Raw genomic sequence first — 72,089 nt, 5'->3', positions numbered from 1 at the left:
AATCATATTTTGATGCTGGTTTCTCCTTTCTAAAAGGTGCTTATGTCTGCATGCTCATCATAGCTGGGCTACCTTTACTATAAAAAAATGATATTCCTAGCTTTTAAAAAATTCTATTTCCAGTTGCTTAAAGGCTCTATCCTAGTAACTTCTCCCATCCTACACTTCCCACTGGGATAGTAGTCTTAGTGCATTATGTCAGGTGCCTCATAAAACTCTGTCTTTTGTGACACTTTTTTTTTGGTCTGTACCAATAAAATACTCCAGTCTCATTTTTTGCAGCATCCTTTCCTCCTATTTTCAAGCTAATTTTGGACTTAGTTTTAAGGTATTAGACTGCAATCAAAGGGGGGTGGGGGCAGGTAATTATGCATCTAAGTTTCTATAACTTAACAAAAAAGCAGGCAATCCCCATTACCAACTATGAGAACTGTTTCGGAAGGTCTAGAAACTAACCAGCTTCCTATCCATTCATTCTTTTCTGCTTTTGAGACTGGCACATTATAGATGATGTGGGTACTTAACCACTTCGAGACCGAGGTTATCTGTTCAGCTACTTACTGTCTTCAAGGTCACCTGTAGGTAATTATTGACTTGTGACCAGCATTGCACTACTTTGAAGGCAGCGTCCAGGAAACAAGCGTCTTCTCTCTGGGCTTTGTAAATTTTCAGAAGGTGAGTGAAACTTCAAAATGCAGAGGTGTCATCCAAAATAATCTCTCTCGCTAAGCCATGTTTATGACTTGCACTTCTGTAAGTACGCTGTCTTCACTGTACTGCTGCATCCATTTATTTATACAAAATCGTGAAGATGAGAACATGTATCATGGCATATTTCAGAAACGTCAGATTTTTACAGAACTGGGCCAAATTGATGTTTCAGGTGTATTGTAAGGAAATGCTTGCTTGAGAGTATGAACCTGCATCTGTACTTACGGTGGTCTGTGTCAGATTTAGGCAAGTGGTGGAGATTGGAGACCTGCATGGCTGGCCCTTTGCTGAAAACGGATGCTCACTGATCTATGTTCAATATTATCTTGGGCCCTTCAGCTGCAGCGTTGCTACTGAACATCTTAAATAAATTCAGTGAGCTAGCAATTTATGCAGGTGTTTGTCCATCAGATGTGGATCGGGTTTTTGAATTATAGCCTGATCTGACAGCACAGCATATGAAGCTGCGATGTGATACGTTTCTGTTTACATGTCCTCAGACAAGCTGATGATGCCGAGAAGCGTATGTGGACCACAAAGGGATTTCATCATGCTCATTTCATTAAATGGTAAAGATAATGTATTTTAATGTAATTCTTGTTTGCACAGGCTCCTTGATGTTACCCCTGTTATGAAGGCCTTAATACAAAAGGCTTAGATGTCATAACATTTGAAACAGGGGAGTATGTGTTACGGTAATTCAGTCTAAAACTGACCAGAGTGTCTCATAGGGATCGTTGAACAGGGTCCTGGCCAGCTACTGAGAGCATATTTATTTCATTTGGTAAACAGTGTTTGATTATGAATTAATTGTCATAATTCAGGCAATTATTTCAATAATTTTATCTAGTTAAGAGTAACAGTAGACATACTGTTTGCTAAATGTATTAACTGAAATTACAGTAGCTATTCAGACTACATTAATCATAATACTTATTAGAGTCTGCCCTTCCTATGTCTGTGGGCTCTTGGAATGTTCTGCTTCTCCTAAGTATTGTCATTTCTGCTGGTATTACAGAAAAAAACCTGAAATGTGAGCAGTTGTCAATGATACAAACGTCTTTTGTCTTTTCCACTGTCTGCTTCTTGAAAACAGAGACAGTTCTGCATGTACAGTCTGAAACAAGGGAATTTAGCCATGTGATTCCCCTTTAACCTCAATGAAAGTTATGCAGGTAATTCTTAATTTGAGGGCATAGTATTAACTCCTTATCAACAACAGTAAGCATTCAGTCACATAGTTCCCTTGGCTTCGTTGGAAGTTCTCCAACAACTTCTTTCTTACGTAAAATACAGGATTTAAAATAAAGTTTCTAGCATGCAAAGTTAATTTTCCTGATGTAAGGGATACCTCTAACCATGAGTTAGCCACCTGGATATAGGATGCCAATTTGTCTATGCAATATTTCTTTATGTTCAAAATTGCTCTGCACCCAGCACTTAACAAATACGGGGAGTGCTGTAAGCACAAAGAGGATGGCTTTGGTGCTTCTGATCCCCAGCTGCCCTAAGAAGATCTCCTTGAGACAGTTCTTGTAACCAGATGGAAGCAGTTTACATGCTACTCGTTTCGAATTCCCGGTTCACACACTGATGGTCTGCAGACTCTGGACTGAGGTCTGATTTATGACGCCGGGATTAATGGGGACTGACTCTTCTGAAAACATGGCAGATAGCCAGCTCTATGCTACTGTAGTGAAAAGTTGTGTTTGACCCCGTCTGCTTCATTGGCCTCTCCCTTTCCCTACCAAATCTAAATTGTGTAGGGGCAGATATTATTACTGCCTTCAGCAGCCTTTGTTATAGACAGCTGTCAATGGCAGGTGAATGCTTTGGCTGTGCCTGTATCCTTCCAGCCAAGAAGTAAGTGTATAATAATGAGGATATATCTCGTTATATGGGTATACTGACACAGAATTATAACGTCTGTATATGGGCCGCTGACAGTCCCCATGTCTCCCGGTATATTCTATTTTCTCTAGGCCAAGTTTATTGCTCTCATAATTGAGTCCAATCCTGAGGTCTTAATGGAGTTGCGCATTCTGAAAGTAGCAGGAAATACAGCTCCTGTGGAGCCAGGAGCCTGCACAGTGTCTGCTCCAATCTGCCCGGGGTGTAATTCCACCCCTTCCCGATGAAGGGTGGGTGACACAGGGCATAGCTTTAGAAGAAACTCTGAATCGGTCATTTTTATCATTTGCTCCATCTCACGTTAGGAATGCTTGAGTGACCTTTTGCTTGCAGTAAAGCTTACACCCCTAGTTTGCTAAATGGGATCATGTTAATCATTGGATGACACCAAGAAATAACAGGCTTACATTGCTCTCAGGTAGAGGCAGGTTGGGCAGAAGGTGAATCTTTCCGGTGGTGGGGGCTTGGTTGCCTGGGGGGCTTCTGCAGTTTCCATTTCTGGAGGATTTGGAGAACCTGCTAGTAGTGACTTACCCATGGTGATCCCTGCCTTGGGGTTGGGACATGTGCTAAATGACCTCCTAAGGTCTGTTCCGGGCCAGTTTTCTGCAATTCTGCAAGTCAGCAGTGAGCTGACGCTGTTCTGAAATGGCAGAATAAATACAAGTCCAGTCTTAGTTTTATTTTGCCTGGTATACTAAAAATGCTGCTGCTCTGTGGGTTCATGTGTTCCTTATCCCCTTGCAACTTCACAGGCTCCAAGCAGGAGCAGAGATCACTATTTCCTGCCCAACAAGCGTGTTAGTTCCTTACATCAGTAATTAATCTGGCCCGCAATTAATATATTTAAAAAAAAAAATAAAAGGCTTCTTTCAAGTGTCGTACACCTTGCTTTGCTTTGCCTCCAAGCATGCTTGGCTGTGCCAGATATTAAACCAGTTTTGAGTGTGTGCAACATTATGTTGATTCTAATTGCTGTGGAAAGCATTTCACTCATGCATTTTTAAGCAAAAGAGCTACAACTTCCAGTTGTAGCTATTTATTCACTTCAGGTAGTTAAATTTTAGTTACCACTGCGGTGTCTAAATGTCTTGGGAAATAGAGAAAAATAGTCTTCAGTCTTGTCTGTTGTTTCTTTCCCCTCTTAGAACAGAAAGGGATTTTTCCAGAGTCCGCTCAAGTAAATAGAAATGTTCTCATCCTTATAATAGGCTTTGGATCAGGTCCACCTGTAAAGATAGTCCTCTTCCCCGCTCCCCCCTCCCTTAATTGAATGTATGACATATATTTAATCCTGGCAGTATTCTTTATCTCTGTGAGAAGTCCTTTTAATTCTCTGTGTAAGAAAGTGTTCTGTGATGTGGCTACCTGATTTTATTGAAACTCACATGACAGGAAAAAAAATTATTGCCTTCCCTGTCAAAACTGACAGTAATTACGAGGCCAAATATATAGCTGTGATTGACTTGTAAAACTAAATCTGTAATATTTCAAGTTTGTAAGTTGACTTGTGCAGCTTTCAGGAAATACAGCCCAGTATTTTCTTTGCAAACTGACATCTCTTTAGCCATTTCTTTTATTGTCTTTGCTTTTATTTGTGAGGCCAGGGAGTAGACAGCATGTATATAGAATGTGCTGGATGGCATTTAACAAGTCTGCTTCTGGGGAAAAATAGCTGAACGGCAGCGAAGGGAAAGTCGGGAAGGTTTAAGCACATGGTTCCTTTTATGTGCTCCTCTTTATACATAATCTTTCAGCAATAAATACTGCATATTGATTGCTTAATTGTAATGGAAACATACTTGGACAGGAGCAATGTTATAGCCTATTTACTGCCTTAATTTTTAAAGAGTTTTTAAATTTTAAAATGGATATTGCACTAAATGCAGTGCTGTGCTCTTCTGTGCAGAACTTGGTGTAGAAGGACTTTCTCATCAAGGCTGCATTACTGAGGGCTCTTTCTGCTTCAGCTGCCTTCCTTTCTGTTACCTTTGTAAAACCAGAAAAATCTGTAATTGGTGTTTAGCCTCTCTTAGCATGTGTGAAATTCACTTCAGATCAAACAAATGGCTTTAGATTGATTAGTGAAAAAGCTCCCAAATAGGGTTCTGTAAAGAATTTAGATTTATCCAGACTACACATAAAAGTTTTGCTTGTTTATTTGCCTAAAAAAATGAAACATGTGCAGGAGTTTCCTGTTAATAATGAACATTTCTGAGGACTTGTAGCAAAAAGTGATCCTTCTTTGGCTGAGGGAGAAAAAGGCACCTACACATCAAATAAATGTGTAAACCAAATGCTGGCTTGAAGACTTCCTAAAGGTGAACTAACAGCATTTCCTGAAAAAAGAAGTAAATAGAGGAAGATATATCTTAAATATCACGTAGTCATTTAGCTGGAGTGCAAAAAATAAAGTGTTGAAGCAGTGTATATTCACAGCCACAAAAAAGCACTTGGAAGTGGCATCCACAGTGTTGCATATTGTTTCAAATGTACAACACCAGATTATTTTGGAATGGAAAAGATGAAGTTTCCGTCACAGGAGAAAGTATTCTACGTTTTAATTCATCATTTCTAGGCTGTTGGGTATTTGGACGATATTGCTGTTAGTCTTTAAATATTTTTTTTTCTCTCTTTCTTTCTTTTGTGAAATTTTAAATCCAAACCAGTGAAGCAAAGCCCGGGAAGTAGTAATTTCTTTGAATCTTAATGCAGTCTGTCGTCTTAATGAGCCTACTGCACTGCCCTGAAAACAGCCCTTTACAAATAAACATGCTGGAAGTGATTTAGCAACAATGTCCAGACTGTGTAAACATCTAATTATTACAATAAAATTGTCAATAAATATACATTACTGCTCCCTTTTCAAACGTTAACCAACTTTCTCTTTGCTTGATAAAAAGGTATAAATTGTATTTTTATGTCTCGGTTGGTTTTGTTTTCATTACCCTGCTTGCTGCTCTCCAGACAAAAGAACGCAGCCTAATGTCTGAGTTATCCCTGGATGGTAAAAACTCCTACAGTTGTTTATTAACATAAAGTGCGATGTTTCCTTTCACAGCACAATGAACTTGGAGCTTTCACAATCTGATGTTAAGTCACGGCATCTTCCCCGTCCTCCCCCTCACCCCCCAGATTTAAAAAAAAAAAAAAAAAAATAAAGGTCTATAAACCCCATTACTGCAGTTGCCGTGGCTGTGGGATAGGCACACGATTAAAACCCACTTATTAGAGGGAGGAAAGGACGTAATGCAGGAAAGGACATAATGCTGCATTAGGACTCAGAGAGAAGATAGGAAGCCAAGGTGATTTCCTCAAAAATATGAAGTTGTTCTTCCCGAATTACGGCATCGTCTTGACCATAAATGTGGCATCAGCTCCCCCCACCTCCCCATACGTAGCCCCTTTTCTCATTTCTTATATAACTGGAACATTAACATTAGAAAAGCAGAGTGATATTGAATCCTAATGAGGTCTGGCCTATATGCTCCGGCAGGAGAAGAATGAGGATAATTCATTTGTATGCTGCGAAGCGTTCACAACTCCATGAGCATCCCCGTGGCTTCGGCTTGTGGTGCTGATCATCTGTTCCTACTTTAGGGGGTTTCATTGCTCCGAGCAGCATCTGAGTTGGGGAAAAAATAGTTAACCACTTTACTGCTAGCTTTTGTTATATAATGACAATTTAATACGGTGGCTATTTTTTTTGTTAACCTGCTTTAAAAAGGTCTTTCAAATGGTTAAATTAATCTTCTGATTAGCTGTGCCTGCCAGGTAAAATATAAGGAGGAAAATGATGTGGAACGCAGCTATGTAAAATGCGTTAGCCAGTCTTGGTAAACATGTCTATTTTAAATAATCAATGTAATGACAGGCAGCCATTTGCTCAGAAAATATTTTTTCAAATACTTTTTATTCTCTTTTACTGCCTTTGTTCACACTGCTTTTTTTATCCCTTTTTTTTTTTTTAAACACTGAAGATACTCAGCAGAGTAACGTTATTTAAAAAATGAAAGCAGAAATGTTTACCAAAATCAAGGTATAAAAGATTCGTGCAAATTGCCATGTAAAATGATCTGCACAAAAAGGCATCGGGGAAGAGAGTGAGGGCTGTGCCAAACAGATGGCACACCCTGCTGTGTTTTTGATTGAAAAAGAAAGGTAACATTTGCAGCCACGTCAAAGAGACAGTGATCAGCTAAACAAATTGGTCTCTGAAGTACACCAGTGCTGGAGCAAACCCTGCTGCAGGGTACAGGCGAGGTTGTATTTCACAATAATGCTGTGTGCGCCGCCGCGGCTTTCCGAAGTGGAGGGAGATGTCCGCCTTTCATCTCTCCACTGCGAGCAAAAGCCTTTGTTGAGTGAGATAGACTGCAATGTACCCTGCAAAAGCGGCAGAGAAACCCACAGACAATAAATGCGGGTTTCCCCCCCTCCCCTCTTTCTTTCTTGGTCATCTCCAAATCGCATTCAGGGACAGCCCAGCAGGTTTTCCATTTGGTGTGTCAGGTGTCCAGGGTTCACAGGGAATAAAATTGCGATGTGGTTTAAAAAAAACGGAAAGGCGATGCCAAATAATCTGCACAAAGGTGCAGTTGGAGGAGGAGGAGGAGGAGGCTGCAGCCGGGGCAGTCCTTGTGCCTGCGTGCTGCCCGCAATACAAACATCAGACGTGGCAGAGGAAGGGTGCGTGGGGGGCTTCCCGCCCCTCTTTTTTTTTTTTTTGGGCTCATCTCAGCTGGCAGCCTTATTCCGCCTCAGTAAAGACAAGGTACAGAAATGTCCTTTGGGTGACATTCAAAACTTGATATAAATCCTCTGCTTTATGAGACTGCAGTGCAATAAATTACTTAGCCTAATTGTAGATGTAATGAATTACCATAATTAGTCATGGGCTACATTAAATTAATCAGCATGGTACATTATTTTGCTAAATTACATCTTTGCCTTCCAAAGCCACCAGTGCAGCAATCAGTGTTTCTTGCAAGAGGGGAATGATGCTGTAATGAGAAGCCTTTCTGCTCCTAGAATAGTGACAGGATATGAATTTTGATGGGAGACAGAAAGGTTTGGAGACGCTGGAGCCTCGACTTGTGCCTGAAGTGTCTTCCGTTGTTAATGATGCTCCAGTCCTCCTGCTGGGGAGCAGTGGGCTGTAGCTTGTGAAGGTTGTGGACGATTCTCCTCACAGGGGAAGAAAAACACTTAGCTCGCGCTTTAAGGCAAATAATATCGCTGATACAACAAGTCACAAAGCAGTGGGGTGGCAGAGAGATAATGTCTCTGGAAATATTAATAGATTTAGAATGTTCTTTTACATCGGTTGATGAGATTTATAGTTACCAGGTATTTTTTTTATTGTTATTATTCATACCATTTGGATCTGAGTTAAAGCCTGTAGCTATTTTTGTTTTTTACTTAAACCTCCAGCTGTTCAGAATCTTGCTGTTGCTTCTCAGTGAATAAGTCTGGAAGCAAACCATACTTGAGCTGAATATTATTCACTATTCAGCAAAATGTTGTTGGGAGAGCTCCAGAGTCCCACCTGAACACACATGCTCTGTTTAGATTTTTATTCGGGGGCTTATAAGTATATAAAGACTATTATTTGGCTTGATGAATGACGGAGTTTATATTTCAGATGCATGAATCCCAATTATTTCGGGCATATTTCAGAAGTATGAAATGGCTTTTCTGGGTTTTTTTGGTTGTTTGGTCTGTGAAGGTTTTTTGCTCTTTTTTTTTTTCTTTTTTTTCTTTTTTTTTTTTCCCCCAAAATACCCTCTGCACAAGATCTGTCATTTTATTACTTTTATGTTGTGGAAGAAGTTTGCTTAAATATTTACTTATGCTCGCAATGTCACCAGATGACAGTTTGTGACAGAGATTCATAGCACTGTCCTGCAATAAGGTTAATTATCCTGGACTTGAAATGAAGGATGCTGTTGTATTGCCGTTGTTTTGTTTTCTAGAATGACAATGTTTGTGAGCTTCTAGTTTAAAGGATGCATCTGTCGTCTAAATGCCCATCTGTGTAATGAAATTAAGCTAGGATTTTTGTAGCATTCCTTGCTGGTTTTGTCATCCACCTGCCTGCGCTGACCCACCATGAGGAATAAACCAGCCAGTTTAAAACTGAGACTACAGGAGCAGGGAATAGGAAAGAGAGACAATGGAAGCAGTGCTGATCAGAGCACAGCTCCTCGTCCTGCAAATGTGAGCTAAATCTTTGAGCGTGGTCAGGAGAAAGGGACCCAAATAAAGCATGGTCACATCTGCAGGGAAAAATGCATAGGGATGCAGAAAAGCCCTGTTTGTAATTTGTGTTTTTGTCCTGGTGGGAACCCATTTAATTAGTGCAAGAAGGTATTGAATTTTAGCTTATCATGCATATTGTTTTCCAGCTGTACAGAAGATTGCCAAGTTTCTAATGGCCTGACCCTACTCTGTAAATCAGCAGTAAATTGCGGCATTTACACTGAGCAAAGGCAAAGGGCTCATTCTGTTGGGTTTGTGCTGTCACAGGAACCTGGGCTAAGGGATTAATGGTCTGATGTTAAACATCTGTCCCCTGTCTTTGGGGGGACGTAAACACACAAAGAGGGAATCTAATGCCATCTACTAAAAGATCTTCAATGAGAGGGAGCCCTTGCTAACATTTCCATCCAGTGGCACCTCAGACACATTGCCTCTTTATGCTAAAGCCCCACAGCACTAAGGGCCCTATAAATAGTCTCCATGTGACAGCTCAGAGAAGAAGAGAGGTTTCCTCTAGACATTAGTTGTGCTAAAAGATTCATCATTACCTGCAGTCATGAAATAAATCTTTGATACTTACAACTATAATATCCATGCTCTACGTTTTATTGCAGATATAGGTAGACAGTCATTATTTCTGACACTTTCTCAGCATTACAAGGAGTACTCTAGGGGAACAACTAGTGTACAGTCTTACAGAAATAGATTGATATAACCACATGGAAACCAGTTACTTGCAGTCAATATAATATTCCCTTAATGATGTTAAACAGTTGTGCAGATTCTGAGTTTAATGTAAAAATCCTATCTTCAAACAACCACAGTTATCTACAAATTAAGTTGCCAGAAGGGAAATTTATTTTTTCATCATATATTAGTCCTTGAGACTATATATTACTTGGAGCAGAATAAACCCTTTTATTTTATTTTTATAAACTGTTACAGTGTATTGTTATTTAGGAGACATTAAAACAAGGCAATGGTCAACAACAATCATTTTACAGCACCTGCGGGAGATGGGAAGCGTAGGGCACTGCGAAGCAGAGTACTAAGGGATGCTCTGTGTGGTGATTGCGTGGTGGATCCTAGCATCACAAAAATTCAGTGGACATTTACACAGCAAATAACTTCCCATGTAGAAAAGGAGCTAAAGCTGGTTTAGGACCAATAAAAAGAAAGTAACTTATTTTGTTGACCTGCACTCTTATGAGAGTTAAGTGACGTGGTGGTATTCCTACCTCGCATGTAAGGCACACAGGTTTTAACGCTTGGCTGTACTTCGGTACCGGGGTTTCCTAAATCCTGCACCACTCCCTCCAACAAGCTCAGTGCTTGCTGAGAGGTTTTACGGTAACTGACCTCCAAATCCAAGGTGACATTAGAAGTGTTTGTGCATCTCCTCCTCTCTGGGATTAGTTCTTGACCGGCAGGAGAGGCAGCGTGTGCTGGCTAGGGCTGCGTGGGACCAGCACGGTGGCTGCTGGAGGGGCTGTAGCTGAACTGGAGGACACCCAAGTGGCTTGCCAGTGGCACAGATGCTCCAGCGCTTTGATGGCCACACTGGGTGGCACTTCGGAGACCCAGCCTGATTTTTTGATCTGCCTCTTGCATGCAAGGTTTCAAAGGCAAATAGGCACTTCTGGAAAGAAAAAAAACTGTCAGCAACTCATAATAAGGCTTTCTTTACTTTTTTATTTTTTTCTCTTTAGTATTGTTATTGTTACTCTCCATACAACAAACAGTGGGCATTCTGGGTTATCAGTCCATTTTTAAATGTTGCTAAGTCTGCAGGTAGTATTCCCGTTATACTGGATATTAAGGGCCTCCTGGCATACCAGGACAAGCTGGATTGGGGAGGGGTTCAGCCTCCGCAGAAAGATGGTTAAAAGCCTGATGCTTTGCCAGGCTCAGACCTGTGAGCCACGGCTTACCATTCAGAACTGCACTGAGTCACCAGTGCTTTTCTGATACCAACGCTGTTTGACAACTTTGGGCATCTTTCATTGAAGTGTGTTTGAGTGATGCGAGACTCTCATCCTTAGGCCACCCAATGCAGCTAAGCACTAGTATGTGTTAATGTTTTGCCAACATTTGCTCTGGCTCCTGATGAACATTTCAAAATTCTTTTGATAGCTCCAGAAGTGGCAGCGATGCAAACACCTACAGCAGCAGGAGGTTTGTAGGACACCCCCCAACCTCAGTTCATAACCTCCGAGGATGACTTGTAAGGACTGGTGCTTTGGGAGAGGAGGAAGAAGAAATATCAAAATGGGGTTTCTTACATTGTCCTTGGGCTTGAGCAATGTTGCTGATTGGCCAACTGTTATTTTTTAATACCGGATGGCCAGAGTCCAAGTTAGCTTTATGATGACCTCAACAATCCGGCATGGTTCGTGGCTGCAAGGTCTGTGGGAGGGTGGCAGCCTGCCAGCCCCCGTACATAATTTGCAGGTTGCTGTTTCTGACATGCTGGTGTTAGTTATTGTAAATGAGTGACACTGCCTATAACTCACCTTTAAATCTCGTCTCGCAGGCATCGGAAGAGCTGTGGGTACGTGCCTGTGCGCACAAAGGCATCCCCATAGGCACATGCCCACCTACGCTCACCTGCAAAGTGCTTGTCACCGCCTTGACTTACCTTGATGTGATTGATGATAATTAGGTTTCAGCTGCCTTCTGATGCAGAAATACACACCACCACAGCGTGGCCTGTTCTGCTTCTGCAGTTGTGCCTCTGAAAGGCTATCGATTCACGCTTCTACATTTTTAAAAGGTCATGGCAATAATTCCGCCTGAACTGTGCTAAGTGAAAATAGTTTGCAGAGGTAATATGGTTCCTGCTCACTTCCAGTGTAAACAAACCCCAGTGGTTTTTATTATTGTTTTTAGTATATTTTAATTACATTTATTTGCCTCGCTCTTGCATTGTGTCAATGAACTATTTGTAAAGTTGTAAGGCAAGTGACCTTCAACATTATATGACTTTTGTTTCTGTGCAGAGATATATTTTTCTATTATGTAAGATGTGCTCAAGCACTTATCGTAATAGGGTGCTCACATTAAAAATTAAAAGTGTAAGAATAAAAATTGCCTTTTCCCCCTTGTCCTGTCATATATCTGTCCATTTTAATAAGACAAAAAATATCTACAGCTCTATGACTGTGATATTGAATGTGCTTACTTTTTGTAAAATATCGTTGTAGTTAAACAAACAGCCTTTGCTGGCCTGACTGGGAACAGATTGTTCCCAGCAGTTCATTTGACTAACAGGCTATATAATGCAATGAGTTAACTTCCTAGAATACATAGTTACTGCAGCCCAAGTGCCCTAGAAAGATGACAGGAAGCTATGGATGCTGTCGCATAAATGATTTCTATAGCTGCGCTGCAATTAGTGACTTTGTATTCTGTATTTCTATAGCTGCGCTGCAATTAGTGACTTTGTATTCTGCCTGGTTTACGGGACTAATCTGATGGGCTAAACTCATGAAGGAGAAAGAGAAGGCAAGATTTTATGCACAAAATGAGCCTTCCTATCTTCCTATAGGGTTTTTTCCTATGTTTTAAATTATTTTACTGTGTCAATCGTGTACATAAATAGAGCTCACTCTTAGATTTTCTACCGGCACAGCTTTATGCCTCCACATGGAGCTACTGAACATCAGAGCTGAACGTTCCCACCCTACACCGTGCGTTTTGCCGGGGTGACGTGCTGTGTGTGCGAGTACATGGAAAAGGATTTTCCTCCTCCTCATCTGTGGCGTTAATGGTAAGTGACGTATGCAGAGATGGAAGCTATGGTCCCATGTTCCTCTGTTCAGTCCCACTACAGTTGCCATAATTCACTCCACAATTGATTGTTAATTCACTTTAATACATGTGTCTGTAGCAAGTGGAGCTGATAAATAGTGAGAAAGTATGTGATAGGCTATCTAACCTTCTTCCTACAGATGAAACGCTACAGAGCTGAAATCCATTCATGCTCCCTGAACACAATGCTGTATTCTGGTTTTCTATTCATAGTGTTGTAAATTTGTCAGGCTAATGGGACACTTTGTAAGACGTTTTCCTTTTTAAGTGCTTTAATGGGAGTAGGTATTACATTGATCCAAAAGCTAGCCTAACATTTCATATCGTGGAGTCTGGAATTGTGGAGTTAGCTGCACAGAAGTTAAGTGATGTTTTGTGCTTCCCTTTATTTTTAAGCTGTATTTTGCCAACCTGATGCTCAGTGCACCATTTATATACAGAAGAAAATCATCACGTGGTCTGGCCACCAAATTCCAACGTCGTACTGTATTTTCACCCAGTATAAACACAAGTGGAGGTGGTAAGTAGGCAGAGCACACAGCCAGACTTGCCTATTTTTTTCCCTTTTTCCCTGATGGGGAGGGGCTGTGGCAGTAGGTATGAAATAGCCACACTAGGATGGAGGCAACACCCATCAAGGCCAGTAACCTGCTTTTTGACAGCTGAGACACTGACAGAATGAGATCCGTGCAGATACCCAGCGATACTTCCCTAAAATATTCCCCGGCACCCACTAATTTGCAGGTCAAGTACTTCTTAAGCAGAAGTGATATCTCTATATTTAGTACCACTGATGGATTTTTCTTCTCTGAAACGATAAAGTGAACTCCGTTACTCAGTATGATGGGTGGCAAACTTTGGAAACAGTTCACAGTGTGAACATTTATGATTGATCTTATGAGCTCTTGAATGTTGGAGGTTTGGGTTGAATAAGGCTGACAGTAGGTTTGATATCGTCACAGCTATACAGCAGCAAGAAAAAATTTGTGTTTGAAGGCCAAGAGGCAGATGGGTGCCTGACAAAAATGGCCAGTCAATAAAAGCCCTGCCCGGAGAGAGATGTGGAAAAGCTGAGATGCAGTCAGGCTCTGAAATATGCCTTTTGCTGAGCTGAATTGTGATGTGATGAGCATCTGCCTTGCACACAAGCATCGTTGTGATGTGTTATCAGTTGGGATTTTTACTGCTGCTCAAATATAAGTTAGTAGCTCTGATATCTTCAGCCTCCCAGTATCATCCCTGACTTAGGAAGAGAAGCATTTTCCTTAAAACTGTCCAAAGCAGTAAAAGTGAAATATTCTGCGAGATGCTGAGTTAGGGGACAATGGCACAAGATAAAGACTTGTAAAATCAATAAGCCCAAAGGCTTTGCAAAGAACCCCCAGCCACAGAACAAACTCCTTGAGATTGCGGAGAGTCACGGCAACCCCCCTAAATCGTAAAGTGCTTTTTGTTACCCCAGGTGGTTTTGTGTGGCACCTACGCGCCTGGGATCAACAGCGCAGAGCTCAGACAATGCACCCACGACCTGCACACATATTGCTCTGTGCTGCGGCAGCCCAGTCCTTACAGCCCAGGATTTTTCCTGCCCCTTTGTGTTACATCCGTGTGGTAGGCTTCCTCTGAGGACTGTGTTTATTGCAACAAAAGCTATCGGACTGTGACATTGTTTATAATGGGCAGAAAAAGTCAACATCAGAAATCTTTTCTGTACCATATAACCTTTAAGATTTATCATGGCTTGGATTTCTCCGAGAGTTGACAGTAAGGTGATGGAATGAGCTGTCCTACGATTTCTTTTTGTTTGTTTGTTATTGGTTCTCTGTGTATGAAAAGGCTCTATAAATAATAATCACCGATGCAGGCTGGTACAATTGTTAAAGACACTTAACCTGCTGGCTATAACCATCTTCTGAAGTGCTGTTTTCCTCTCTGGTTAATAAGGGGGCACTGGTGCTGCTGGAAGAAAGGTGGCAGAAGTTTGGAGCATGTTGGTTGTGTACTTGGTGAACTTTTGCTGCAGAGAAATGTCAAGGTCAGAACATGATTGAAGAACCTTCTTCCTCTCTTGAAGTCGCTGTTCCTGTATGATATTGTTTTCCACTGGAGAAGGTTCTCTTAAAAATGAGGTTGAGATCCCTAAAGAAATTGCTTCAATCAGCAACAGTGCTTAATGACTGTTAATGGGAAGTGGAGATAGGATAGTAAGTGTTACTTTGATTAATAAGAGAACTGCAGAGAATTTAAATTGTGCCACTGATGGATTATTTTCTTCAAGCTTGATAAGCGCTTCTCATTTGTTCTTAAATTTGGTCAATACTGTTAAAGACAGCAAAATGAAGTATAATTAATTCTATTACTGCTACTCAGACCCAGTGTTACTGGGCAACAGATTGTGATGCAGACAACAATGTTAGGTAACACTTCTGACAGGTTTATCATAGGAGGACCTGTCCTCAAAAGTAGAGAACCTTTTCTCCTCCGTGGTTAGAAACTGCCCAGTTTCTAACCAGAAACTAGTTGCCTTTCTCAGCATGTGTTGCTCTGTTTGAATCTGCCACAGAAATATTTGTAGTAAAGAAAGTAGCTGACGCAGAAGTATGTGGACAAAACAGGCAGCCCCAGCTTATTCCTCACCTGATCTGTTGGATTTTGAGTGTATCACCACAGATAGTGAGTTTGGAGTAGTAGCACTTTAAATAAATGGTTTCATGGAGTTCAGTCTTGTGGTATAAGGCCCTGTGAAAATGTAGGGCGTTAGAGGGTTTGGGAGGAACGGGTAAGATGAGGTTTTTCCACACCAAGGTAATACAACATCTTATTTGCAGACCCTGTGTCTTGAGAATCTAACCGCTCTAAATGCTGTTAGGATCCAGCGCAGTGGCTAAGATATTTATTACAATACTAGTTTCCCAAAGATATTTTCTGTTTCATAATCATGTGTGTTTCTGACCAGTCGTGAAGTACAGCGTGAGTATACCCTATGGGTTAATATGGCCTATGTAATAAATAATCGTATTACAGCAGCACCTAAAAAGCTCCGGTTAGGTCCCAGCTGTGTTAGGCGCTGGCAAACATTATAGTCTTCCCTCAGGAAAGCTCCCCCACAGGTTTAAATGCTGTCCCTGAAGGGAAGCTTTCCTTCACTTGGAGCAGTGAGTCCCTGACATCTGCAGAGGTCTCTAGTCACGTGTGTTTGCCCATCTCGCATCTCCTGCCACCGTAGGACGTAGGATGTGACCCTACTGAAGATGGAAGTGCTAATCCAATATAGGTATTCAGTGAGGAGGCGGCATAGACTCCATGCTGGTGCACATATAAATGATCATTACGCTTTTAAACAAACCTCTTTGCATGATGCAAATTTAAGGGAGAATTTACTGAGAGATGCAGTTTATTCAGAGACCTTTGTGCCACTTCTGAAATCAGATTTTAGCAAAAGGTGATCAGCAGCTCATCCATTCTGGTGTCTCAGAATAAATCCAGGGCATGTGCTAAGGAATAGGGAAACTGTTCTGTGCTTTCATTAGCAGTAGCTGCAATTACTGCTTAATTTAACAGACTCTGCCTACTTCAGACTCCATGCTTCTCCAGTTCTGAATGCAGAAAGTCATTGTGTGAGTTATTTCGAATTAATTTGAAACCAGAGTGTGTTGGCTAATAGTATAGTTATAAAATCAGTGAAGGTCTAATTCTGTTATTAAAAATGCAAAGCTTATGTATTATGAATAAAAAGTTAATTCTCTTCCAAGGGTATTCCATAAACATAATTTCTAAAAATATTGCAAACACTGAAAATGTATTTCAGGCATTAATTTGGGTGCAATGGGCTGTACTCTGGAGTGCAAAAATACATTAAAAGCTGCTGGTGGAAGGTCATGTTTAAAACTTAGAAGCAGAGAACAAAAACCAGTGACAACTCCTGTGCCTCTGAAAGTCCCTGTTTATAGCTTTGCTGGCATTCTGTGCAGCAAAGGGAGCAACAGAACATCTTTCATTCCCTTGACTTGTTTGCAAATGCTTGAGGGTGGCTCATAGGGAATGTGGTGGCCTGACTGAATCATTCCTTCATTGTACTTCCTTGCAGATAACTGGGGTAAACATTGACCCTAATTACCAGATACCCTTTAATTCTACAGGAAAGGATGTCAGGGGCGTCATAATCCTGGCAAGTAAAGAGATGCCACCCAGCATGTAAAGAATTGCGGCGTCAGAGTGCTGATGATCTTTGCTCTTAAGGCAGCTGCCGAGTGGTATATATATTCAGTATATGCAATGCATTTACACGTATTAAGGAGAGGCTTTTAGATCAAACCAGAAGCATTGTGCATCACTCCTCTTTCTACGGAGGACCATTTATCTAGGTGGGCCAGCAACTTTTTGAAAGGTGACAGCTGGCATCATATATTGACTCTAGTGCACCGAAGACAAAGAAACTTTAAATCTTAGGTACTATCTCTGTAGAACTAACCAGAGATTTGGAGGCCAAATAAACCTTTCTCTCTCCCAAATTCTTCTGTTATTCCATTTTAGTGTCTGTCAGCTTGATACAAACCCCCACATATGTCTGTAGGTGTATATATTTGTTCGTTGCCACTGCTTTATTATGCAGCACAATGGAAATTCTGCTGGATAACTTGTTTACAAAGTTGATTCATGGTGGAAGAAAGGTAGATCCTATATTCCCCTTTACAACAACTATCCTCCAGAATTAAGGGCTATATATTTGAAGGATTGTGGTGCTGTAAATGTACTTTTCTGAAGGTACTGTAACAGTGTCTGGTTTGTCATAAGCTAAGGCTTCGATAATGAAAGAGAGCCCTGCATGTAGCAAGAGCCCTGATTAAGAGAGGAGTACAGTTTGTTACAGTTATGTGGGTACTTGGCTATCATATAAGTTTATTAAATCATATAAAATTTCAATTTACACCATAATATTCTGTAAAAGATGGAGCACGCAGAACTAATAAGTATGCCAATTTCTTTCACATATGAATTGTATTGTTGGTTGTGTTAAAGCTGCCATTTTCAGAAGCAAGATTATTTATACTGGAATAGTAATTTCCTGCCTCACAGTTAAATTTTGTAGAAGTTAATTACAGATAGAAATAAAATGAATGTGATATAAAAGCTAGCAAAATGCCAATATGATGTTATATATTGTTGGGAAGGGGAGAACATATATATGTCTTTATATAGTACATATGCATATACTCATATTTGAGTCTCTCTTCCTTGTGAATATGGTTTTGGGGAAACAGAGTGACACTGTCCTGGTACAGTATGTTTGGGCTTTGTTGTGTTGCAGGAGGTGAAGTTACTTGTTTTCCATTATACTTTTTATGTGCATAATGTATTATAACAGCTCTCATAATGTTTGCAAAGTCAGCCAAAGTTCATTTGTCCCATTGGAATCAAATCTTATTCTTTACTTGCACGCTTCTGAGAGTTCTCAGTCGAATGAAGCCGATGGAATCCCAGTTTGTTTTCTCTTGTTTCAGCCTACCCAGGCTTTAGGAGATCATAACTTATTTCTTCTTACCATATCAGAAAATACTCGGGGCATGCCCCAGGCTTGTGTTACTGTATTACCGGTGGGCTGTCTTTTGGAGGTGGAGTTACACTTCTAGATTTTGCACTGTGAGGAAGAAAATGTGTTTATTCCTTCTTTTGCCAGAGGGTTTCAGTCTTTCCTGCTTGCTTCTTGCTGGCTTCTATTGTCATTAGATTTTGCCATCATGTGCAAGACTTGGCAGGAGGATTCCGTTAATACAGTGAGTGAGGTGAGTGGTATTGTCCTGCAAATGCACAGCCAAGAACTGGGGAAGGAGTAAAGCATCCTCTTGTAGCTAAAAATGAGTTTAAATAAACAGAGAGGGTGAAAGTTCATGAAGAACATATTTAGGAATGCTGTTCTGAGGTTGGGCAGAGCTGAACTGGACTTGGACGGAGCAGGGGGTGGTCAGCAGTCTTGGAGACGATGGTTTTCTTTACTTAAGCTCCTTCCAGCAGAGTTCTAGCATCTGTTGGGTGGGGGCACTGTCCCCAGAGGAGGTGACAGAGAAGACAAAGCCATGAAGAAGATATGGTCAGAATTTCAAGAGTAGTTGGGTGTTTTTGCTGTCACACTGTCAGAATTCGGCAGCTGGGAGAAACTACAGAGCAGCAGCCGTTCCTCTACCCCTTCCACTGGCTCATGTGTGCAGCCCTCTCCCTCCAGTCCTTTCTTTTGCCTTGTTCTGGTAGCGCTGTCGCTTATTTGGAGGAAAACTGGGGCTTTGTGTCAGTGCTCCTCATGATTTTACAGCCCTCGAAGTCCTGCAGTTATCCAGAGTGAAAATGGTGACTGTGAGCAGCAGGGAAGAAAACTGAAGAGGGAAGGGGGAACAGAAATCCCCGTCTTTTGGACTTCGCATCATCGCTCTTGGCGGGGTAGATAACTATTCCGTTGTTGTTTTATTGCCAGTCCTGCCCTTAGATAGCTGTGCATCATATTCACAGCCACGGTGTAAGACACTCGAGCCTTGTAATGCTTTTAAACTAATGAGGGCGCAGTGGATTAGCTCAGGATACATCACACAGCGTCCAAAGGGCTTTGCATGTCGTTTATGGCTTGTGCTTCATTATATCTCTTCTTGTATACCCTGACCGCAGCTGACCACCATTTTGCAGCAGGCTTGAGGATGTTATCACGATTGGCTTGCTAGGTGAAAGGCTTTTCTATTTAGCTTTTAATAGAGCAAAAGTGACTCTAAATTTGTTAATATTCTTTAGGTTATATAGGACAAATTACAGATAAGTGAATAAGTAATGAAATTTGTAATGAGAATTTCTCAAGTATGAAATGTTGGCGCAAATTAATTGCAGGATTTTACAGCTATTATAGTTTATATCATAAATGCAAAAATGACTAGGGCTTTTTAATTACAGTAGGAACACACTAAATTTTTATGGAGTGCCATTTTGTTAAAGAGGTACTTTAAGCATTAAGAGCAAATGCCATCCCTAACAGCAAGCCCAGATATCTGTGCCACATCAAATAAATATGCTATTGCTATGAAATTGTTCCTCAGATACTGTAACTGACACACAGGCTAATGAGAAGTCTCTTTTCACACCTTCAGTTTACTGCGTCTTTCTCTCTTGGTCATTCTTTTTCTCACAGGGCCACAGCAAGTCCCTTGGAAAAATATACAGGGCTTTTTCACTTACACTTCCAAGTAGCACTGTGAATAGCAAAATGTTGGTGTCTCAGTAGAAGTTAATATTATTGTGCAGGGGAGGAGGGAGGATGGCTGAATGCTAATTCTTATTAAATATTTGATGTGTAGAGAAATCTAATACAGTGGAAACTCAAAGAAATCTCATTACTTGGTGGAACGCGTTGCATACTAAGATAGAGATGACTCAGACTCAAAAACTAAGAAGCAGATTTAGTAAGGAAGCACATCTGAAGCAATGTCCTGCTGTTCTGTTCCATTAAAATAAGAAATCTACGTATCGTCTGCTACCCTGCTTATGTAGACATTTCTCAGAGTCAAGAATATGTTTTTAAAATGTCATTGCATGCTGTATTCCTCCCTGGTGATGCTATGTTAAGCTTTCCCCCTCCTCTTCTCGCACAGCTGCTCTCAGAGCTAGCTGACTGGACAGCAGTAGGTGCTGCAGATTCTCCTCTGCTTGCATGTGGCTCCGAGGGTCCCCCTGAGCCTCTCCGTCTCCAGCCAATAAATATGTTCCACTCTGAGGCTGATGGTTTTGCTTAAGCACGTGAGACTGCGAACTCATGTCCTTTTTCAGTGCCTCCTCAAACATACACTGTGTCACAGACTGCTTCCCCAGTTAAGGTCTCTAATCCATCACTCACAATTCCTTAAGGGGATTAATTAATTTTAAAAATGGTTGTGTTTCTAGGTATGCTAAACGTCCTCCCTCAAGGACAAATGCTCATCTGTCCATTTGCACATCTCTCATGATTTGTCTTGTTGGAGTGGCCGGTATTATGCCTTGTATTATACAATCCCAAAACCGTGCTTGCAAGGAATTGCAAATGAACTGATCATCAGAGAGCTTGCTTATAATTAGCTGGTATCCTTTTCCTGAAGGTGAGTCTCACTAGAGTGGAGGCAGCATGCAAATATGCTGCTGTCACATCCAGGGATAGGTAAGAAAGCTTGGAGAAAACAAGCTCTGACAGGGTGCTGGGCTGGGACTTGGGAGTGCTGGCTTTCGCCTTCAACTCTGGCACTGGTTGGACTAATGTGTCATTTTGGACCTCAGAACTTGTTTTGTTATCTGCAGGTTTTTAATGTGACCTGCTTTGTCAACCATATGCCAAAGTTATGATAGAAATGGTGGCACGAAGGTTAACCATCAGTATATTTCTGTCCCCAAGACAGTGATGCTCAGAAGGAAGTCTTCTCCCATGGCCAGGTGACCACACTGTCCTACAGCAAATTTCTGTGAATTGCACAAGACCTACGGTCTCTATTAAACCCCTTTATGCTATTTTCATAGTGTGGAGGGGTGAAATGCTGCACATCCCATTTCTCCTGCCTTATCCAGTCCTTTTCCTTCATTCTTCTTTCAAGGCCTGGTGACAGTCTCCCAGACTTGCTTATTTTGTGCTTGTGAAAACAAGTCAAAGTTATTTAAGTCTCACCCCAGAAGTTGTTTGAAAGGTTTTTTCATAAATATGTCATTGTTTCCCTAACTGAATTCCTGGTTCCTTAATTGGGGGAAAAAAAAAAAAAAAAAAAAAAAAAAGAGACACAACAAGAATACATTAAGTATTGCCTATTTCCCATCTGATTAACAATTGACTGAAATTGCTGGAGGGGCAACCAGTCCCTCTGAGCGCCTGTGGTCAGTGAGGGGTTGAGGGGTGTTGTACCTGCTTCAAAGAAGTCCTATGAACATCTCTCCTCCACTCTTTTCTGTAAAGTGAGCCACATGCAATACCACAATCCAGTAAGACCTTGCAACGACAGCGCTAGGATTAGTCTAACTGAATAAGATGAAGAAGCTAAGCAATAGGAAAACACCTAAATGAAAAGTCACACCCAGATTACATTTGCATTTGTACTTATCATTGCCTGAAACGTGTACTTCATCAGCCAGCTCCTGAAGGATCTTGCTCCTTTCCATAGGATTACAAGAAAAGAATATATGTCCTTGCCATATTGCATGAAAATAGGAGGAAGAGATGGCTGCTGAAATGCTCTCATTGTAAATGAAGGGCTTTATGTTTACACAAAAACCACTCTTGGAAAAAAGTAATTTTGCTAATGAGATATTCCCATATGTCCTGGGGAGCTTTTTATTGCTAAGGCACTGTTTCAAATCCAGCACAGATCTACAATAAAAAGCAGCAACTAGCTCAAAGGAGTTCAGGTTTGAGCTAGCTCTCCAGTAGCAAAGTCTGTGCAGCGCACCCACCGCATCAGACGACAGCGGTGCATGAGCAGCTCAAACCACGTGAAGCGCCGGTGCTCACCCACGGAAATGAGGTGCTATTAATGAAAGCCCATGTTGTTGTAGGGTACCTATCTCTGCTTTCATACCTAAGGTAGCGGACCTGTTGCTAACCAGGAAGCTGATATGTCCCAGAGCTCTCCGGATTGCCACTGGATTTTCCTCAGAAGTCCTGGGATCACCTATCTGGTTGTAACAGACTAGATGCCCTACTAGGTACCAGACCCATCAGGGCTACAGCAGATGAGTCTGTTGACTTGCAGATGTATTGCAGTGCAGTGTGAGAGGTGACCACTTCTTAAAATCTTTAAGTACAGCAATCCTAATCTCAGGATGGCTCGATTTGCTTGCTTGGGCTGCCTTTGCCAACACAAAGCCTTGAGCCTTTAACTTGAGGTGTTTGATCAGATTCCTCACTGATCCCTTTCCTTGGCCAGCCTTGGCTGGCCACGTTGGAGAAGTTTAAGGACCAAGTATGCTTGACCACTCAGCAGTGGTGTTTCAAGACAAGCTTTGAGTGTACTGAAAAGGCAAACATTTGTTCTACTGCTGCCTCGCTGAACAGTTCCATGGAGAACCCTCTCAACCCAGCTGCTGGTGCTTTCATGGGTACCAATTAAAATTTTATATGATGTTTTATAAGCATAAATATACTCTACAGACTTGCACATAATTCCTCTGCTACTTCAACTGCTTTTCAAAGCCCTTTTCAGCAGGCTTATCTTTGTTTTGCTTTGTGCTGATTAAAAGGCAAGATGTATTTTCAACAGGGTAAGTAGTACCAGAGAGCGCATTTCACACAAAAGAAATGCAGTCAGACGTTTGTTATCCAAGTTGAGTCAAAGACATTGAATTAATTCAGCTAACCATGGTTTCAATTAATTAATGAGATTCCCAGGCTACTGAATACGTTGGGGACCATGAGTTTGTTTTGGGCAAACAAGGTTTTTGAATGATTGGACCTCTGACTACAGGTAAGCAAAACAACATGTGAGAAGATCCTCTGCAAAAAGCCAGAAGACTAAAAATTGGGACTTGAAATTAAAAATTTCTCTGGAAGTATTTCTGAGACTCAGTCAGCCAAAACCAGCCTGGAGGCAGTCAAAAAGAGTAGTGCTATCCCTCTGGGTAGACTCCATCCTGAATGTACCAGCACGACTGAGTATTTCCACAGAGATCCTGATATCCTGTAAAGAATCTTCCACTTTTCCTTTTTTTTAGTGCAGTTTATTCCTCTCACTGGACTGGTTTTTTCCCCACAAATAACTCTTAATTGTTTGTTTTCCCTGCAAACAGTGAAGAGAGAGAGCCATATTGCACCATAAAAGTAACGTCGTGTGGGTTCTCATCTCATCAGCTCTCCATGACTGCTGAGTCACGCATGGGTAGTTTTCAAGTGCTACTACAGCATTAGAAGACATTTCATGGAAGTCCTGGTGATTTATTGGAAAGAGGTAACTTTTATCCATATAACACAGGCTATGTGGTTTTGAGGTGATCTCTGTTCATTGCTGTAGATGCCGGGGGTGGGGGTGATGGGGGGTGGGATCTGGAGCTGGTCATAACTACTGAGGAGGGCGGGGACCTGATGCGTTGTTTTAGGTGGGGTGTGGGAGCACCTTTTGCCAGTCCATCAGTGGCGAGTGGTCATAACAGCTTACCGGGAGGCTGTGGTGGCCTGGAAAAGCAAAGATGGTTGTGACGGTAAGAGCAGCTGCTGTGTAGTGATGAACTGTATCAGGGGAAGGAAATCATTGGTTCCAAAATGATAAAGTGGGCTTTAATTGTCCACATCCCAATGCCTAGGGGAGTACTGCCAGGGAAACTAGAACAGACGGAAATGCTGCTGACATTAGAATAATGTGCTGCATGTGAAACCACTGCAGAAATAGTTAAATGGCGCCTTTGCCAAGGCCACAGAGTGAAATGTTACTACACCATGGGGCGGATTAAAATATGCATTTTCTCCTAATTGAGCACAGCGGACTCAGCTGGAGGTCCTGTCAGGAGAAGAAGAATAATTTGTCACAGCAAGAAATGTATAACTTGACAGAGCATCTATTAGGCAGTACAGTAAAAAATAAAGTAGGACTTATGCAGGTTTTCTTTACGCTCCAAACCGGTTAGCATAGGCACCCACGTGCTGTAAGTACATTTCAGATTCACTGGCAGTGGACCAACCTGGCTGTACAACGCTCACAGCCCTTATGGCTATTATATCATGATGATGAGAAGGTTAAAGTCTTTCTAGATCATCCCTCATTAGAAAGGCCCTGTAAACAGCAATCATCATTTAACTGGGCACAGCCAGCAGAGCTCTACAACAATTTCTTTTATAACTCTTGAAGAAAACATTTATGGGGCTAGCAAGTTAGTGCCATGAGGATGGAAGTAAATCCAGTAAAGAGCTGGCACTGATTGCACATCAAGAGCCACATTTTCCTCCTTTGGTAAGGATCTAGTCGTGAGAAGTGTAAAAATGGGCTCCATGAAGACATCTGTAGGGCAGGGCTGCTCCCCAGCCTGTGAATTTTCCCTAGTCATTTGTTTCCTCATGTCACCTTTATAGATGTATTTATAATTTTCGGGGAGGTCTGTCTTGGTCTGGCTGCAGCTTTTTGCTGACTCGGTCCACCCGCTCCAAGCTCAGGTGGATCTGCCAAGCACAAGGCCCAAAGCCCTGCCCTGGCCAAAGCAATGCTGCAGCCTGTAGCAGCCACTGCGTGTGAGCTACCGGCTTTAGAGATGGAAACAACTCCATGCTGTCCTCCCCCCGCAGCCTTTGCAGTGTTTTTTATAGTCTGGTGATACCCAGAAGCCCAAACTTTAGCTCTGGCCACCATTTTGCAGCTCTTCACAGAATCCCATGCCAAATCTAAGGGGCAGCTCCCAGCACTGGGTGCCACAGAAGCAACCTGTCACATCCATCCGTGTGGATGTGTGAATAGTAGCTTCTATTCAGGCACATGCTTTTTATCTCCCTGAAATGAAGAGCTCTGACTGACAGGGTAATTCATCATTCATCTGATCCATGAAGTCGTCCCCTGAAGGAGCAGAGCCACATGCATTATTTTCATACTGGTGGAGGTGTATGCCCTATGTGAGATCCAACATTTTTAAAAGTTTCTGTAACCCTAAAAAAGAAATTCTGGGTTCTCTAGGGAGATGTTATTGGGAACCTTGGTTGCATGCTGTGGTGTGTTGAGGTGACACAACGGGCAGCCATTTCCAGTGCATTTGTAGTACTGGTAGGAGGAACAACTGGGCTGGGAAAATCCCAGTGACACTAGGAGGTAGCACTGAAGATATCAAAGGACTGGTGAAGGCTTGCAAAGGACCCCCATGCCTTGAATGAACGGTGCAGGTCACTGCTGTCCACATAATTTGCTTTCCAGTGTGGTCACAGTGATACTCTAAGCCCAGGAGCTGGAATGCTGTCTGGGGAATACCTGCCCACCATGCTAGGTGGGCATGCTGCTTTGCCGTGCCTTTACCAACCCCGGCCCCTCAGTGGGTTTATCACGAAAAACTGACTTGGGCTTTTCAGGTCACCTGCGATGCTTCCAAGCCAGACCAGGTACCGCACAGTGACAGGAGCTATGGTTAGACTGGGCTGGCCCGGGCTGCAGCCAGGCATCCAATGGATTCTTGCACTTGACCATGGGTTCAGTGTTCCCAGGAGCACCTGATGAAGTAAAGACAGTCACCATAGCCCAGTCACTGTGCTCAGAAGGCTTTGCCTGTAACTGCCCAAGTTCACGGTGTATGGCATGATATGCCAGGTCTCAGTCACCTTGCAGGAGAAAGCCTGAAGGCATTCCCGTCTGCCACAGTGATACAGGTACCCGCTGCTACACGTGGCTGTGCTGAGTGTCAACAGTAGCTGAGGCCCAAGTCTGTGCTCTTTTTATTTTTGTAGTTGTTACCGTCACATCCAGAAACCTGAGTCAAAGCTCAGTATCTCCTTGCGCTAGTCACGATACAAATACAGCACAGCATTGGGGCTGCGTTGTGGGGAGTTTGTCTGTCTGTTCCTATTTGCATAGCGTTTGTTCTGCAAAGGCCAGCTTCAAGCTCGTAACTTTTCCCAAGCACGAGGTTCACTTATATGCTGGGCTAATCAATATCTAAAGTTCTTCACCCTTTCCTCATCTGTGGTTTCCTCCTCACCCATTTCTGCTCACTCTGCTCTCTCCAAACGGCCATCTGACAGCCACTATGAATTATAACTAAAAGCTCAAAGGTGGGGCTGGCTCCCCTTACCCAGTTCCTCTAGTCAAAAGTAGTTGGTATGGTGAGATGATTTATGGTGCTGTTGATACATCTGGATAAGTAAATGCTCAGAATGGAGACACGCAATGAAGCCGTCTGCACTTCCTCATGGAACTAAGCCGTCTGCACTTCCTCACATCCAGTGCCATGCAAAGCAAACCAGATTGGCTTAACTCCTTGCAGTGACACGGGACAAGGCAGGCTCATAGACTGCACAGATCTTTCCAGCATAAACCAACTCTGGCCAGTCTTGGAAGTGAGATGCTGCTTTTTGCTGAGCAGATCTTGGAAAAAACGGAGTTAGGCTGGGATAGCTGGAACAGAGGGTCAGCGGAAAATGCCCCAACGGCAACGTTTGTATTTGTTTGCCTGTCAGTTTACTTATTTTGATGCACACTTGCTGTGTGTTTCTTCGGCAGGCTCTCCCACAGCCTGTCTCACCCAGTCGTAGTTCAGTCTCGCGCTTCTTGACCTAAAGTTTTTCTTTGCTGCTCAGCTCTTTCTTTTGGTCTATGTCAGCTCTTTCCTCATCTCTTTTTGTGAGGGGTGTTTGTCCTACTCCATGATGATTTTTCCCCTTTGTTGTATGTAGGAAAGTTGGGATGGGGGTGCGTAACAGTTTTTGTACCCTTGAGGTCAAGCCCCTGCTACATTCAGATCCTAGAGGACAGTACTTTCTGGCTTGCTGGACATTTCAAGATCAAACTCACAGATCATGGGTCTAGGCCTGCTTTTGTCCTGCTTATTTAAAATTGAATCAGCTCATGGTCATTTAGACCAAACTTCTATGCTACAAGCAGTTACCTTGAAGTGTTTTGTTACTTACCAGAACTATGTCTAATGTTGCTCTAGAGCGTGGGATGACTTGCAGTAGAAATTTGTCCCTTTCATGCAAAGATAGTTTGACCTTCTGTATATGGAAGCATTGCTTACTGCATGGTGAATTTGAAAGTCTTCTAATGATGTGTTCCCTTAGTTTCTTGTGGTAAGATGGCAACTTCCAGCCATAACAAAATCCAACCACCAAAGCAAGTGGCAGACCCTATTTTAATTCCCATAGACCCTCTTTTTCAGGCTTTCCAAAAGTGATTTTTGACTTAGCCTGTTTCTGGGTTTTACTGAAGCAATCAATTCTTATTTCTTTTCAGTCTACTTCATCAGTTAATGAGAATTGCTACCTCACCGCCTTTTACCTTTTCTTCTTTTTTAAGTAATGCATGTCTTTCAATGCCTGTGTTTGAGGCAAGATTACTATTCCAATGTGTTTCTATTGTTCTTGTAATATCCTTTTCTTTTGTTCTGCACCAGAGATTCTACTTCCTATATGTAGCTGGTCTTAATGCACAGCATTTCTCATGATTTTCTCTGTTTTAATCCAGTTTTAAATAGCAAATTTCATTAAATGTATCACACAAACATTTATTCCTCTCTTCAATATTATTCCCGTATTCTCTTGCTGCCTATTCCTTGCTTCTTCTGTGTCCTATTACCCATTGCAATAATCTCATTTATCTGATTTACTTTTTTTCCTTGCGTTAGAATCAGGCATGGAGATTAAGTGAGTCTCCCAACCCTCTCTCCTCTGTTTCTAGTTTCAAGCTCATATCAGTCATGCAACAGCAATCCTAGGAGTTATCTGCGTGGGGATGATTCCCAAGGGTAGTCCAGTCCTCACTCTGTGAGCCCCTTTTTGGGTGTCACACATCCCAGAACCCTGTCCATAGCACTGGCCCATGAGCCATAAGCTTATCCTACATCTTGAGTTAGGCCTTTGCTCTTTGCCTGCTGAAGGGCACCTCTAACTTCGTTCACTTCTGCATTTTCACCTGGCAGCTATCCCTGATCACCTATACCGTGACTATGGCAGTGTCATCTGGCCCACTATGAAGGACAGCCAGTGGATTTTCTTTCTTTCTGATCAGTACAGCACATCCTTGCTCCTAGCTGCCAGTACTCATTCTCTTGCCTAAATCTGACTTTAACAAGAGTCTTCCCAATTACTCTTAGTAGAAGTTACTGGTCACAAAGACCTTCCTCTTCTTAATGTGAGCAAAAATGCCTACAGAGTCCTCTGGCTTGTCTCTTTTCATGCAACATGCTTGTTCTTTCTCTTCTCTTCTGCTTGGTCTGAATCTCTTTCTTCTCTCATAATTTGTCTGTTCATGCCTCTCCTTTTTTCCAGTGAAGCAAACCTATGCCTCTTTTTGCTTCTCTATTAGCTGATCTTTTCCTCTGTTTCTTCTATGGTTGCACCTTCCACATGCACCATCACCTAATGAACTGCCCTCTGAGTATCTTGCTCAGCAGTTGGAACCTGACCTCTTGTCTCCATCACTTAAGTACCCCTCTGAAATCCACTTACAGCTCAATATCACAATACCTGCTGCTTGGATTTTGGAAAATCACATGTACATTCTCTGCCTCCTAACACAGACCTAACCAGCATCCCCTTTCCAACCACCAGGAGACATCTGACAGTGGGGCTGCAGTTGTGAAGCTAAGGGCAAAACTGGACTATGCAGTTGGGAGTGCACTTAGGAGCTGTGTTGATGAGTGGGCTGTGGGTGGTAGTCTCATACACTCTCCCTTTGTTTTGTTAATTGTTTCCGTGCTAGCAGGCATACAAAGTAGTAAAAGTTTACTTTAGACAATAAATCAAACAAATGTGTTATATGCACAGTTCAGGAATTAAAAATCTAGTAATACATCTTGAAAATGGTTTTAGAACTTTCCACTTAGTGCTGTTTCGGAGTATGAAGTATTTTATAGATTTGGATTCCTCTCTGTTATTAAACGTATTTGCTTGATTCTGTGAAGCCTGGTTCTGATTCCTCTGGTCCTGTTATCTGTTGTCTGCATCACTGCAGTCCATCATACAGGAGATAGTTCTCACATCTGAAACATGCGGTTATGACTTTGGGTAGGAGTAGCAGTGAATCCTGCTCCCATTCATGTGCTGCCACGAAAGTGAAACAAAACACAGAACAAATACTGACAGAAAGCATGAATGTAAGGGAACTGATCTGTGGAACATAATAGTAATAATAACTTTTATTAATTGACAGTACCACTTTTCAGGTTGTTTCGATAGTGAGATATTAAAGTGACAGTGTCAAAATACTGACTGTGATAAATATTACATGCATCCTAGCCTGCGAAGAATCAGCAAAATGTTGCACAACTTTTTTCTTTAATTTTCTTTATTCTTTCTAGCATTTTTTCTTCTTCCCTTCTCCCTCTTACTCCCTATTTGCAACATTAAGCAGTTTTGGTTTTTTAGATTTGTTTTATCTTTTTACTTGTGCATGTGTGTGTTTTTGAATGGGTAGCTCCCACTTTATGCCACACTTGAATTACACAAAGAAAAGAAACTGTCCTACTTAAAAGAACACAAAAGGATTTTGCAAGGGAAGTATTTGAAGAGGGATATGTCAAATTAAATAAAGACCATTGTTAAACATTTTTCCTCTGGTATCGTTTCAGTTCTTAAAAGAGTCTAAATTTAGACTCTGAGCAGCAGATATGGCTTCATGTGACATATCAAGTCCCACATTTGGAAGAGAGATTTGCATTGAGGAAGTGGCCTAAAGAGCTTTTAGAAAAATCCTGGGTGCTTTGTTTCCGTCCTCTGAGAAGTAAGTTTTTTGTTGTTGCATTTTGTCACGGTGCTCACCTTTAAGGGATGGGGAAAGATATGCCAAATGACACCTCCAAGTCAAGGAGCTTTTCCTGGTGCAGTCTGGTAATGATCCAAAGCCAGGTGAAGTTCATGAAGCAATGGAAAGCTCTTTTTTGCTCAAGCAAGGACAAGGATGGCCTTGAGATACCTGCAACATTCACATGGTAGGTTGTCACCCAGTGTCTTGGTCTCTGGGCCTCGTGGTGAACCAAGACTGAGAACTCTGGAGGGTGCTGCCATTAGAGGGAAAAATTCACAGGAAACGTAATATTTTAAGGCAAGCCATCTACGGGCACAGAAACCAGCATCTCGCTCAAAAGCCAAATCAAACAACAGGAGAGGGCATCTGAGTGCCAGGTCCTGCACCGGGGTCACAACAGCCCCACACAATGCTACAGGCTGGAGGCAGAGTGGCTGGGAAGCTGCCCATCAGAAAAGGACCTGGGGGTGTTGTTGATCAACAACCAGCTGAACATGAGCCAGCCGTGTGCCCAGGTGGCCAGGGAGGCCTGCAGCATCCTGGCTTGGATCCAAAACAGTGTGGCCAGCAGGACTAGGGGAGTGATGGTCCCCCTGTACCCAGCACTGGTGAGGCTGCACCCCTTGTAATATGTTCAGGTTTGGGCCCCTCACTACAAGAGCGACATCGAGGTGCTGGAGCGTGTCCAGAGCAGGACAGCAAAGCTGGTGACGGGTCTGGAGCACAAGTCGTATGAGGAGCAGCTGAGGGAACTGGGGGTGTTAGGCCTGGAGAACAGGAGGCTCAGGGGGGACCTTATCACTCTCTACAGCCACCTGAGAGGAGGTTGTAGCGAGGTGGGTGTCAGTCTGTTCTCCCAAGGAACAAGAGACAGGGCAAGAGGAAACAGCCTCAAGTTGTGTCGTGGGAGGTTTAGGTTGAATATGAAAGACTTCTTCACCGAAAGGATTATCAAGCGTTGGAACAGGCTGCACAGGAAAGTGGCTGGGTCAATCCGTGGAGGTATTTAAGAGGTGTAGGTGTGGCGCTCAGGGATTTGGTTTAGTGGTGGACTTGGCAGTGTTAGGTTAACAGCTGGACTTGATCTTAAAGGTCTTTTCCAACCTAAATGATTCTGTGATTCTATGATTCATTCTCAACTGTAAATTTGCTTCAGCCAGCTTTCAGCCAAAAAATCTCTGCTTTTGTTAATGCTACGTCTCCCAATACTTGCTTGAGCAATGTCCATTTTTGCCTTTGCCTACTGTTTTTATCCAGCTTTTCTCACATGTGCCCTTCACTGGAAAATACCTGATGACAATCCCTCCATTCCTAACCTCAGAGCCACTGTTTGAATATACCTTTGTGCTGTTGATACGGAGAAATAGTGTGAAATGGGGATAATGGACATCGATTGTGATTGTATGTGTCTGCTCAAGGAATGTGGGTATGGTGACTAGTCATGGGTGCGGTGTCTGGTCACATAGGCACACAGCTCTGAGGAGACAACTACAGTTTTGAGGAGACGCCTGCCCTTCTTTCTCTAACAAAGGGGCTATTTAAAAGAGAATGAGAAAAGGATGAGAGACATTCAAATGCTATCTAGAGGGAGGGAGTGCTAAGTCTCCTTGCTGGAGAAGATTGGATGGTCACAAGGACATGAATCACCTGAAGAAGATCGGATGGTCACAAGAACATGAATCACCTACAAACCTGCAAGACCACCACATTCCAGGCAAAGGACTGATAAGCCAATTAACATACGAAGCGGGGTTTAGATAACAGATATGTATAGGCGTTAATTGAATATTCATTTGTTTCATTGTATAAATGTGAGATGGTTCCTCACTTCGGGCATGCACGCTTGCGGAGGAGCGATCCCCCGTGCATCTGTGCGCAATAAACATACCTACTTTATAACTTTCGAGTTATAGAGTCTAATTCTGCACGTCACTGTGAGGCTGAGTCTCAAGGATGAGTTAGATCATAGTCCTCTTGGAGCACCCCATAGCAGAGGTGGCATCACAGCTTCATTTTGGAGCATGCAATGGAGGCACAAAACAGCAGTAGACATTGCCAGTGCTCAGGAAGCCATGGCCAGAGGAAAAGTGTCTTGAATCCTTGTCTCCAGGGCCACCGTGCCTCCTTGGGTGGGCTGCCTGGGCAGCAAGGGGGCTGCAGGGCAGGGAGGGACCTGTGAAGCTACGTAGGAGGATGGAGTCCGTTTCTGAGCTGTTCTTAGGGACAATCTACATATCATTAAAGCTCCTGTGCCATCTGAATGCATAACGGTACTTTATCAACTAAAACTTCTTTATTTAATCAGTTGATTTAATTATGAGCTAGTTAATTGAAAAATTCATGGTACAAGTTCTGAAGGTCAAAATACTCAGAAGTTCAAAGAAGACTGGAGCATTTGTTTCACTCGAGCTGTGACGTGCAGTGCTGAGATACAGAAATCTGCTCTGATTCAAACTGGCAAACTGATCCTGGGACTAAACAACTGAATTACCAAACAAGAAGACAATTCGCTTCTGTTCATGAGGTGTGAATGTAGCTACTGCCAGCTGTGGTTAGTCTGTGATTGATTTATCTGTACATTGTGGTTTCCAAAAGACCCAAGTAGTAACTACTCTTGCAGAAATGCCTTTAGCACTGTCCTGTCAACCCTTTTAGCCCTCGGGGACACATCCCTGTCTGTGCAAAGTGCTGGATTGATTGACCCGCAGACTGCGGTTCTCCCTGGGTGGGAGAGAGATGCTGAGGGCAACAAGAGCTCCAGATTCCCACCTCTGGGTCACTATGTTTCACCACTGCATGAAAGGCTTTTTCGGAAGTTGCAGAGGTGAAATATCAGGTCAATAATCTGGAAATAAAGTGGATTTATGAACCCCTAGGTGTTGCAGACACTGGTTCCCCTCCCAAACAAGCACAATGGAGCCAGGGACCACTAAGAACTTGCTTGAGACCCCTGTTTTAGACTAAAAGTCATGTAAATATCTGGGATATTTACATGCTAGCAGAAGATTAAACAGCAAAAACTGTAGCCAAAAATCAGTGATCTTTGGCAGGTAACGACAGAGAAAACCCTGCAGCCTCAGGGCTGCTACAGGTGAGTCCTCTGTACATTCCTGGTTCCTGTTTGTTCAAACCATGGTCAGAGCAGGTTGAGGGCATGCATCCTCGTGCTCACACCTCTGTCGCATGCTGCCCAGACCTCAGGTGCACAGTGGCTGCAGGCAATATCCCCTCTTAAGGGCATACCCTGTGTATTGACCAGCACTGGGCCACTTCAGTCTTTGGGGGTTCATCCCTTTGTTACAGGGTTTTGCCATTCCTTTCTCAGCAGGAGGCTGGCACCAGCCTGTGTTATACAGCCCAGCCTACACATCTATCTGCCCTAAACAACGTACTCTTACTTTAAAGAATATGTTGGTGTTTTTTTTTTTTGTTTTTTTGGTTTTTTTTTTTTTTAACAAATAACATTACATTTCTGGCCCTCATGGCTGCAACATACTTTGAAAGAAGTGCAACCAATTTAAGATTATTTTCCTGAATCTGCAAGTAGCCCTAATTATTAGCTCCTAGGGGCCCAGTTCCCCTCAGACTTTTCAATGATAGCAGGGTATTACCTTAGAAGCCCTGTGGTGGTTATGCCCGTCTGTCTGTCTGTCTCTCTGCCAATGTTAACTATTCAATTGCTGGACATTCTAATGACAAGCAGGGATAGGAATGAAGCCAGGAGTAGAGAACAAGCTAAAATAAGACTAAAAAATGTAGGGGAAAAATATCATCAAGGACAACAGTAAAGCAGAAGGGAGGGGAAGAAAAAAAAAGGATGTTGGTAAAGCAAATGAAGCAAAGGACAAAGAAAATGAAAAACAAAAAGGATGAAAAACCACATACATATATAGATAGGTGAATACTTATTCTTGAGAGATGCTGCCTGTAACAAGAAGGAAATGAATAAATAATAACTATAAAGTCACTTAATACTGTTAAAAACTGTCTGGGACACTGTCGATTTCAGAGACAGCACTTCAGAGACTTTTCCCCTAATGCTACTTACTGGAAGACTTGGGTTTCTCCTGCTGACCTGCACTAACAGCTCACAAACCACCCCAGACCGTGAGCGGGCATGGGCCCCTGCTAGACACTGCTGAGAGATGTGCTGGGAAACCTGGGGGCTGGCAAGAGTGGCCCGAGGACCGGTTTTCTTAAGTGCCGCTGTGCTATTAAGAGAGTATACCTACACTACAGAGCAGCTCTGAGAGGTTTTTCTCTCCTTGGGTATCCAGTTAGAAGGTTGCCATGATGCTTGCACAAGTCCAAAGAGACTTTGTAAAAACGGTCCTGTTTCCATGCAAAACTTGCGTCTCAGGCTCAACTATCGCTTTTGGGGATCGTTCTGCCCTTACTTAATGAATCTCTTTGCAGGGCTCTCTTTGCATTTCAAACTCAGTCCTTAGGAATTCTAAACATGAATGTGAATGTATTTTTGGGGGGGAATTATTGGCAGTGGCCACCCTTCTTTCAGCAAGGCTAATGGCCCTTGGGCATCACTGGGCCAGACAGTGAGCACAGCCCCTTCATGGCTGTCCCAGCACCCACCTTGCTATAACCGTCGTGTTAACCTGGGGCGAAGCAAATGCACCTTTAGATAAGACGTGCTGCTGAGATGATGGCCCTGTGACACTGGAGATACAGATTTCAGGATTCTTGGTAAAACTTTGGAGTGTGTATGGAGAACCAGTTTTCACACCCTTGCGTAGAGCCGCAGCAGCAATGCTGTATGCACACAGCAGGAACACAACAAGACCATTGCCTGAGACCAGCTAAAATAGTTAACTGATATGTAGCGATGGCAGTGAGTTCGGCGTGCATGGTTCTTGATGTGAGCTTTGTGGGATCTTGTGACTAACACATAAACATTTCTTTTACCATCAATCCATGTCAAACTCCCCCTTCACACCAAAGCATGCTGTGTTGGGCAGGCACTGTAGTTTTGAAAGACCTCACTTGCCCATCATCGATCACTAAAAATAGAAACCTCTGCTCTCTGCTATGTGATTTTTGACAACTGGCCTAATGAGGCAGCAGAAAGAAAAGAACAAAATAACAGTAATATAGTGAAATATTTTTCACATTTCCTGTCTCTCATTATAGGCATTTATGAGAAGTGAAAAACACATGAAAATTCAGAAGGCATTATTAGAAACAATAAGCGAGTCTAGGTAATAATGTGCTGTATGCCCAAAAGCAAAGGAAATAATTGTTTTTCAATCTAATGTTGTATTTATCACTCCTGGGATGAAAATACAGCTAATACATATTTCAAGTGTAAGTTCAAAATATTCATGTGCAACCAAGCAAAGGTTTATTTCTTGCTCTCCATCTGTTTCTAGCAAGGTTACATTGTTGTTTTTCTGCATTGTGTGGTTGCATTATCTTAATAAATGATTAGTTGTGAGATATTATTTCCCTTTAAAATGTGTGACAGCAAAACAAGTTTTTAATAAAGTGTTTTGAAAAAGCAACAGACTGAAAAAAACTGGGCAAGAGTTCAAATTGGTAATGAACTGAATATGCCTCTAATTATATTGAATCTACAAGTAATAGGATGAAGCAACATTAGAAATTACTTCTGACTGAAATTCAGTGCCTTAAGGCTGACAATGTTCCCCTCAAACTTCCAGAAACTGAATAAAATTGCTGTATCATTATTTGTTTAAAATATCTGTCATTTCAAATCTCAAAATGAAGGATGGTGGGCTAAGCCCTCCTGAAAACAGACACTTATAAATTTGTCACAAAACTTAGGATTTTTCTTAAAGCAAGCTTTATTTTTGGACTTTAGTTTACCCAGTACATGTAACATTTGGTGTAAGATGGTCTGGCGGTGTGTAACACCAGGCACGGTACATGTTTAAACTGGGATTCAGCTGTGTCAATCTAGATGAGGCTTATCACAGGACTAAATCTCTGTGTCCCATGCCAGCAATTTAAGACTCAATCTTAATCTTTGTATGAAGTAATTTTGTATCAAATGTATAAATAATTAATGTATTGTGTATGGAAACACTATTAGATTAATTCCTTTAATAACAAAAATCTGTAGATAAATAGAGATTGGTCAGCGCAGTGACCTTTTTATCTTTTTTTTTCTGTGACCTTGAATTAAATCCAGCATTGACCAGAATGACCATTAATCATTTTGATCAGATTGCTGAGAGAATTACCAAGTGAAGTCGGTTTAGTCATCTCAGTTTACTTTCTACAGGGAAGAGACACTGGGTTTGTATCATACAAACAACACAATCAGCCCATGATTGGTTTCTGCAGGTCAAGGCTGCAGAAGTATTTGTGAAGCAGCGTGGACCTTGTCTTTCTGTGGTGCTCTTGAACCTACTGCAGATAAATAAAGGATTTCTTCCCCCAGCAAGGGTAACCTTACATTTTGTGCCATAAATAGATTTTGAAATGCCTTACAGCTAGAAGTACAGAGAAAGGGTATGCTTGCAGGTCAAGCAGAGTAGACTAGACTGTCTCACAGACTCCTCTGGAGTCTAAATATGTTTGTGTACCACAGGGAAGGAAAATGCAGGTTTCGTGCCTACCTCCATGGCTGCTGCTACTCAGATGCTGTCAGCACAGTGTGAACGAAAACACAACCAGCGAGAAAATATTAAAAGACATTTAAAAACTTGTCAGACCAGTTATTAGGTTAAGTAACTTTCGGTATAACCTCAGCTTCGTGGATCAGCTTTCCTGATGAGATCACAGCAGGTTAATGCAGGAGAGAGGCAGAACCAGAATCTGAGTCAGAAATGGAGATGTCCATCATAACAAGGAACAGCAGAGAGTTCCTGACATAACGTAACTGTGCTCGTCAGATATATTTCATTTTTTCCATGCCAAGGACAATATTTTGCCAGTACTACAGGGAATGAAAAGGATGATATGCATAGTCAAAGTCATATCAAAGTCAGTACCTTGATTCTTGCATGGCATAAATGATAAAAGATTAAAATTGTTTCCAGGATCTCTCTTTTGGGGAATACACCTTACTGGTCTAAGCTAGAATGTGTCACTGCCATGATACCCACATTCTTTTGCCTGAGAAAACTGCTGAATCATTACAAAGGAAAAGTGCTGGAAAGAATGGGAAAACTGCTGCCCATGAATCACTTATCTGTGGCAATAGTTATCACAAAACATAGACAGAAAACCAGTTATTTTATCACTGAAGCGCTTCCAAACTGCCTAATGAGAATATTACGGGATCTTTTCATAGGCTTTAGCTACAGGAGAAATCATCTGTCACGTCTACCTGCTGACATCTCTTCTACCTTCTCGACTGCATCCCCCCGTCCTGATGTTTCCAGATGACATACTTTTCAGCGGTAATGTATCAGCCCAGCTAGAACAACATATATGGGAGCTGGCTGGTATGATTTATCTTTAACCTGTCAAGTTTCACTTCTCTGTGTCATCACCTCATGTTCCACCACCAACACATCCACATGTTGTACGTTTGTACATCATTGGGCACGCACAACTCTATCGTGACCAAAAAGTGGAGTGCTGTTGCAGTCCCATATAATATGGAAGGGCTTGATGGACGAGTGTGCTGCTTTCTCTAGGAAAGGATCCTAAAGATAATTTTTTTGAGACAGACACTGGTAGAATCTATTAAAAGTGTTTTCTAACCACTGTTATAGCTCTTTACAAGGAATGTTTATACTAATTGCAGGGTGTCTTTTCCCCCTGAACATTGCCTGGGTACCTTCCCTGCCCACAGGCCTCTGAATTTTCTTTCCTATTTCAAGATGAAATACAAAACACTTCTGAAAGTGTTTCTGGCTTAGTTTCTGATGCCCTCATCCCATTTGAAAAGGATTTAATCTCATCATGCCTTGTGAGATTTTCTTGTCCCCTTTCTTTGGCATCCACAGGGATAACTTACACCCTACACCTGCTACAAACATCACCCAAACATACAAAGAGTGATGTGGAAAAAAAGGTTATGAATTCTGACTGATAGCAAATTATTTAAAAGCCATCCCAAACAGCTGTGCACTACCTCTGTGTGAGCACAGGGCAGCCCATGATGGACTGCATCCCATCTTTGCCAGACTGGATGCAGCAGTGAGCCAAAACTCTGCAGCTATACTGTGGCAGCGTAGGCACTTTCTTCGCCTTTCTGAAGGCAAGATAAAATGGAAGCAGCACACATGAATCAGACAAAAGATGTGACAGAAGGGGAAGAAAGGGGCAGAGTCACAGGATTCACAAAAGCAGGGAAAAGCTGGCCAAGTCACCTTACAGTCCTGCTCCAGGGAAGAGGATGCTTTGCCTGCTTGTTGGGCAGCACTGGTGAGCACCCAAAGGCACGGTGCTGGGGATGGACACCCAGGCTCTGGGATTCTGTCCTTATGTGGAGTGCTGGACCAAGGGCTTGATCCCTGAAGGAGTGTTCAGGTGCACCAAGAGGTTTCCAGGCCTGGAAGCTCCATGGATGCAGGGTCACAGTTGTTAGAGGAAAGTAGAGTGATGTGAGAGCACCGAGCCAGTCTGTCCCCATCCTCTTCCTCATTAAGCATAAACACAAAAGGTCCAAATGCTCTGAGGCTGTTACTCAATCACACATCCAACTGCATCTGAACGGGGTGTGCAGATTCATGTCACTATGGCCAAACCAACATGGGTTTATAGCTGCTTCTTTTTCTTTGTGTGAGTGCCACACGCAGCACGGTGTGACACTTTGCGTGTTTAATTATAATTCAGCACGGTGACGTAAGCCAAACTAGAAACCTGGTTTTGGTAGCCATTTAATAATAGTCACAAATGGCCTGAGGAAATCCCCATTTGTACTAAAGACAATTTAACAGACGCAGATGGGTTCATCTACACAGAAACTTCAAAGGAGGCATTTTCACAAATATGTGCTGCTTATTGCCTTCCTAGTGGCATTTGTTACTGCTTCCTGCAATGCTTGGTTTAGGTTGGGTCTTGTCTTCATGGGCCAAAGGAAGGGTCAGCCAGAGTGAAGGGCCACCCTTTCTTTTTCTTCTTGCTGAAATCATTAGTCCAGTTCAATTTTATATTTCCATAATTCCATTGACGCAGAAATATGTTCTTAGAAAGCATCAGCTCGTGCACCGCACCGCCTTTTATAGGCCGGGTTATTGCTTCATCATTTGATATAAATTAGGAGGCATTTCAAAAAGTGAATGCAAACCCAAACAATCATTTCAGTGCACTTTTCTCTGAGATTATTGTTTTAGCTAGATACATTATCTATATTTAAAATATATGAAATGGAGGTATACTTAATGTTCAAAGTGATATATGATAAAGATAGAAAAAGGTGAACTCTTGATATATTACAAGTCTTTCATACCATGAAATAACTATTGCCTATTATTTTACTCCTGACATTTTTATTTTTAGGGGAATTTCAGTTGATTTGTATTGCTGACACCACTGATATGTTGTTTCCAGTGACCTTACATCCAAAATCAGTAGGGTGTGACATTTGATGGCACAGATAAAAAACATTAATAGTAGAAGAAAGGGTTTATTTTCCTGGTCATAAATTAAGTTTAAATAACTCAAAATTTATTTTAAACTCTTCAGTACTTTTTACTGTCTACCCAACAAATGTATTTATTACTGGCAGCTTAACTCAGGTTTTCTTGGTGAAACAGTTTATTCAGATGCTTTTGTACAGCCTTGTCTTTCTTTCTGAGGCTGAATTTGGTAGCAAGCCTCGATTCCCACAAACAAAAGGAGGAGGCTTCCAGGTAGTAAATAGAAAGTAATATCGTGGCAGCAGCAGCTCTTGGCACGATGCGCAATAGCAAAGAGTCAGGCTCAGAGAATTTTGCAGCATCTTTGTTAACATATGGAGATAGAAGCTGATGTAAGTAGTAAATATATAGTATAAATATTAGTATGACCTAACCTGTAGTCTTATCACACCTGTTCACAGTCCTGCCTGTGCAAGTTGCCCTGCAAATGTTCCCTTGAGGCGTTTTTTAATGAATGCCAGTGAACTACACACCACTCCGGTGTATATTTCTCCACTTGGAAAATATTCAAATACCATGCAACTTGAAAAGGAGAGAGAGTGAGAAATTCACTCACCAGAACTGTTACCATCAGTCCTTTATGTAAAACAGGAGTATGCGTGCCTCAGGAAAACCTTAAAAATCCCGGAAAAAAACACTTCTTGCCCTTCTCTGAGCTGCAACTAGGTTTAAGGGCCCTGCAACGCAGTGAGGAGGTTATGATTTTGCAGACTTAACATGAAAATGATAAATTGTCAGTGGATTCTTTTAAGAACTTTTATAACAGCGAGAAGAGAGCTATTGCCATATATAGGCTCTTAAAAGTCGAGGCAGGTTCCTGCAATATGGGGTTGTACTCTGTGTTCCCTCCTGTCATTTTTTATTGCCCAAGTCTGTTTAGGGGGCCGCTGTGTCTCTTACACATGGTCCGTGCGTGGTGATACAGCATCTGTTGGCATAGCTGAGTGCTGGTGTCACTGACAACAAAGAAGTGTCGTGAAACTTTTTAGCTCTTCAGAAAGGTCTTGGAGTTTCTGGTGCAATCTGATTCACTGAAGCAAAAAGAAGCTCTCCGTTAGAACAGAGGTGGTTCCTTTCCCAGGGAAGGAGAGGGAAGCAGATTAATTTGCCTGATTGAAGACGCTTCCCACTCTCTTTCTGTTGAACAAATGCCATCTACAACTCCAGCGTGGGTGGAAAAAGCACAAGAGTTTTTGGATACGAGCATGTGAACTCTGCTTCCATTAGGAAAAGTCTTATCACAGCCAGCTTTTATTTCACTTACCCTAAACCATCTCAGGACTGGGGTCTGCAGGTGAAATTTATCTCCCCCTTCATCCAGACATGATTCTTGATACAGCGAGGCGAGGCAGCACCACTGTCACAGCCCAAACCTCAGATGCTTCATGTAGGTTCCAGCATACCTGGCCATGAAGAAGACGGCTGCCTCTTAATGGCAGGACAGCAGATGGCTGGAGCAAAAGGTTTTCTTGTTTGTGACCTCTGAGAGAGATTTAAAGCAGGCTCTGAGCCCAGGGTGTGAATTCCTAGCTGAGGTGGAAAGTGCGTGCAGGAGACTTTTGTGCACACAGCTATTTCAGAGCAAGCCATCAGAAAACCCCAATACTGAAAAAAGCAGGCCTCATAGCTGCACGACTGCTAAAAATGAAGTTTTTAACTTTGTCTTTTGGTTTCTAGGTTTTTAGGATAAGCTCAGTTCAGATTTGCTTCTGCAGCCAACAGGATTGTTTCTGGGGAGTGCTGTTCTGGAGCCTTGCTTTATTTTTTAATGACTTAGCTGATTCTTGTGCAATTTCTTGGTTTCAGTATCAGCGTCTTAAAGAAAAAAATTGAAAAATACTATGAGCTGGCAATGTTTAAGCTGTATAATAGCTATTTGAATGTACAGATTTGTGTGTCCTCTTTGACTGAAACTTTTTATACAAGTCAAAGCCTACAGATTCCAGCAGACTGCTGTGTCTGACCTGCTGAGGAGAACCAGGCCCCATGGGTCCAAGCCTGGTCAGTACTTTTAAAAACATTTCCTATACAAAATAATCTATAGAAGAATAATAAACCTGCCAGTGTTTTCTTTTACAGTGAGTTTTCCTAGACTCATATGCCACTGCCAAACCGGTACAGGAGCCATATATCAGATGGGCAATGAGAAAAAGGAGGAGGGAATTTCAGGTCATCCCGTAACCCATTTCTCCAGAGAGCTGTGGAAATGGAAATGGCCTTCAGCTGGTCCAAGGGGGGTGCAGAGGCTTTTCTCTCTTCTCCCTGGACACTCCTCAGCAACTTCTCCTTGTGCAGCTAGTGGTGGAGTGGGAGGATCCTAAGGCACATCTGCATCTCTGTTGATGGTCCGTCATCCTCAGTGGGTATCTCTGCTCTCCACGTGGCTGCAGGAAAATGTTCAGATGCTATGGGTGTATGGGTGTGCAAGGAGCAGGGCAGATTTCTAAAATAGGTTTTTGGCTGCCCCTCTCCCTATCCTCAAGAGTCAAGGGCTTTCATGGGCACCAACCCACCCAAAAGTGTGGTGTTATTTTTTCTTTCTCCTTCACAGTCCCTTGCTTGGAGAGCATGTGAGAACAAAGGGGATCCTCAGGTAGTTGGATCCACGTGGGGATTTCTGCAATCTAATTCTAGTGAGATCTCCAGTCTGTCTCAAAAGAGGGAAGGCCATTATGGGAAGAGACGTGTCCCAGCCCTGGGGCATGACAGAGCCCTCTTCTCTCCTCTTGGACATTGGGCAAAGCTGTCCTGCTACACAGCTAATCCAGCCCTGGGACATGACCTGTGGCCTGAAGAAGCCTGGGATAGCCAAAGCTGCTCTTCCTATTCTAAGATGCTTATGCCTGCTACAGATGCAAATAGGAAGGCGAAGTAGAGATCATGTCAGAAAATGGCATCACCAATGTCCCTTGAAAGATGTTTCCAGGTCCTGGCTTTCTTTGAACAAGTCCTCTTAATATATCACTCTCTTTTCAGCCACTCTGGTGATCTTGGAGGTATTTTCCTAGCAGCTGCACATGTCAATTTTCCACAGTTCACAAGAGTTACTATGTCTGGAAGTCACTATGCCATTAATATATGTATTAACCATTAATATATAGCATGCTTTTACTGTGAATTCATGAAGTATCGCTGCAATTAAATTTCCCTGTTAATGACATGACTTATTAATGAAACAAAGTTCATCCTGAAGCTCTTGAAAATGAAAATAGGGTTGATTCTCTCTCACAGTATCATAAAATCCATGTTAGATACAGATATTGAAAGACATTTTAAAATACTGGCAAGCCAAGGAACCTAGTGGGGAGAATGTTCTTTCGTGCCCTCATTTGCCCTTTTCCAGACAACTCACACAAAGAAAATAAGGGGCAAAACAGCAAAACCCCTCACTCTAGCACAGAAAAATCCCAAACCCAATGCAAGATAAAGCCAAAAGCCTCCTGATAAGGAAAATCACAGGACTCTTCTAACTGCTTTGTTCTCAGTTAGAAGGAAGATAACGGTGAGATGTAATAAAAGCTTTTTCTGTGCAGGTTGAAAACCTCTTGGAGAAGGATAAATAATAGCACTGCAGCATGTGCCAGTACCTGCTTCATTCAGTGTAACAGCACATTAGTACGGGGCTCAAATGATGGTCAAGTGGTCTTTTCCATTCATTTGCAATAGGTACCCTCCAAAAAGACCTTGGTATAAATAAGAAATAAGCCAATCTAACAAACAAAATTCAAGTAACTGCTACCTCAGTGAGATCTGTAAATCCAAAGAGTTTGCTTTGTTTTAATGGACTCCATATGGTTGCAGAAGTTCTCTGTCTATTTGCAATATATGCTGCCGTTTTCATTTGTTGGGTTTTTTTTTTTTCTTTAATAAAATGCTCTAAATATTTGCTGTTGGAAGAGAACAATGCTATGGGAGGCTCTGAAGTGATATTCCTAAGAACTGCGAACACCGACTAATTGATTAACCAAGAGTTCTTGAAGAGAATGATTTGATTAGGGTAATTTATAGAGATTGTATCTTTTGTCATCATTTGTCTTTGAAAACATAGAAGAAAACTGCTTCCAAGTGCATGTAGCCGCTGGCATGAGGGATGGCGTGCACTACATCATCAGTTACAGCAGACTGCTCAATTTTGTACCTTTCCAGCTAGTCAAATATCCAATAACAACACACACACATGCACCCGCACACACACACACACACAAAAGCGCTCTAGCTCTTTGCACTCAAAACTTTTCCAACATGGGCTTAGAAAAATATTTGGGGTTGTTCACTGCTCTGCTCTCTGTAGCATAAACATTTATTTAAATGGGGCTGTCTTTTCAGTAATGAAGAATGAAAGAAAAACAATGGTCTGATTTTGACAAATTAACTTGTGATTTGGAGAGTCAGTGAAGCAGGGAAGAGACATTCCTAACTATACTAATTAAATGAGCTTGCAACATTTATTTTAATGCAATGGAACCAGCCATATGAAGATGAACATTTTAATTTATTTTGCAGTGACATTATGAAAAATTTCTCTGCTGCAGATTATCTACAAAAACAAATCTCATCAGCATCTAGGTTTGTGCATGAAATTTACATCTTTCACATAAGTTTGACCTTCCCCAGCGAAAACAAATGGAATGTGCTAAGTTAAAAAGTTTCTGCAAAGGTTGTCTTCCCATTGATGCGGTGGTTTATGTTCAAATTACCTCTGTGAAAAACACATTCATTTTTCATGGTGCAGTGTAGATGAAAAATTCTGAATCCGTTCTAAGGGGAATGCAAATATAGCTCATTAGTTCAAAAACATTTTTCATGAACGACTGCTGAGTATTTTCAGGCAGATGAGAATGTGCAGTTTCAGCCAAGAATGAGCACCGCATGTCCTACTAATTGTTTTTTAAACTTGTTCCTTCCCTCTATGGCATTCAGTAAGTCTAGAAAGTGTGAGGATTCCTGGAGAAAAAAATAATTATAGGTATCCTCACTTACAGTGTATACTGTTTTTTCCAATATACTGTGCAGTACGAGGGAAAAGAATAGGAGCATTGGCTTTCAGATGGGTAATATCATTATATTCAGGCACATGACATTTCGCTTCTTGGAGTTTTTTCAGGTTTTAGTAATGGGTAGGATTATTATTTATGGAGTGGCAGCAACGGGAGAGCATTGTCCTAAGGTTCATATCAGTGACGATGTTATGGAGCTGCTGTCAGTAGGAGCTGCAGGAGTTCATTGGGTTTTAGTTTTATAACTAGGTTGTGTAACAGTAAGAGATTTTTGCTGTTTAAAATGATTCTTAAGAAGGTGTTTTAGCCAGGATTTTCCTTTCTTCTGCAGGCCTCCTAAAAGTTTGCTTTGAGATGGCCTTAAAAAGCAGGAGATTTGATCAATGTCAGCTTCTAACCTCCCCATCAGCTTGAAAACTGGAACAATTAAAAACAATCAAAAAATGATGTCATTTAGAGTTGCCTGGTTTCAGGGTCTGGTCACTCATTGTATATCTCATATCTCTAATTGGTGGTCCTCCACATGCGATGCCCACCCACTGGCTCCTCGTCACCTGTGTGGTGGAGGATGACTCTCCACAAGGCCTTTCTGTAGCCAGACCCACCTTAACAGCTCAGGCTGGTCTTTTTACCCAGTCAGCTGGTCCCAGGAGGTGAGCTGCTCCTGGCAGGGGCTGGCAGGGGTGTTTGGGTGACTCAAGTTGGCAGCACAGCTTCTGCCAAGCCGAAACCAACAGAGCATCCTTTGGATGAGCTCCTCTTCACCTGGGCAACTCTGCAGCCCTCATTCTCAGCCTCAGACACTGCACAGTCCTCCTCTGCTTTCCAAAATTTGTGCTGCTTAACAGACTGTAGTTATTTAACTTTTATCTTGGCCCTTTATCTGTTAGCTTTGGACCATGGGATCAGCTTTTCAGGCTAGTTACAAATGAAAACCCAGGCAGTTATCAGTAAGTAGGGTTTCCTACAGCTGACCACTCCTCTTCTTTCTGCCTCTTGCCTAGCACCTATGGAGCGTTGTGCAAAAGGTCTCTTCCCCACCCAGGGATCAGCAAACCCTGGCATGCTGTGAATTGTTTTGCCCACCCGCAAACTGCAGCCACCTCTGGACTCAGCTGTGCAAATCTGCCCATGCACAGAAAAGCTTGAAATGGAAGGAGTGCGGTCTTTCACCCAGCTGAAACTGCAAAAGGATGTTAGGCAGGGAAGAGGTTATTACCGAAAGCTGAGTTGGAGTTTGACTGTGACAATTGTATTAACGTCCCTAATCCAATATTATGGGAGTCTTAATTTATGACAGTTAAGCCTGGAAACTTAAGCCAATTGATGGTAAAGATCCTGTTGCCCAAGATCATAACTCTCTTTTTTTCACCTGAAAACCAGTCCTGTGCTCCTTAAATGTTTGCTAAATGCTTGTTCATTACCGTTTGTTCAACATTGAAAACCACCAGGCACAGAATAACTAACAACACTGTCCTGTAAACTTGCTAATGTTTTGTTGACACAGTCATGCTACCATATTTTTCTTGACTCAGGATGTCAGACACTACTTTTCTAGTTAGGTCTTCCAGAATACTGTTTTTTTGGTGGCCAGCCTTAGAAAGAGTTCTTATGATAATTTCAGGTGTTAAACCTTCTTTACCAGAACAAAAATAGCCTCCAAGTCATGCACAGGAAGGTCATCTCAAGCATTTACCACTGTCAGGACTGCTGTAGCGCCATCGTGGTGGGGTGCTTCACAGCCCCTACTCATGTCAGCAATCTTTTGTCTGCATGGTCCATACAGAGCTAAAACTGCTCAGCTTACTGAAACAAGGCACCTTTCCTGGTGCATCGAAACAACAGACAGGGAAATAATTTTCTGCAGATTTCATGGCATCTGCTCATAAAGCAAAAGAGCCAGGACCTGAAATCCAGCCTCTCTCCAGGCTCCGTGACTGCAGTGCCACGGTGCAGCTGCAATTTTGCTTGCATCAAGGAAAGCTCCCATAAGCAAGTGATTCCTCATGCTTCCTGAGAATATGAAAAATTCCGTGGATAACATAAACACAGAGACTATGATTCCCTTCAGCTTCTGGAACGTTAGTGTTAGTCCTGGAGCAGGGGCAAATGTGGGCTCCACTAAGTGATTCACAGTGTTGAATGAAAGTAGGGGTTTTATACAGATTCAGAGAGACGATGGCCTCTCTGTTGAATACACACTGCAGCACTCATTAGCTCTGCCTCTAAAAATCATTGGGCAATAATTATATTCAAAAGTAATGAAGCTACCAGATTGTGCATTGGCCCCACAGAAGAGCTAACTGAAGAAAAACTCCTTCAAGACAGCTAAAGCCACACAAAAAATGCCAGTGTATCATCTAGGAGGACAGAGAAAAGTAGTTTCTTCCAGTGTGATGGAGCTTTTTGACTGAGGATATTTCACTGAACTTGAAATATGGAAGTATTTTATCATAACTGAGACTTACGCATCTGTCTTAAAAGAGTCAACAGCCAAGCTCCTGCTCACAAGATGGAGATTTCCCACTATGCTTACCTTCAGCTAGAAACACCAATGTGCTGAGAAGGTCTCAAAGGACCAAATTCATCCACAGAGCTACTTTAACAAAACTACAAATCCACCAGCAATGAATCTGCCCTATGTTTTTCAGTATGCCATTTACAAGCAATAAAGGCTGCTGTCATGCTTCCCATAAGATCCCTGATGAAAGAAAAAGATGACACATTTATACAAAAGGTAGCACCAGAACTTCAACAAGAAACTTTTGACAATTTGCTTTTGACTCCAAAGTAATGTACAAAAAGTTGTTGCTCTTCTGAGCTCATATATGTCTTGCATTTCTTTTGAGGAATAATTTCTCTTCATTCACCCTTTTAGTCTGTTTAGGCAACCAGATTAATGTTGTGTGTCTGGACTGGGTGCTTTTCTGGCTTTCATGCTGTGAAGCTAGCAGCTGGAATAATGGCAGGAATCCATCCAAATGGGGAGAGGCTTTATTTCTCACCAGTCTTCCCAACCCCTCTAGAAACCACATTTCTTCCCCTTTTCTGTGTCCTCTCTTCCCCTTTTCCTTCTCTGATTCCAATTACCCTTTAGCTAAGGAGCATCCACTGTCACCCTCTGCCATCTACAAAGAGCAGTCAGCTGTTTTCATCTGATAAAAATTTACAGTAGACAGGCAAACGAGGAGCAATCCAATGAGGCTTTCTTGGGGGAGATTAATCTACGTGTGCTTCTTCTGTAGGAGCTGTAGCCCACCTTTCCTGTGGAAGATACTAAAGCCTCCAGAATTGGTAAAGAGTCGGCTTGAGGGTTCTCCAGCCATCCTCCTTGGTCACCACTGGCAGGAGGCATAGCTAGGAAATGGGCAATGTGGTCTGGATGCTAGGGGTTACTGTGTGCTCCCAGCTGCCTTGGGAAACCCTCCAGGCCACCCAGGGCCACACAAAAATTAAAAACATCTTGAGCTTCTGCCTGTGGTGAAAAATCTCTGAAGACTTCCAGCTATAACTCTGGTGTTGCTGGTTCTAGCTTGTTTCTGAACTTAGGTGACCAGGGACCCTTTTCTGCTGAAGTTAAGCTGGCTGTAAATGTCAAACTGGGACGGTGCTGGCTTCATGGCTGGCTAATGGAAAGGGGTGTCTCTGATCCTGGTGGATGGCTTAGAGGTCCTCCTGGGTCTGTCTGCAGTTCCTGCCCTTTCACACCCCTGACAATTTGACTTGCACTAATTACTGAGTGGCTCCAGTACCAGCCTGCAAGTTTTCTTCCACAAGGTGCTAGTCTTTGGGTAGCAGGAGTGCCGGAAATGAAAGCTAACAGACAGATTTGAAAATAAGTTCTCTCCCTCTCTCTTTTCTCTTTGTCTTTCTGTCCTTTAGTGCAGTATCAGTTTGCAGGAGATTAATTTTATGTAAAGTTTTACATTTCAGATTGTGATCAGCATTGTTTTTCTCTTGGTTGGCTCTGAGAAAACATATATTCAAGTTTGAGAATTCATCATGTCTGATTAATGATGTGTATATAGAGCTTCCTGTATCATCTTCCTTCTTTTGGTCTTTTTTATTCAGTTGTTTGCTGTACTCCAACCCTGCGGATAGATGGTTCTGCAGTGATGAATGTAAAGTTTGCATAAGCCATGTAACAGCAGGACAGCCTATTATCACTGTACATTTTCCATGGCTGTGCAAACCTCTGTAGGCTATTTTATTGCTAATAGATCCACAGAGAAACAGTAGTGATTTTATGACTCTTTTTAAAATGGAAATTCATGTTTGAGAAATACAACTGGGAGGAAACAGATGTAAACCACTTAAGCATTTGCAGAAAATTGAGATGCACACTCTTATTTACAGACCCACATCGCCTCCGTCGTTTTATTTTCAAAATTAAAATAAGCAATCTGTTTGCCATGGGAAATGAGGAACTGTAAACTTGTTTTTCCTTTACAAGGCAATGGCCAGTGTCACTGTCTCTGTGCTTAATGGCATTGGAGAAAAGGGATGACAATTCTGCCACACACCCCCACACCCCCCGCCCTAGATTTTATTGTCTATAACACATTCCCTTTGTAATCTGTGTAAGAGGTATGCAAGTGGGAAAGATTTTTGCATAACCATGTGTCTGAATTCACATTATGTTATAAAAGCTAAAATGATTGCCCAGCCTATTATAAGGTTTTACCAAAGTATCTAAAGCTACTGGAGAATCGATTCTAAAACTTTAATAGCAAACAATTGCAAAGCATTTACACTCATGTCAGAGTGCTAGTGTGCCCATTGCCTGCATCAGCAGAAAATATTTCTTCCTTCTTGCATGCTGTTTTAGATTGCTGATTTTGATGGCCAAACATCACATTGGAAAATTGTTCTAAAATACTCCTATAAGTTCTGTTGAAAATATGAACTCATGAAATCAACTGTCAAAAAAAAGACAGAATTTAACATTTATTAGTTATAATAATAGTTTGTGCTGATGTGATGTACATCCCTGCATCCATAGAGACTGGAACTGTACAACCTCTCATTCCTCTTTTAAGAATGGGGCGTTATATATACTTTACAAATAGCTGACCAGGGACACAGCACTTTATGGAGGCTTGGATCTATGTCATGGGATGGCTGAAAACTGAAGGTTGGAAGAGCACCCAGTCAGTCCTCTATTACTCGGTAGTCACCACCATACACATAGTTTTTCAGCCATGTATTTCTGAATTATTGCTTGTTTTCCCAGAAAGTTAGGGGGCTGCAGTGTTAAATTACTTTAAAAGGACTCACAATACGCTATCACATCTGAAGAAGGCCACTGAGTAGTGTAAAAAGCTCTACTTCCAGCAACCTTTGATGTGGGGAATGTGAAAAAAATATAAATAATTTAAGCATCAACTGGTAAATGAAGATAGAAAACCCCCTCAGGTGCTGGCGTGCTGAATGTTGTATGAGAACTGTGTCTCACAGGAAACAATCTTAGCGATGTCCTGTGACAGCCAGGTGTATACCTGCAATAATGCTTCCCTACAGCAAAAGCACCATGCCCTGAGAGGCAGGAACCCCAGATGTCTCCTGGTCACAACTCCCTGATGAAAGCTGGCCTCAAAGCTCAGGTGAAGCCACGCCCTTCTTCTCTGCAGCCACTCTGGTAGTCATCTGGACACCGTGTTCTTGAGAAGACCTCAAAATTGTGATGAAGCAGCTGGGAAGAAGGTGGAGGGTGTCACTGAGATGCCCCACTTGGGCATTCTTCTGTGCCGTAAGAAGAAAAGGAAAGGAGAGCTGCTTTTATTAAAGGCAAAGCCACCGGTGTGCCTGCATCATGTCAGCACAGCTTGCAAGCAGGAGAGGAGCAGGAGCAGCCAGGGAGAGCAGAACTGGCAACATAAAGTGCCCAGGGAGCAAGGATGCAAGCTCTCAGAGAGCAGACTGAGGAGAAAGAAAAATCAGGTGTCAGGAAAGAATGGCCTGGGGAAGTGGGGAAGCAAAACAGCTGGGATGGGAGAGCTCCCATAAAGAGCAAAGCCAGACACTAATTCCACTTTTGGGAGGAAAGACTAAGACACATATTGCATTAAAGAGAGCTAACAACACAGACTGCCTTCCCTAATGTTATTCTTCCGTGCAAGCAGTTTCCATAGTGATGTTGCTTGATTGCAAGCAAGAGAGGAGATGGCCACAAGGCAATCTCTGCTAGGATGCTGTTCACACCATGAAAAAGCATGAGACCTCAAATCAGTTCAAGAAAAAAACCACCCCGCACTGCAGTTGCTCAGTCCCCAAAGTGTGGCTGGGCAGGGCAGGGTCAAGCAGTCTTGTCCTACCCTTGGGCAAGTGAGGAGACTTTCCCTTTCCAGGCTGGAAAGCCTGCAGGGAGCAAAATTTCTTGCTGACCCCACTACATCTGCCACCAATGTGCCCACTGCATCCCAGCCCTTGGGGCGACTATTCAGAAAATGTGCTTCAGCCCTCCAGTCCATCACGAACACATTCAGGAGTGACACTGGTAAGCTGGAAGAGCCGACAAAATTTCACACAAAAAACAAAGCGAAAGAATTCTTTCTTATACTTTCCTATACTTCACTCAACGCTGATTTGTACATTAAAGAGCTTTATTGACCCCTGGCAGTTAAACGGAAAGCTTTCTTGTTGTAGCACTGAAAGAAGGGACAGATTTTCCAACAGCTGTCTAATATCTCTGTCAACACGGAAATGAAATAGATTTAAGGACCTTAGAAAAGCATTTGAACATTTAGTGCCCAGTAATAATGAATTCCAATGTCCCCTTGCACAAACGGGAATTACTCTCAGTCTGTTGTACCACCTTTCTAAAAAACATCTGGCACAATTCTATTTTTGGAAAAAAAATATCATCTAAAAGCAAGCTACTAGCTGGCCATCTCTTTATTAACCCAGCTATGGAAGCACAGTGTTTGAAAAATGCTTGTGTGAACCTATGTGTCATGTTCAGGCCCACGGGGAAAGAAAAGGGTAACGATAAATAGCTAAATAACAGAATAAATGAGAGTCGATTTCACTGGGATTTGTGAGGCACACCGGAACCCTTCAGATTCATGTACAGCAGCGCTCAGATCAATGGACAAAGTAAAAAACATCACAGTGTTCCCATCCTCCAGCTGCACACAGCAATCCTTGTTCTTAGATCAAGGCACTGTGATAAAGAAAGATCAAGCAAATATAGCCCGAGGATCTGTGAACAGATGTCTGCTCCTTTCCTTGGTCCAGCCCAGCCTGATACAGTTCATATCTTAAAACCAACAACAAGATTAAGCAATTATTCCCTATACGCTTGTTATTGTCATCCAATAAAGCAACATCTAAAATAATAGCTTTTCTCCTGCCACCCAAGGTAGAGTACTGCAGAAAAATGTGTTGGAACTGATTAGGTTAGAGAGATAGGTCTGCATAAATAATTGCTGAAAGTCAACTAAGTCAAAATAATAATAGCAGAGAAAATTAACTTTCAGATAGAAAAGCTACCTGCCTACGCTCTCGTTTTGTATACTGAAGACTAATTCGGCAAATGAAGAATACAGATCTTGGGACAAAGTAGGTAACCCATGGATTCATGGTGATAGCTGTCACAAAAAGCAGGTCTACTCTGAGATCAATTTGCCTCAAGAAGATTTAAATTCATTATTATTTTTATTTTTATTATCATTATTATCATGGAACCTTGTTAGGATTTATACAACTTGGTTGTTTTGCCCTGTATGTCAAAGCCTAGACTTTTAGGTACAGATAACTAGGTTAGAATACTTGAAGCAATTCAAGATTTCCTTCCATACAGTTGAAAGATGTATTTATCTTCCTGAATTTCTTTTTTTTTTTTTTGGCTCCTATCTATCATCAGTTACTTTCTTCAAAACTAGCACACTGTCCAGAGTAGATTTCTTCTTCAATTAATATTGCCGTAGTCATTAAAAATAATCACTTTTCTGTGCAGGCAACAACAGCTTGAATGTGGAAGCCTTGATGACAATCCTGCTGCTCACAGGAGAGGAAATGTCTTGGGTCAGTATCTCATCTCTTCAAAATCTCTCTTCTTGGTCTTGAAATAATAGATATAGCCCCATTTGTCTTGTCAGTACCATTCCCTCTTCACAAGAAGGAGCCAGTTCAGAGTAATCTTTACCACCATGTTTTATGCAGGAGTCTACATCTAATAGCAAATACTCCTCTCGGGCCAAGTTGATGAGAGCGGTGTCATGTCTGCTAAGCACTTCTGCTGTCTGCCTAGCTCATTTGGCATGGCCTATTGGTCTCCTTTTCTATTTTTACTTCCATTTTTTTATTACTATCCCAGAAATGGATATGTTTCAAGTAATCTGACAGGTTATCTCTCCTCCTTTACTATTTTATTAGTTTCAGTGAAATGAATTTTGTATGGCTTCTTTTGCTCATCATCATAAACACCAAAGAAGTACATTTTTCCCGGCAAGTGAAGTCTGACAACTCTGTATTCAGGACCGAATGTCAGTTAAATAACATTGTGCTGATCCACTGTGAAAACAAGCAAAGCATGCCAAACCTCCCCCAAAATCTGACATCTCACAGTTACAAAGTGGTTTTCCTACCAACCATTAGGTTGTGGCTGAAGGCACTTTTAAGGCTAGTGAAAGTCTTATACTTCCAGACGAGCCTCTATTTACAAGTAATAAAAGAATTTCTGTATTTTCATTCGCATGCAGAACCTAAGTTGGACAGTGTGCATATGATGAACATGCAGGACTTGTGAGACTTATCAGTACTGAACTTGTAAAGTTGTCATTTGGAAGACTGTTTCTGCATTATCTTTATACTGAGCCTGAAGTTACAGAGCATGTGGCTGAAGGCAAACTTTTAGGGATTCTGCAAATGACCTAACCATAGCTCACAGGCATGAAAATGGAGAATTAGTCCCAGAACCCTTCTTATCACGTATGAAACTCGGAAAGATACAGCTGACATGGAAAATGTGAATAATCAGGAATATTTTTTGCATGTGGTTCCCCATTGTTGTCCCTATCCCATCCTGACTGCCCAGGGTGGCTCTTGGGTTTGGTGAAATCTATGATCTTTGTCCCTCAGTGATGATGGAAACTGTTGCCCAATGCAACAAAGGGATAAAGTTGACTTGAGGTAGATCTTGAGGTTAATGAAGTCCTTTACCTGCTGTCATACACCCCATTGCAGACTCTCCCTAGTTTATTGCAATCCTCATGTTTTTCTTAGTCTTGTAGTCTTCTTTAGTTTGTAGATTTCTCCACACAAAGATTTAAGTCCTTATAGTTTCAAGGAAAGGTGTGAAAATGTCAAAAAGGCAATAAAAAATCAAAAGGCAGATAAAAGAACTGTGACTACATATGGATGCTGTAAATCTTGGGAGTATTAGTGAATCTCACTATTATTAACACTGCATAAAAGGAAATTCTTGACTTTAGAAATCTTAATCATCAGTTTTGGAATGCCTGGCGTTGGCAGGACTGTGTGCTGTCTTACAGAGATTCAAAAAGCACTGCATACCACAAGCCTTCCTGTATCCTGGAGGTATAAAATATGCAAGAGCATCCTGTTTCTATTAGATGCCCAATATTCATATATGAAATCACGTTTTGGCCACAAAAGAGAAATTAATAACCCATCACTCACCATTTTCTATGGTAATTAAGGATTTGCACTAAACTGAGCATTGCAAATTTTCCATGTGCCAATTTGCTGCTGCTTTTTAGTGTACTAGCTGAGGAGTCCAGAAATCAAAGAGATGTAGCAACTTCAAACACGGATACCTAGAGCTGTGCTGTTCTGAATGAAAATGGACACAGAAATGGATGTTAACATTTTTCTCTATAGGTTCCTTCACATGGACATGTTTGATGCTTTCCTCTACTGGGGCTGAAGCTGGAATTAAGTAATGAATAAACATGTCTCGCTGAAACAACTTTGACATTTCAACTAAGTTTACACATTAATTAAGATAAGGTTGTCCTAGTCCCCCCAAAAAGGAGCAGAAATTTGACAGAACCCGGTGGCTGAAGTATAATATAAAAAAGCTGTATGAACACTTTGTTAAATGCACAGATTTAACCCTGCTGTTTTGCTCCTAATCATTATTAATTGCCTCCAGTGGTGGACATTAATTTCCCTATTGCAGCAACATGCATCTTGAGTTTGGGCATATCCTAATATATCAAGTGGGACAGGTGATATAATTCAGCTGGTCACAGCTGGAAAGAAGACAGCCACCCACATGCAAGCAGTCTGTCAGCCTTAGTTACGCTGCAGACACCACCACAGCCTCCGTAACAACATTGTACATTTATCTCTGGGGATAACTTTACAAGAAGTACAGCCGATCAGTTCATCCCATTTAATCTGCTGTTGTCTTAGGAGGAATAAGAATACTTTAGCCTGGGCTTTTTAGCTCCGAATTTCGTGGGGGGAAGAACTTGCACACATGGCTGGGCTGTTCCACAGAAGAGCCTGATCCTCTCCTGGTCATCAGAAAGGGGAGGGAGTGGGGATGGTTTCCCCAAACAGGGCATGCCCCAGTAGCCAAAAGTCCAGTGCTGCCATCTGGACCATGAGAGATTTGCATTTACACCCCCAAAGTACCTGATTCAGACTGGAACCTGCTTCCCAAGCATTTGATTTGTAGGTTCGTGTACTGATCACCGAGTGGGAGAAGCTCTCCCAGTAAGCTAACTGTCTCCTTCATGTGGACAAGGGCAGAAGAAGTGGACATGGCTCCACCGTGGAAGGGACTGGTGGGGAGACTCCTCCATCTGAAGGCAAAAGATGCAGCTGCGGCTGCCTGCGGGCGCCTGGTGGGAGGAGAATGTGTCCTGCTCTCTGCTTTGAGGCAGAAGTTTCCACTCCAGACTCAGGAGGCACATACATTTCCACAAGAAGTTTCTGGGTTTGACAATGGCACATATCCAGGTGAAGAATGTTTCCTTGGAAAAAAGCGCCTTGCCCAAGTGTCCTGATTATATAGTTAATTAAACATGCAAATTACTGCTAGCTCAGAGTTCCTTTCCCAGCATGCCCCATAACTCCATCTCAGCAGCCGTTATGTTGCATGCACTGAATTTAAGCTAGAAGATAAAGGAAGTTTGCAGAAATAAAAAACTGCATAAAAGGATTTTGGGATTTGGCCCAGAGAAAAGATGAGAGTTTAAACTAAGCAGGACCAGGGTACACAGTTGCCTTTCTTAACTGTAATTTTCCGGCATTGCAGTTACCTTCATTTGTAGCAACCAGCAAAGGATTAACCGTGAAGCTGTTTAGCACTTTGTTTAATAAGTATGCACGAATCTGACTGCCTGTCCTAACCATTGTCCAAATGTGCAAAAATCATTTGTCCAGAAAAAGGGAAGAAATTAAGGATGGTGAAAATTTCTGGAACAGGATCTTCCATTTCCGTATTTTCAGTGAATTGTGAAAGCTCCTTTCCAGATGGAAATTTCTTTTTACTATAAAATGACGGATGTATTTTTGGAACCCGAGTCTCATGCTCCATTTGATGAGGCTTTAAGGCAGCTATTCAGGCCAGCTTAGTGATTCCCGGTAATACCTTCGCTCTTGAGTTCCCCACTATAAAAGTGAACTGCAAGAGTTTAAAAAAGCAACTTTGTTATTTAACAGAACAAGTCCTGTTGTAATAGCCTGACATGAACTTGATGGGTCTTCTTTCTGGTTCTTAGTTCTTGTGCTTTTCAAATTATCCTAATCGTATAGGTGTTATCCTGTGAATTCTAGCTGCATTTCACAGATATGCCTTATCATTCAAGGATGGCACCACAGAACTGTAGTCGTTTAATGAATCAGAACACTGAGGTGAAAGTAGCCCTTAGCATCTTAGCATGTAATAACACTTTACACCAAGCCTAAAAGCATTATGTAGTGTGTTTTTAAATGCTCAATGATTAAGCTTGATGCATTTAACCTAGCTGAAAATCGCAAGTATTAGAAATAGAGGAAAAATACTTTTACATGGCTTTGAAAGGGTTTAATTCTTCACTGTGTCTGTGAATTATTCCATACCAGGTCTTCCAAACGATATCTTGATAATTAGATCTCCGTTTCTTTAAAGGTGACATTCTGTCCTGACAGCATCTAAATTACATTGTTTTCTTTTCCTGTTGGGACAACACGTTGTCAAAGTAAATCCCAGTGCAGTTCGCTCTGCCTCCCGATGTCGATGCCCACCTTTTCCCAGAGAAGAGCCCAGGCTGTGCCTTGGCAGCATGCTGGTGCTGATCAGCTACCACAGGCATCTGGGGCAGTGTTGACCTGTGTCTCGGTCCCCAGTTCGGCTGGAAGGAGCCAGCATACCTCCGGCAGCGGATGGGTCTGGCTCCTCAGCTACTTGATCCCTCTCAGCCTTCCCTGGAAAACTCTGTCTGCTTAAGCCGTAGACAGCTTCATATTTCATCTGGACTGGCACCTAGTTTGGAGGTCTGGAACACAGTGTTTATGCTCATCTCATCTTTTTATTACCACTTCTAAAGCATGCTGGTTTACTACCCAGGAACCAAGTGAAGGCTTTAGTAGGGGAGAGATTTGCTACAAAATTCGGCCACGGAGGAAAACAATTCTGGATATGCTGCAGTTGCTGTCATGAACTTAATGAGATGGCTTTTTGTTATCTAGGCAGCAGGAGTGTTTGGGTTAAGCTGCCAGTGCCACTCCGTCACACATCTCTCTGCCAATCTGGGAGTCAGGTGGTCATGATCAAAAAGGGTCAATTAAACTGTTGGGCTGCCTGGTTTGGATGGCTTGACTGAACAGCCTTGCTTTAGCTAGAACTGTTATTTTTGAGTTCTCACAGGAAGATTCCAGTGTTATGATCACTGTTAGTAGCATCACTTTAAAGGAACAAAGGCTTTGTACCAGAAAGGCAACAGTAAGGAAAAAACCTTGCACAGCGGTACGTGGGCTGAGTTCCTTACAGCAGTGTACACTTCCCTCTTAATTAAAATAGTTAAACTGTGGAACTAGACATTGATGCAATATGTTGTCCCCATTCTGGAAATACATTCACTAAGAGTTAATAAATAATCTATGAATTCTAATCTTTTAAAGTCATTTCAGAGGGATGAAGTCATCTGCTATAATTGTAAATGCAGTACCTCTGCCTTCACTGCATTCAAATGTAAAGGTGAGAAAGTGATTAGAGGTGCTGGGTTGCTAGAGATAGATGCTCCAATTTAAATGCCACACCATTTGTTTTTAGCAAATTGAGTCACTAGAACAATATTTCTTTCTATTGTAAAGCTTTAGCCCAGGATTTCCACCTGTTTATCCCAGATTTAGCTGGGCAAAGGGATGAATTTTCTTCTTACTAAATCTGCAAGGATTGCCTCAATCAATACAGGCTGCCTAGATAGACCAGATTTCCCAACTACACAGCACTAGTTACCTGGTGCCAGACGTACAAGTGTGTCACATTCTCATTTTAACATCTGAGGCAAGTCTTGCTGCAGGAGCACAGCTGAAGCTGCTTTTGATAAATGTAGGGACATGGTTCTCCTTTTCTTTGCTTTTAACAGGAGTTGAGCAGACTTGCCTGGAAAACTAAGATTTCCATGACCAATTTCAGACCAATTTCAGATCCTAAACTGAAAGTACATGGCAGGCTGTGAATCTCTCCAAGTAGTGGGGTGACTAGTCATTGCTGAATTTGGTTTCTCATCGCCAGTGTGCTATCAGACTCAGGGTGGATCATTTAAAACTGGCTTGTGGGTGACTATTTTGCCCAGCAGCCACAATCAGGACGGCAGGATAGACGCTTTTATCTCTGATACCCATGATTCCGCAAGCAAGTTTCATTCTCTTGTTGACAGTCAAATTAGCTGACACAATGCTGTCAGGCAGTGCAGGCAAGGATAAGCCATATCATGCTTCAGATTCACCCAACTCCCATCAGCTGCTTACTTGTGACAAAATGTCATGATTTGGAGCGTGACTTTTCCTCATCTGTAGTGAATAGTGAGTTTTAATTGAAATTGCACCATCAAAGGGCTGCAGTCAAGCATTGCTGTGCTTCTTGGTGATCACAAGCCCAATGGGAATGATTTTAATGAAGCAGAGAGCCCAAGAACTCACTGGCTAAAGTCCCACCTAAAGGAAAACTCAAGAACACTTGGAAGTGTAGAAATACTCAGGGCAAAGATCAAACTTACTTTTGTTTTCGCATGTCCTGGAGTGTAACAGAAATGTTACTCGCTAGAGATCCAGCCTTGGGTAAACCTAGTGCTGTGGAAATGAAAGACAGCCTGTACCGCTTTCCTAGGTCATTCAATACCCCAGCGTTTTACCTGAATGTGAATGGCAGCATTGTCCAGTGTATACATTACATAAAGACAGTCAAAAATGGTATATCAATGATAGCATCTTTAATAGCCATAAAAATAAAGTGAGGAAGACAGGGAGTGATAAATAAAGAACAGCCCGTATTGATCCATCTGCATCTGGTTTGTTAGATTTCTTATACAGTTCATGGGAACAAAAATCTGTCAGTTCATCCTCCTTCAAAATAAACTGCTTTCCATTAGCAGGCAGCAGATGATCTCATGGGTTTTAAAGAAACACGCAAGAGGGATCCGCAAAAAAGGATATGATGAAGATTATTAATATAGCAATAAATTTCATCAGCCTTGCCTCTTGAAAGTAGGACAACTGCACTCGGCAATAAAAATATTAATAGCAGTCTGAAGCTCTTCTGTAGCTCTGTAACCTCCCTATGTCACTCACTGTTTTAAAAGTAGCTTTAAAAGTGGTGCTGAAGCCCATCTGCTAGGAAAATGCAATGCCTTAAGTGTGCATTAATCCCGGTTCCCACGTGTGGCACCTTCACAGTGGTCCTGCTGCGTCTGAGGACTGCCACGTTCACCTGGCAGAAGACGAAGAGAAGCTCTGGAGTCCCTCTGCAGTCACCTCCTGGAGAAGCCTGATTGCAGCTAAGCCAGCCAGCCTGGCATGCGCACAACTCGCTGTGTCTCTTCACATCTGGTGAACGATCTATAGGACACTGATACTCGTATAGCAGCCTTGGGGCTGCGCCATAACCAGCAGGATGGGAGAAGGGCCTGGGAGTGAAGGAGACACGAAAGCTTTACGGTATTTATACAAATTGTCTGGCACAGATTGTGCCAGAGCTACTGCTCCCCCCCCAGGGTGTCATTTCACCCCAGGGCGGCACACTCCTTCACCAGCCCACCCGTCCTCTGCCTCGGCTGCCAGGGGCTTCCTTGTCTTCAGTGGATGCTCTCTTTAGGCATTGCTCGGTTGGGGTGTGCTGACACATCCCATGAGACCAGTGCCCCTTCCTACATCCAGTGTTGCCCAGGAAGAACAAATAAAACTACTTCTTGCCCTATGATTTTTTCACTGTGTTCCTTTTTCCAGAAAGAAAGCCTTCCTCTCTTTCCTACAAGGATCAGATGTCTCAAAAATTCAGTGCTCCAAGAACTGGAGTCAATCTTTTGCACTTTGTTGCATGACTGCATTAGAGATGAAAAGGCCATAAGCACAGAAACAGGACCGAGCCGCTATGGAGCTGGTGACGGGACATCCCTCTACGACTGCAAAGGCCAAGTAAGTGAATAAAGCTGAGGCTGAGCTTACAGCCTACAGTACACGCTGCTTTTGGCATGGTGTTATTACCAATCTGTTCAGAGGCAAGTACATAGGGGACTTTGGAATATGTGCATACATGTGCTTGGTGGGCTCCATGTGCTCTCCAATATGTAAAATGTTTTTCCCTTTGAGAGCCCAGGTGCTCAAGGCTAGATTCACGGAGCGTGTGGGAGGTCTTTCGCAGGGCTGCTCTTTCCCTCCATGGAGAAGATGCCTGAGTGTTGAGTGCACACTGTTTACCTTCCAACCATGACACATGCTTACATATTTTGCAGGGGAACAGCAACATTTCTAAGAAAGACAGCACTGAGCAAACAGCTCAGAAATATTCCCTATTTTCAGTTAACTCAAACTGTTGAACATTTTCATTTCTGCTGGGTTTTGAGCATGATGCGGTTCTGATACGTCACATTGCATTAGGACTTCACAGAGGGTATTTGCCCATCTCAGTTTCTGGCTTCCTGCAATATGAGCAAACTGACTTATTTTCTTATCAGAGTCTCATTTCCCACCCACGACTCACAAGAGGAATAAAGCCCTGCTATGGACAGCAAGATGCAAAGAGCTTCTAGAAAGCCGCTGCTGCTGCAGTTCACCAGCTCCTTAAATTCCAGCTACTTCACTTTGTTTTCCTGAAGAAGTGTTATTGAAGCCACTGCTGATTTAAACTCTTTCCCAAGTGAGTGTGAGATGAGCAGTGGAGGGAGCAGCAGCCAAAAATATCTGTATGCCACTAAGAGGCTTTTGTTGACCACGTTTTACCTTGAAGCTGCCGATGCAAGGACCACCGTCAGGGTGCAAGTCACACCATTTCATTTGGAAGGCATTGTTTCATATCTACAATTCTCATGTGCTGAAACACATCATCTAAGCAAGGTCACCTTCTAAGAAAGGTGTGATGGCATCCAAACTGCCTGTTGTCCCAGACCCATGCTGATTTCTAAAGCATGCCATGGGACTGGCTGAGGGGGAGTTCCTTGTCCCAGGGCAGGAGCACGCTGGCAACCTCAAGGAGCAGACAGCTGCCTTCCAGCACCTGGGAATGCATCAGGCTATGGAGAGACACATTGTCTGGTACAGGTCCCATTGCTCCATGCCTCCTCAGCTCCCCCGTGTATTTTAGATGCTACTGTACAGTGTATTTCAGTATAGCTCCCAGCACAGCTTCAAGAAGGGAGGCAGAGGAGTGTCGAGCAATATTGTTATGAACAAGCCTTTAGCCCAGTATCACTGTTTGACAGATTTGAGTTCTTTATCCTGCTTGTTTATCACATATGCACACACACGCACACGTACATACACACACTTAAATAACCTCTGTAGTGCAAAGCTCTGCTACTCCCTTTGTCCTTGTATCCTTTCCTCTAATGTTTATGACCCATTTTCAAAGGCATGTGCTGCTATCTGATGATCTGTATCTTTTCAAGTCTGCATGCAGACACGCAATCTCACTGTCTGGGTAATGCTTCCAATGGACAGCCTTCCAACAGAGTCACTTTCCTCTTCCCTCCTTTGCCCCCTTCCCACGGATAAAAATGACTGATGAAACCCATTACTTATCTATCAGATAATAGATCTACTTTGACACAGATTCCTTCTAAAACTCTCTTTTAGCAAGATTTGTTCTGGATGTCGAGGAGGCATTCGGCTAAAACATTGCTTTTGTTGGGGGGTTAATCTAGCATTTAAATTCTTTTTCTCTGTTGACTTCTTTTGTGGAAAATTGGTCCCCTATGTACAGCAGAATTTAGCTGATCCATACTTTTGTGATAAAGTAAAAAGGCAGTGTTACAGTAAAAAAAATCTCCCCGTAATGGTAATGCTGACAGTATCGTGTTTTGTAGTCATGATTAAGATGCATGCAGCAAAATCCTGACACACAGACCAGGAAAAGATGCTGCCATGAAAAGGGATTTAGTTACTTTCTGTTAGTTCTAGAGCATTGCTGGTGATTAGGGAGAGAAGGAGCTCTGCTTTGTAGTTTTGGCCACACTTCAAAACATTGTGCCCTACTACACCAATTACAAAATGGTTTAAGCCCTGAAAAAATTTAAATCAACTGCAAGGGGTTCAATTCATTTCTGTGTTCGGGGCCACGCTTCTGACCTGCAGCAGCAGTGCCTGGGACCCTTTTGCATGTTGTGTTTTCCAGCTGCCTCAAACCCTTGCAAGTCTATCCAAACACAGAGAAACTCAGATTTGCTGGTTGTTTCCCAATGCATTTTTGACAAATGGAAAGATGCTCCCAGGTGACATTCCAGGACTCCAAACCCAGGCCAATATTTCTAACACAAGGAACTTCCAAACCCTGCAAGCCACAACATCTGGAGTTACAGCAGTCATTGCAGGGCCTGCTTATCAGACAAACAGCTTCATGCAGCCTGGTACATGAATAACTCCCATCCGCTGCATCCACCGAGGGGGCAGTGGGGGTCATACCCCAACATTGCCCCCCCTTACCCTTACCTCACACCTCCAAAGTGCTCCTGCTGCTTTCAGTGCATTGGTGTCTGTATGGGGAGAGCCTGACTGGGTGAGGGATGCACACGTGCTGCTTCCAGCAGGGATGTGTTCCTGCAGTTCTGTGGGGTGCCTGCTTCCTCCAGAGCCTTGCAGGGACATTTACTCCTTTTTCCTGCAGACTGATGTGCCTTCTCCCTGGGGGCTGCAAGGCGTAGCGAGGATGAGAATGGCAGTGGCTGTTTGGTATACATGCTTGTGGGGGATGTATAGGTGACTACAGTTTCCAATTTGGCAGGGCTCCCAGAAATAGCTCTTGCAGAAATATATATTCCTGAAATGACCTAAAAATAACCCAGTAGCAACCTGAAGTGTACATAAAATTCGAAGATAAAGATGCAGAAGGTATAAACCGCGCTGCTCTGCCTGCATCTGTGTCCCAGGGAGCGCCTTTATGGTGGTGTTACCCCAGCCCCAGGCTTTATGTTGTGCCTCACCCCACAACCACGACACTCCGCTCTTGGTTTGAAGAACTTAGCTTGAAAGCAGCAGAACGATTGCTGTTGCCTGGGCTGGTCGAGGGGCACCCATGCCTTTGGAGGACATTTTACTTGTCTGTATGAAATGAAATCCTCAAAAGATATAAGGTCTCCTGGGAACAGGGAGGCTGAACCGAGAGATGTAGCATGGTGAGCCCCAAACCAGCAGGACCTCTTCCAACATGTGTTGGCAGCACCGTGGAGCAGGAACCTGGGGTCCCCGCTTCCCATCCAAGGACCACTGCTCTTCACAAGTGTTATAAAGCACTCAAAGTGAAAAAAAAATAAAAATCCAACCAAACCCGCAGCTTCTTGCATATGCCATTAGTTTTAATATTACCTGCTATACAGAAATAGAGTTAAATTATCTTCAGCAGGTTTATCTCCATTTTTAACAGCAGTGTCTGAGAGTCAGCAGAGTCCTTCACAAATCCCATATCCAAAATTAATATATGAATATATTGAGAAATTAGCATGAAATGGACAATATGGCAAACTTATTTCACATATCCAGACAAAGACAAATGAAAATCAAGAATGTCTGCAGCATCCTGAAAGAAAAAGCATCTTATTGAATAAATTACACTTGAAAAGGCAGCAGCGTTTTTTTAATGTCCAAAGATTGATTCTCAGGACCAAACCTGCTTCTGTCTGCCCCATCCTGAGAGCTCTTCACAGCAGAGCTGAGTAAATAATTTGCAGTAGATAATTTACCTGCACAAAAGCTGCTTTTTTCACCTATGGAATGTCAGTGCCTTGATTGTGACTTTCTTTAATTTATTTGCAATTCAAATTTACTTGTCCAATTTATTATCTTTCTTCTTTCCTAACAGGTCAGATAGACTGTGAAGGGTCTGCTACAAGTATTTCAACCCGCCTGTTCAAAAGAGGGCTGAGTTCATCATGAGTAGTATCACAAAGGGTTGGGTTTTTTCCATCTGCAGGAACGCAGATTTTGTGATCAGGGGAAGAGCTTTGGGTTAATAATATAAATTTTAGCTTGCTGGAGAGGTTTTCCTCAAAGCTTCAGCCCTGGAAAAGCAGTTGTACCACCATTTCTCTATGTGAAGAGCTGAAATGAAATCTTCTTTTCGTTACATTCACTTGAAATAATGGCACCTGCATCCCCAGGCCAGGTTGCCAGTGGCACAGTAAAAACCTCGTTCGCTTGCCTGTTTGCCCAGGCTGTAGAAAAAATTCCTGAGGAACTGGGACCCCTCTTGTGTTAAGCAGTGTCCCTTTTAAATGTGCTAATTGCAAAGCACAGAATGAAGAGAAATGGTCACAGCAGTGGTGGATGGAGAATTTTTGTCCCTCATTAGGCAAGTTTAAGCTCGAGGCTCTGGTAGAGCTTTGTCATCTCAGCCCAGCACTTCTGCTATATGGCAGTATTCGAGCGTGCAAGCTTCAAATGGGCTTTCCATGGGTGTTCATGTGAGCCAGGCTCCATCGTTTTAACGTCTGCAGAAGGCAAACAGAAAAGAGCTGGGAAAGCTGGGCAAAGGGAATCCATTTTCAAACCACCAGCAACACTAGTCTTAATGGAACTTAATGGATTCCCTGTTTCGGCCCCAGTATGGCAGAGATGATTAAAAAAAAAACCCAAACCCAGAAAAAAGTCAGCATCAGCTAGCCAGGTTTTAATGGGACACCAGCTGTTAATGGGTGTTTACTACTGTTCATGCTGCTCCTTCTTCCTTCAACTTACATAGTCAGGTATAACCAGTGAATATGTTCCTGTTAATGTGAGTAGAGGACGGGTTTTTAGAGCAAGACTTCTCAGTTAAAAAGGGCTTTAAATAGACAGCTACACAACCTTTTTGAGAAATTACTGCCTCACATAGCGTTTCTGGAATTTTTTGACTGTAATACCCAGTAAAAATTAGGCAAAACTTGGGAAGCTTGGTTACTGTTTTCATTTATCTTGTTTGCTAGTGTGGGTGTATGAGGGGTGAGGTGTATGTGCACAGTTTGATTTTCTATTTGAAATCCTAGCGGTTTCACAGCCATTTTCCCATGCTTGTGGGCTCTGCCCCAGGGGCTGATAATACTCTGCTGGAGGGTCAGATGCACCCAGCTGTGGACAGGCAGAGATAAAAGCTGCACGTGGCCCAAGAATCAGATCCAGTTTTGTCTGAAATCCCAAATGAAGGGCTCATTCCTCTCAGGCTGACAACAGTGCTTGCCACTCCAGTGGCAGTTGCCTCTGAAATGCACAGGAATTTTTTCCTCTTCTTTTGCCCTTCATTTTTGCAGGCCTTTACATGTCTCAGTCATGACCTTAGGTGAGACAAAAGCATCAAATTAACACGAGAGCCATGCTTCTGAAAGACAGGGCAGAGCCCCAGCAGAAGCCGCATCTCATGACAACTCAAGCCTGCCCTGTGCAACAGTATTGCTGAATGAGCATCCTCACCCACCACGGTCCTGCCAGGCTGCCATGGGGCAGCACAGACTCAGTTGCATTGCATTAAGGGCAAGGACGTGAAATATTCATGTGCCCACACACCAGACCCAGAAGTCCACAGGGTCCCAGTTGTGGACTCTCACCTCCCTGAGACCTCAGCAGCGAGGCTCCTCCATGAGCCATCTCTTCCCGACATGAAGCAGGACCGACTGCCTCTGGCCGGCTGAGTGACAGCCGAGAGGCTTTTAATGAGCATCTCTGCCCCTTGGCAGCACTCGCTGAAGGAGACGGCAGCTGGGAGGGAGAGCTGCAGTATCGGGCTGAATTACCCTGAATTATTCTTTGCATGCCTAAAAAGACATAACCATTATTTAGAAAAGTTCAAAAACCAACAATGCATCCAGCACATAAAAGGCAGAGGGGAAAAGAACCCCACAGCATGAACCTATATTTTAAAATAAATTTCATTTATCCTAATTGCCCCTTTTCTGAACCACTAACAGAAGAAACCTTCATGATAAAAGCTGAGGAGGGACGGGAAGAAACCAAGGCCCTGTGGATAATTCAGGAGTGATATGCCGTGCATAAGAAGTGGTACTGAAAAATGCATGAGAGCCGTTTTGTTAAAAAAATGGACTGTGGAAATGCTGGCTTCCTTGGAAGAATCAAGAGCAATAAATAAAAAGAAGAAAGACTGCAGGAAGCCTGAAACTTAGAGCAGAAAGCTTGCAAAACCCTGTCTGGGTTGGAAAAGAGGAGGCACTGCAAGTTTTCAGAGAGAAGCAGACGAGATCTGGGGATGCATTTGATGAAGACCCCAAGTTTTGCAGATGGTCAAGGTCAGGGCACAGAAGGAGGCTGTAGCCACCAACACAAATGAGGATTTTTGCTCTGGGGGAGAAAGGCAAAAAACCCAGTCAGGTCTAGAAAAGCTGTAGCAGGAAGGAGTGCCACAGCCGTCTCCTCTTTCTCCCGCTGCCCGGTCCCAAGCTGCTCAAAGGGGAATGATGACTGGAAGTCAACGCGCAGCAGCGGGGAATAAAGACGTACTGCTGAAGCACAGCCTGCCCGAGATGAGTGTGACATTGGTTTTGTGTGACTGTCATACTCAGACTGGTGTCCAGGAGCTGGAGTATTGTACCAATGACATGGCAGTGGATTGCATTTCCTCAATGGCAAAGGCGAGCTGGGGAGACCAGGGGTGAGTGGGCTTGGTGTCAGCTCGAGTGAGCAGCGGGTGCTCCCCGATATAAGAAGTGCCAGCCTTCGCTCCTTGTTTAATTGTTAACCACAAAACATACAGCTCTTGCAACACACCGGGTGACCAAATAGATGCAGGGGTTACACCTGAAATTCAGAGAACACAAGGATTCAGCCAGGGAGGAAAAAAAATATTCATTTGCAGCTACATCTATAAAACAAGATTGAGGATGTCATTAGGCATCGGGCACTGCCCGTCTGGTGAAGTGGTTCCTGAGCCTGTAGGTAGGCTGCAAGGAAAGTGAGCTGGGTAATTGCCTTTCCCGGGGCATCAAACACAGGGATGGGGTGGGGGGAGGGGGCAAAATAGTGATGAAAATGTAGTGCCGCACTGCCTGCCCGATTATTTAGCAGGTGCATGTGTGAGTGTGTCTCTGTGCACACCTTTAATGAGCCTAGAAATCAAACGACTTCTGCAGAGTCTCTCATGATCTTTAAAGGACCCCTCTGTGGTGCATTTTAGTGGCAGGTTTATAAAACCCCCATGGAAAAGCTCATCACTGATGCCACTTCCCAGGCTTGGGAGGCAAAGCATCCCCGAGCAGGAGGGATCCAGGAACCCCGGGGAGCCCCCAGCGTGTCTCTCTGCCCTCCTTCTAGTGGCCACCAGCACAAGAAACACAATTAGGGTCCAAGTCAGCCCAGCTGATGCCCAGCTGTCAGCCCCTGATGGAAATCCTGGAGGCAGGGGGCAAGGGTCTCAGCTGGGTAGGAGCAGTGCATTAAACCCACCGGGCTCGTGCAGGCTCCAGAGCCCCACCGACCGCTCCAGCTCTAAGCTGGGGGGAAGCAGGGGCTTTGCACCCAGATAAAAGAGGCCCTCTTTGTCATGCTCATCCAGCAAAGCAAGATGCTCATTAAATTATTTTCTTATTTTAAGTGCCTGGCTTGGGAAAACAAGAGAAAAACCAGGCAGAATTTCACAGCCCTGGCCAAAGACTTTCTCTTTTCTTATCACTTTCGCCCTGAAGGATCCGCTATGCACTGGCAGTCCCAAAGGTGTTACCATGTTCTTAAAATGTTTTCAGTATAATTTGACCTGGTCAGTGTACAATAAAGCCAAAGCACGATCTGACAAGCACAGGACTGACACTTACATGTTGGTCATATCTTCCTTCCCCACAGAGATGTGCCTAGGAAGAAGGAAAAGCCTTTATAAAGCCCCTGAAACTGGCTAAAATTAAAAAAGGCTGAAAATGGGAATTTCTGGGGAAAAATTAACACTCTGAATTTTTTATTTTAAGTGAATTCAGGAGGAGAACCACACCTTCTGCTTGTATTTCTTTGAATTATAGAAAGGAAATGCCACACAAAATTGTTTTGTTTTCTTCAAAGCTGTTGATAACTTAGGTGTTGATGACTTACGCGTTTCATGTTGCCATGTCAGGAGGAAAGGCTGGGTCTTCAAAATATTAAAATAATTTTTTTTGCATAAAAATGAATGAGTTCTTTGTTCCTTTCACTTTGAGATGCTCTGTGGAGAGTGTATGCTCAGCAAGTCTAAAAACTTTCAGGATAACCTGTCACAGCCTCTAGGAACAGACTAAATAAGTGTTAACCAAAGCATGAAATATGAAACACAACAACACAAGACAGAATGAATTGAAACTCTGCTCTGATTTCAAATCACGCATAAGCAGATTTCCTTGCAATAAGCACAATGACTGATTTTTTTTTCTTTTCCCTTGTGTTTCGTTTGTGTTATTGTTTTGCAGGGGGGTGCGGGATGGAGGGGGGAAGGAGAGGGAAGTGGCATCTCAAAATATTCAGCCTGTTCCAAATTAAATTATTTCTGTTATTCTAAGCTGTGACCCATAAAAAGATGAGCGGGGAAAACTGTTCAGAAAATGGGTATCTTTGAAATGTGTGCTTTCCACTGCTCTTTCTACGGCTAATGTTGTCTGGTCAGAAGGTACTAATAGCCCTCCGTGGACAGCTTTGAAGATGAAGGAGTTAAAAGTCAGTGGTTGAGTTCAGGACCAGTTTCCAGTAAGTATTACCCATCCCTAAATAAACAACTTGGTAAAATATGAAGTCTTCTAGAGCCTTTTGAAAAAGGAGATAGCCCTTAGCAGCTGTATTGATGACTTCCATGGACATTGGCAGATTGTACACGTTTTCCAAATTTCCTCCAACGAGGATATTTTTGACAATAAAGAGCCTTGGTGAGTGATTAGCCAGTGAGGTTCTTGCGGCTGCTGCTTTACAGGTTTCAGTAAATCTCGCACCTCAGAACACATTTCAGTCCCGGTTAGGTCCTGCCTGCTAGCAGTTGTTGTGTCGCACTGGTGTCTTGCTGGGGAAATGTCAGCAGAAAGCATATGATACTGGTTTGGTAGCAAGTGCAGTTACTCCCGTAGCCCGCGCATTACTTTCAGTGCTGAGTGGACCCTCGGACAGCTCCAAGGTGGCAATTCACGGTTTATTTTTAGAGTGCACATTAATATCACCCCAATGCAGAGACCCAGTGCCTTTGTGGAGCTCTGCAGTCCTTTGCTGGTGAACCAGCTGTCAGTGCACACAGGGTATGGCTGAGATTTGGAAATTCAGTTCATGCTTGTGTGAATTCAAGCAGCTTCCAGTGCTATGGAAAGCAGAGATGCCTTCCACTGTCCTTCCTGCCTTCCCCGTACAAACACTCCAAAAATCCCATCACTTTTAGTGACAGACCTCACTGCAACATAGTTGCAACTGAAAAAAAAAAAAAAGAAATCACAGATGCACACTCTGCCTTGCAGCTTCAGCTGGGAGAAATGAGAGTCGCAAGCTCTGGAAATAAATCTGTCTCTCGCTCAGCACCAGATAACCGACAAGTGTTCGTCCATCTGCCATAAGCAGTCAAACTGTGAGTTCGTTGATGTGATATTACGGTAGCGTAATTGACTGAGGCTTTTTGGACCGTGCCCCATGCCCACGTGCTGGCTTTCCTGCAGCAGCATTGGGGGGCGAGGGCCAAGGGGCAGAGGCGCTCCTCGAGACTGGGCTGATGAAGCTGGGCGGCAGCGGCGTGAACGGATGGCTGGAGCAGAGGCACTGCCCGACCGCGTTAGCGCTTTCTGCCAGCAGCAATGACGGAGAAAGCTCTCTGCAGCTGTCCCTCAAATCCCTGTGTCGCATAGTCAAAACTCTTTCTGCTTCATGGCTCATCTGTAGTCACTTGTATCAGTTACCGGCCCCGGCACTGAAATTCTGCCTTAGCATGTGGGTATCAATCCCTTTTGTCATCACTTTCCTCCTGGTGTCCTTAAATGGACATGGGATGCAGGTGATGGCAATGCATTCCCTGCAGCATCCCCAGCAGCTGGGCTGTGTGACCCACGCGCTGGCAGGGCCCACAGCTGTGGTGGTGAACGTCCTTTCCCTTGGCTCAGCTGGTCATGATACTCACAGACAAAGTTGCCTCGCTCCCTGAGGCTTCCCGAAAACTTTGCTGCTGGTGGAGAAGGGGGAATGCTCTTGTGCCGCATCCTGGCATCACTCAGTATCAGCACCACTGCGTTTGCCAGATTGGGGCAGCCCTACAAATCCTGACTGAAGGTCTCAGGGCCAGCTTGCCAGCTCAAGGGTGAAGGAGCATGATGATGGGGAGGAGATGAAAACTATGTCATCTCCATCGCAGACACTGAAGAAAGAAAGTAGGGAAGATTATACAGAAGTTGTAGCTCATTAAAGAAAAACATGCTGAGATGTTTTTATGTTGCTGTTACTTATAAAAGAGCCAGTTAAAACAGCTTATTATGGTAATTACAGCAATGTAAAGAGAGACCTAGGAAAGATTACAGCACTTTAGTACACCATCATCATGGCTTAAGTGAAACATATTTAGTACTCAAGGCATCTCCCACACGCCTGGGCAGGGGATAAAAAGAGCAGAAGAATCCTGCATGAGCTGCTCAGGTGGCTGCAGCATCCCCGGGTCGGCAGAAAAGCTTTTGGTGACCGCTCGTCATGGCCAGAGGAGGCTGGGATGTGGGGCTGCCACTGCCCGGTAGCCATGCAGGAGCCAGGGTGACAGGAGAGAAGGGGCAGAGACAGTCTGTGGGGGACATGGGGCCCAGGCAGGTCATTGTGTGGTGGGCAGGCAGGTTAAAGATCTCTCCTTCACCACCTCCATCACTCTGTCTGATTTAGAGATCATGAATCAAGAAAGAGGCCGTGAGGACTCATCTCTGACACATGGCCTGGTGCCTCTGATAAATCCCCCACTTACACCTCCAGCTTCCAGCAGCCAGGATGAACTGGACCATAGAATTTAATGACCCTGGTGGGATTTGTCTTCCCTCAATTTATCCAATCCCTTTCTGATATAGAATTTATGCTTTCACCCCTAGAGGTGGTGTCACTTTAGACTGTGTACTCCTCTGCACCCAGATTTATGCCAGTTTCTAGTTAAAAACTCCCCTTTAACCCTTTGCGCTGTAAGTGCCAACTATGTGGTAGCATCTGATTTTTGTAAAGGCCATCTTTTCCAGATAGCATCCTGCAAGAACTTCCCAAATTCTTAAAAAAAAACCAATCTCCTCTCTTAGCTCCTCACAGGTATCTGCATTTCTGCATGGCGCTGTGCAGGGAGCAGCTCAGAGTGTATTACCGTGAAGTCTGCAGCCTTTTTATTTACTAACACTCCCCCACTTCCAAAAACACTCTCAAAACAGCGATCTAGATGCTTCATGAGGACTGACATCTTCACCACCATCGTGGGCATGATGGTGAAACCCTCGCTGCTATCACAAACCTGGTTTGGCAGCGCTGGGCTCAGGAGACAGCTCGTTCCTGGGGTATGTGGGTTGGCTGCAGTGCACGTAGCTTAGATTCCACTTACACAAGGTCATGGGGATTTTGTCAGTGATGCTCAGCGCTGTACTCTCAAACCCACTCCTCAGCTGGGTTTTCACCTGAATATCGCTTCACTAACAGCCTTTTTGCTTTTCTTTGAATTATTTCTTCATTCACATTTTTCCGAGGAGCCAGGGCTGGAGAAGCCTGCAGTCATCTACTCTCCCACAGCTAAACTAGTGCTGCAGCCAAATTCTCCTCGCTTGGAACGGCTCCCATAGTCCCAGGGGCACCCAGTTCAGCATAAACCGTAAGTAAGTTGATGCAGATCATGTCTTCTCACAAAG

General features: G+C 42.9%; 1 long non-coding RNA gene across 2 annotated transcripts; it reads left to right on the top strand.

The window, feature by feature from the left end:
- The first annotated feature begins 22,964 nt into the window (after positions 1-22,964).
- LOC130148942 (uncharacterized) lies at positions 22,965-64,908 on the top strand. Of its 2 annotated transcripts, XR_008821714.1 has the most exons (5): positions 22,965-23,621; positions 29,923-30,074; positions 52,625-52,692; positions 59,521-60,258; positions 64,133-64,908. It is a non-coding gene; the product is annotated as an uncharacterized LOC130148942 (long non-coding RNA). The 2 variants fall into 2 exon arrangements; XR_008821713.1 differs by having other exon boundaries at positions 59,521-64,908.
- Positions 64,909-72,089: the final 7,181 nt, after the last annotated feature.

Source organism: Falco biarmicus, chromosome 4, assembly GCF_023638135.1.
Source record: "Falco biarmicus isolate bFalBia1 chromosome 4, bFalBia1.pri, whole genome shotgun sequence".
Taxonomy (NCBI): Eukaryota; Metazoa; Chordata; class Aves; order Falconiformes; family Falconidae; genus Falco; species Falco biarmicus.
The sequence above is the reverse complement of the archived record's forward strand: the minus strand, read 5'-3'. Positions and strand labels throughout refer to the sequence as shown.